The 72,089-nt window shown below is 43.4% G+C and overlaps 1 protein-coding gene across 7 annotated transcripts; it reads left to right on the top strand.

Annotated features, from left to right (window-relative positions):
* Positions 1 to 21,720: 21,720 nt before the first annotated feature.
* On the top strand, positions 21,721 to 53,353 carry LOC147626563 (uncharacterized). Of its 7 annotated transcripts, none has more exons than XR_015268614.1 (7): positions 21,721 to 21,947; positions 23,950 to 24,062; positions 48,736 to 49,713; positions 49,813 to 49,937; positions 50,040 to 50,133; positions 51,309 to 51,394; positions 52,503 to 53,353. XR_015268614.1 is itself a non-coding variant. In XM_086816621.1 (5 exons), the coding sequence occupies exons 2-4, from the start codon at positions 24,050 to 24,052 to the stop codon at positions 49,934 to 49,936; spliced, it is 996 nt and encodes a 331-aa protein (XP_086672747.1). In that variant the 5' UTR covers positions 21,721 to 21,947; positions 23,950 to 24,049; the 3' UTR covers position 49,937; positions 50,040 to 50,420. The 7 variants fall into 7 exon arrangements, 4 of the variants coding, with proteins under 4 accessions (XP_086672747.1, XP_086672744.1, XP_086672746.1 ...); XR_015268613.1 differs by having other exon boundaries at positions 52,514 to 53,350; XR_015268615.1 differs by lacking the exon at positions 51,309 to 51,394 and having other exon boundaries at positions 52,514 to 53,337.
* The last annotated feature ends 18,736 nt before the right edge of the window (positions 53,354 to 72,089 follow it).

Genomic DNA, 72,089 nt, shown 5'->3' with positions numbered 1-72,089 from the left:
CCTCATCCGTTTCTTCTTAGCACCCCTATGTGGCTAGGCATGTAACACTTTTAAGCTGTCTAAATTTCACTCTTAACCCAATCATGAGACCAAAACCTTAGTATATATTACGATATAAAAGTTCACAGAAAATATTTGAATTTTTTACAACTCTTTTTGATGTGTCGATCACAAATACTCACAGCTACTCTTTTTGATATGGTATACCAATGATAGTGGTTGTTTAGACTTTTAACTAAAGCGTTATTACAAATTTTAAAGTTATCATTTATGTTATGATAACTTACAGGCAAAATGAAAAATTGATGTGGAGTTTTATTTTCGAGGAGTGGAGGATGGACTGTTCCTAATGTGCTTATTATGCGTTTAGATGCCCTGCAAAATAACAAATCACATAGATTATTCAATCTAATACACATTGAATCCTAAACACAATCTCTATTAAACTTAAAAACTTAAAATTTGGCTTCTCTATGCATACCAAGCATGGAATTCAAGAAAAATGTCTTTTTTTCATGATATCAATTATAATTACACTCAAATGGCTCCTACAAAATAGAGAAAAGAAAGAACAACTTTTAGAGAACTATAAAAAGACATAAAGCATATTTAAAATAAAATACTTACTTTTATTTATATGGTACAATTACATATTGCACCTTTTCAATGTCGCATCTCCTCAACCAATCTTCCAACCTTGAAAAATTAGTGCTTGCTTCTATAACATAAAGTGAGACCATGGGGTCTAGGAAAAAAAAAAGGAAAAAAGGCCTCTGGGGGTAGGGTGGACAAAATAAGCCCACAAAAAACAAACAAGAGGATAAATTAGGTAGTTATCTTGAAAAAACAAATCAATAGATAAAATTTAAAAAAAAAAGATAGCTTACATACTTGAGAGACATCAAGATCACAACATCATTTATTTCTCGATTTCTCTTTGACAGCTTATACGTGTCTGAAGGTGCTATATCAGGATACTCTGCACCATCAGCAAAATCCTTCAAATGAACAACAAGTTGTCCAGGAACATTCCTTAAATCTTGTAGATTCTTCTCTTCAAGGTATGTCAAATCATCTCCCATTATTCTTTTTTCATCAACCCTCCTTTCTTCCTCAACTGCCATCATCTGTTATTTGCCCTTCTCATTCTTTATTTCATTTATAGTCCTAGTATCCCTATCATGGGTAACATCATCAATCTTAATACCTACATCCTTAGGTTTTCTAGTTTGTGGGACATTCGAAATATTGAATGCCCTGGGATCACTCAATGGTATAGGATGCAATAACTTCTCAAATCTATATCTTATTAGCCTGCAGGTGTGCATGTATTTGTCCTTAAGAGTGACCCTATGAGCATGGGCATAACAAATATAACTATCAATAAAAAAGGCTATAATAAAATCCTCTGCAGCTTCTTGAAGGACACATATTGCATTGCCAGCCCATCTCATCCCAAGCTTCCATTCATCACAAATCTGTCTCATAATAACTCGTATGAAGGTAAGCTTGGGTATGAGTAACTCAATGTTTGTGAGCTTTCCTTATCTCTCTCAGGGCATTCAAATGCTGATTGATTCTCTTTTTCAACTTCTACTTTGACAATCTGCTTTCAATTGTTGCTTTCTCTACCAACCCTGGTCCAACCCTCCTTGTTGTTTTCGTTTTTCTAGCCATCTAAGCTAAACTTGTCAACAATCAACAACAATCAAATATGACTTCATATAAGAACTTGCTCTATTTTGGATATAGATATGGTGGAAAAGGACATATACTATATATCATATATATATATGCAATTCATTATACAAATACGGTGGAACGTGATACAGTACAACAATTCATATATACATGCAATTTATGGAGACCACTATGGGAGAATAGAGAATTTTACACGAAATTTGACAGCCTAGAAACAGGTGCAGGTTGGTGTGGGAGGCTAAAGAAACAATGGAAAGACAACGTGATATAAGATAACGTATGTCACCGGATCGTCCTAATCGCGCCATCTTTCCTCAATTTTTCCTAAGTAAGTGGATTCCATTTCACTCATACATATGCTACTATTGCTTGAAATCCTACCCTCCATGATGAAAGCCTCCATTGGGAAACAAGTCTCTTGAGATGGCCCCTGGAGCAGGTTGCTGGGGCAGCTTTGCACCTTTTTGACAGAAAGATAGAACAATTATGGCTATACATTGGAACACCATATTAAATAATTTGGGAAAAATGCCATTCCCATTTGAAAAATGGGATCATGGTGAACTTGTCCAAAATTTTATCAAAACCCCCTCATGTGACATATCATTGGAAAGACCTTAAAGAGTGGAATCTAAATCTACAATCTGTGAAAAATTTGGAGTTGGCATATTTAAGATATATCCAAAATTAAATAGAGTGATTGATTCCCAAAATATGAGATTTTTTGCAAATTATCTAATATTGACTTTTGGGGTTACTACAAGGGAAGAAGGGGGGGCATCACCATTAGCTCAAAGGAGGACTAGAATGAGCATAATATAATATAGAAAGACAATACGAGGCTAGCAATCAAGAGTCAAAATATCCACAATATCGTCTTGTCTTTCCTAGTCTGGCAAATGGGGAGTCTCACAAACATGGAGAAGCTCAAGGGGCTGAGGAGTAGGCAAGTTATTGGAGCAGTTAGGGGGGCAGACAAAGGCAAGGGCAGCTCACTACCCAATCCTTGTCTTTTCACACTGGTGTATTTAAAAATTTGGAAAGTAGTGTATCACAACTTATTTCAAGAAAGGGAAAACAAGTACTGATGCAAATAAAAAAAAACAAGTACCTACAGATGGTATAGCCAAAACATGAAGAACATCCCAACATTTGTTTATGCAGGCAGAAAAACCAAAAGTAGATAAACATCTTATCCTAATTTTTTTTGGCAAAAGGGAAGATAATTATGTAATTTATCTAAATTAAGCACATGAGAGTTGAGAATTTGATCAGAATTATCACACCTCTATGCTTGTGGAAGAATGCCGCGTAGATCAAATTTTGATGACTCTGTTGTTTGATTATCGCGTCATTATTCCAATGCACCTTTATGATCAGCTAAACACCACTGACTCTGGGGTAAAGGTAAGATCAAGAGGGGGAGCTTGGTACAAAGACGAGGAGCTAGGGATCAACAAGAGGAGCTTGCAACAGTTTTTCACCCACATACAAAAGCAAAAAAAAAAAATATCCCACCAAATATATTTATAGATGACCTTGAACTTGCTATGTGGCATACATAAACGTGCGATTATTAATGCACATGTGTGACCACATGAATGTGGCATCACACGTGTGACCGCACGTTGACACATGTGGCCTCTCACATGTGGACGGGTGGTGTGGCCACATGGCGTGCATACTACTCCCACACTTATAAATAGCATGTTAATTTTATTTCATTTTGCCTTCAAACTGCCCGAGCACCCTACGCCCATTTCCCTATCTCTCTTCTGCCCTTACTCTTTTCCCCCTTTGTGCTTGTCCAGTGAGCTGCCATTCGCCTTTCCTTGGCCTCTTGAGCTACCCCAGCACCCTGCTTGCCCCTCATCCCCTTGAGCTGCTCCATGTTTGTGAGATTCCCCATCTACCAAACTAGGAAAGACAACTCGATATCGTGGATCTTTTGACTCCAGATCGCTCCCCCGTGTTGTCTTTCCATGTTATGCTATGGTCATGCTTGTCCTCCTCTGAGCTCATGGGGTGATGCTTCCCCTTCTTCCCTTTTCTTTCCAACAACAAGGTACGAATCCTAGCTCTCCTCAGCTCCTTGCAGGAAATCAGGGCACACATAGTTGAGTCTTCTCTTTACCATAGTCCCTGAGCTACCCTAGCACCCTATGTTGCCCCTCATATCCATGATATATCTCTGTCATATCGCTAATATAGCCTAGTGGAAAAACAATGCGAGGATATCAATTTGTCTAAATTGGATTGCCCATATCGTGTTGTTTTTCCAAACCCCATAATTTGCTGTTGTAGACCCTTTTTCCTTACAATATTTTTTTCTTGCATAACATAGCTTCCTATAGATGTCCCCAAGCCTCACAATTTTTTCTTTGTTTTGTAAAACCCTTAGCTAGTGATAGCTTTTAACTGTAAAGAGATGGCTTCACATGATGAAGAAGATCCTATGACAGAAGAAACACTAGTAGAGAGACTATTTGACTTCTTACAGCTTACAGGTCCAGAGAGTTTATTTGATTGCTATAGAGAATCTTTCAATGTCAGATTTGAAGTGAGTTCAGTGATTGATAACTTCAAGGAATATTATGAAGAGGAGAAGCAAGCTTTCTATGCATTGATAGATGATAGTAGAATTCTTATTGAGGGTGTAAGGTTTGATCATCTCAGCATGTTGTCACATACAACTTCAGAAAAGGGAAGATTACGAAAAAAGTATGACATACTTCCTGACCATGTGAAGCTCACTATGGAGCATTGCTCATTACATAGTAAGAAATTTAAGCTTCTTCTCATCATGTGGCTTTTCTTTTCTATGTTCATGTATAATCAAGAATTGAAGATGCTGAAAGGAATATCCTGTAGAGTTCTGGTGTCCAGCCTCCTGTAGCATTTCTAGGAGAAATTAAAATTCAAGAAGAAATTCAAGATGTGGAAACAGTCGTGGATAAAGAGAAAGAAGCAATAATAAGTAGGGATTTTGATGTTGCAAGTTCTAAGGCAAGTTTGATTCTTCTAGAGGAAAAGGATGTTTCTATAGAGGATTCAGAGAAGGAGATACTTCTCCCATGCCTACCATCCTTCCCATTAAAGGACAATAAGAATTTTGTATTACTAATAGATATTCAAAAGCTGTTGAATACAAGGGAGGACTATTCTATTAGTTTAATTGCAGATGGATGTCAAGTTGCTTAAATTTTTTTAGATCCAGATGCCACTGATGAATTTTCAGCACTTGATACAAATGTAGCAGGCAAAAATTTTATCAGTGCACCTAAGGCTATAGAAATGTGCATTAAAAAGTTTGAAGAAGAAAAAGATAATCTTCCCACAGAGGAAGAATTTGAAGCTTTTCAAGACATCATGGGAATCTCTAATATGAGAAGGGAGCAACCAAGGATTCCATGCTCAGAAAAAGAGATGCCTCCACAAGGTTCAATTGACTTGTGGGAGGATAGGCACCTTGTTGACGATGAAAACAACAAGGTATCTATATGAATAAAAATAACATTTTTTTAAAAGATATTTATTATTGTAAAGTAAATTTCTTCTTTGTTTACAGCTTGAGGTAGCAGACGAAGATGGATTCCTTGGTCAAGGATGAGGTAAACAAATTTTTGTTGGCAAAGAATAAGCCCTCAGGCACTATATTTCAAGGATATCTATAGGTGTGCTGATCATTTACCATGAAAAGTATTGAGATGATCCACACATTCCATTGATGGCCTTAAAGGTTTTGTCATCATACTTAGGATATGGAAGGATATAGCACAATGCAGAAAAGATAATGATGATAGAGAAGGGCAAAGCGATACATATTTTTGGATATGCACCAGGGTTGTGGGCATCGAGGGCATGGTATTTTTGGTGTTATGCGGCGTATGCAAAGGCAAATCCTAATTTGAATACCCATGCTCTTGGAGGCCATCAATCCAAAAGCTATTAAGGCATAGAGGCAAACTACCTAAAGAAGACGAGACTAAGCAGTTATCCGAAGATGAGGGCCAACAACTACCCAAAGAAAGCCCTGCAAAGGAGGGGAGTGTATTTGATGAAGACAAACACTTGAAGCAAAAAAGAAGAAGACTTTGTTAAGAGTCTTTTTCCACTTGTATTGAGAATAATTTTTATTACAATCTGTGTCACTTTGACTTTTTCTCCTTCTCAATCACTATCCTACATAAAGATACACTTTATTATTGATGTTAATAACAGTGACTGTTTTTGTGTTGTATAAACTAACCTAATTTTTAAAACTTTCATTGTATCATTGCATTTACCTTCTCTAGAATGTGTTGAAAAGTTCTCGTAGTGTATTTGTTTTTGTTTTTCCACCACCATGTCGAGTTGTACTATCGAGTTGTACGAAAATAGTCGATACGTGCGAGTAGTGTGATTTTTCCATGCCTTGAGTATTCCATGTAGCAAGAGGCCGTTGGTTTCTCACAAAGTATGGGCCATGTGCAAACAAAATATGCTTCACATATAAAAAAACATATTAATAATCATTTTATATCATATTAATTAGTAAATGTACAAATTTTATGAAGCAAAAACGTATACTAGGTAGAAGGTTATGTCCTTATTTCCCTAGGCAGCTACAATTGTTTCCACAAGCGTCTTGATTGATGTTTCAAACTGACTTGTGTAATTGTCTTCAATCATTTTCTTATGTAAGAGTTTTATAAAATTATCAAGCTCTATCCAGACCCTCATAAGAAGCTTTGTCATCCTTGGATCACTAGCTTGGTTAGTTGTGTGCTCGCATAGAGATTTCCAACATTCCCATACTATTATAACTTGTTTGTTTTCATAGTTTGACAAGAACCTCCTAGCTTTGGCTCCTCCCATTGACACATCTACCAAAATATCACAAGTGGTACCTGATTTCTTGTCATCTTTTTTATGTTGCACATGTCCACCATGAAAGCCCATGTTAGAGAGTAAAATCTAACATTGCTCTAAACATGCATCCGATAGCTCTGATGGCAAAATGGAATGAGCATAGTCAAGATGAAGCTTTAATAGCTAATTGAGTATTATAATTTCTATATGTAAACTACAATGTGAACTCTCTCTAGCTGTATAGGAAGTATGGGATCCCAATTGGGATCCTCAGGCATAATACAAGGTTAATACTTGAGTTTGGCTATTCTTGTTGACTTTCCCTTGCTCCTGCTCCTGGTCTTTGATTTCCCTTTAGCCTTGGTGTGGTCTTTATTACCAGTTACTTGCTTTGTCTTGTCTTTGGATAGAGGCTTTGTACAATCCATTGTTGTGAGACTCCTGCCCCCTGCGTGCGGCCTCCTCCGGGGCACTGGCAGTGGAAGCAGAAGCCTCTTGCATGGGGCAGGGATTTCCACTCGGGGCCTTGCCCACGAATGTCAGGACAAGACACTAATTTGGTGGCTCCTCTGAAATAGAGACCAGAAAATTTTTCCTCGCTCGAAAAGCACGGGCGATTCCACTAGGAAAATCATCTAAGGGAAGATTTATCTAACAGGTCAAGGCCTTAACTATCCTTTCTAATCCGACCAAACCCGTAGGTCACATGGCCAAATCAAGGAAGAGACTTGCACTTGGTTCATAGAAATCATCGCTTTTCCCCCCCTTAAAGCGAGGCACAGCCATTAATTCTTTCCCACAGAACAAGAATCTTCCTGGGACTTATTCTAACCAACACAACTTGAACATATCTAAATTGTATCATAGGAATCCACCAATCCAGCCTAACCCCAATTGGCACATGGGTTAGCCAACCGCCCAACCACTGTATTGGTGGGATCCCTTTATATAAAAATTTGGTTGAGTTTTGTTGTGGGTACCAGGGAAAAGAGTTCCTAGGTCCCCTAGCCAGCGCTCATGCAAAATACAATTTAGACACACCATTTACGCACCCGATATGAAATTGCCTCTTACATATTCAGCTGTCTTTAAAGCAGACTTAATATGAAACCATAGTATTTCGAATCAGAATCCTCCAAAATATCCAGTCATTTGTTTACAATCAAAATATCATCCGGACTCTCCGTTGAAGACCAGCTAGTCAACCAATGAGATCCAATTTCAAGTTCCACTTCACATAGATAATTCCTTAACAATCTATCCATATCTTCCTCGACATATGCATGGGTGTCCTAGCAACCACGATCTTGTGCATCGCATGGTCAAAACCCTCTAGGATCCTCCTTAGGTGTCCTAGCACTTCACTCAGGGAGCGCTTCATCGGTCCTCGCCCATCATATCGAAAGTGCACCATTTTAACCATACCAAGGTTGGTCAAGACCTTGGCAGGCTTTGTTGGAGAGCGACATCCTTTAATGACTCCCTGCCAGCAGCTATTGCAATGAAACTCTCCTTATTTTAAACCATAGGCCAAATGCTTCCTCCAGCATTTTGGCATAAGACAATCCTTTAAAAAAACACAGTTTTTATGCAAGTGAGAATTTCCCGTTGAATTTGATTCCACAAGACCCTTTTTCTCAAGTCCAGAATTTCTTAGTAAAAATCACAAATCTCTTAACATGGTAATCCACCGATCAATTTCAATGAATTTCTAACAATGATTTTGGATCTAAGGATAACTTTTCTAAATCGGTCGCGGTAGTCCATTCTTCTTACTAAAGAAATGGGAATGGTCTCACAAGGTTTTACTTAATTTCTGGTTCGAGAGATGGGCAAGCAACTTATTGGCCGCCCATTCTCACATGGTCATGGTCGACGAATCTTTAATTTCTCGGATTCATTCCTAGATTTGATTCCTAAGGATTTTTCTTCTATTTATCTAACAAATTAACGGTGATTTCCAATCAAAAAGGTTAAAATCCAAAATTATGAAATTTTATTCTTTCCCGATCATAAAAGAATTATAAATATCTCTATTTGAGAATAATGGATTTTTATAAAAATAACTCTCCTTACAATAATCCAGTTGTGAATAAGCATACATCATTTTATTGATTTATTCGCAAAAACAAATCTTAAAATATTCTTTTCTTCATTTTGATAATCAATATTAATATACCATAATTTTCTACATGAAATTATGGTGAAGAAATCTTTTTTAATACCAAATTTAATTTATGCATTTTTCTACTTAAAGTATAATGAAATATCCTCTTTTAAATAAATAAAAATATCCATATTTTGAAATATGCCAAAAGTTCTCCTTTTAATCTTTAAAATATTTGTATCTAGAATATTGTGGGAATTCATCTTTTTGCATCTAAATTTATGCATAAAAAAATAAATATAACAAAAATTCCTCTTTTCCCTATTTGAATATTTATGCATAAATATCATAAAAATATTTTTCATAAATATGACACAAATTAATCTTTTTGCATAAAAATATCTATGCCTAGAATATGATGGGAATACCTATTTTTGTAATATTAATTTTATGCATGAAAATAAGATTTTTCTATTTTCTAGAAAAGTTTGCCACCATAGCTTCACTGCAATTATTGAGAATGTTCAATTTTCTAACTTAAATGAATACACATAATTGAATTGTGATAGGAACTCCTCTTTTAAGCTAAAACTTTATTTATGCATTCATAACATAATTATGATTAATTCTCTTGATTTAAAACATCCATTCATAATTTCTATAGGAGAATTCTTATAAAATGTTAGCATAACACTCTTTCAACTTTAAAATGAGTTTATAGGATTTTTCTAAATCATAAACAAGCTTAAAGAATTAATCATCCTTTTTATTGGATTAAAATAGCTAATCTTTTTCTTTAATTAAGATAATAAGTTTATCATTAAGAACCATCTTTCTAACAAGGATCTAACCATAAAGATGATTAATCTTTCTAAGAAAGAGAGATTTACTAATAAAATACTATAATTAAGCATAAAGATTAGTATTAAACCATTTAAGCATTATGACTCATTAAGAAAACTTGATTTCAAGAAAAACCATTTAGTTCAAAGCTTCGAAAGCATTAGAGGGGTTGAGAAGAAGAAAGTCATTGAGAAAGATTGAAAAACTATTGAGTTAAGGCTTACCTTTGATTTTGGCTTGATTCTTTTGGAGAGAAGTGAAGCCCACAAAGCAAGGTTTGGCCACCAAGTTGGGGAGGGTAATCTCCAAGAGAGGATGGAGAATTTGAGAAGCTCCAAAGCTCCCAAAAGTAGAGGCAAAATAGAGGGATAATAGATTTACACTAAAATGAAGATAATATTGGCATGTAATTACTCAAAGATGAAAATACAGAGGAATGAGGGTCTATTTATAGGTGAGGGAGGCTACTAACCAAGTCCACAACTGAGTTCTAGAGGCTTCCAGCTTCAGTTTGATTCAATTTGGACAAGATTTGGATCGGTTTGGCTCCCTTTTTGATCCAGTTTACATGAGGAGAGATAAAAATATCTCATTTTTTTGAATTAAAAATGCCAAGTAATGCTGAGAAAAAGGCACCTACTTCAAACCCAGTACTCCAGTCAACTCTTCATCTTATGTGAGCATTTACTCATTTTTGGGGTATTTTCTTTTATTCTTTGAATTTTTGTCATCCCAACACTTGGATTAATCCTATTGGTCCTTTAGAACCTTATTTGGACCTTAATCAAAAACTTCTTAAAATGTGGATCCTTAGGCTAAGGTCTTTAATACACATATTCAATTAATTTCTAATGCACATTGGAAAAATCTTTTTGAACTTCTGTTTCAAGGGAATTCATCTTAGATATTAGGAAAAACTTTGTATCCAGAAATATCTCACTTTTGAACTACCTCTCTCTATAACATTTCCTCTCTCTAGATCAGAACAAGGGAAAATAATATTTTCTTGCATCCTGAAATAGGGGATGATTACAGGGGATTGAGGTGAGAGCTTATACATCTTTTAGGGCTGAGGAGGAATCTTACATCCTCTCCCACTTGAAAAATGTGAGATATCCTCATCTCGCAAAGTGGGGGTAGTCCTTTACCAACCCTTCTTCTTTCTCCCAAGTGGCGTCCTCTAAAGGGTATAACTTCCACTTGACCAAAAATTCTCTGAGGACTATGTTCTTGAGAACCTTCTCCCGAACATCAAGGATTTCTTCAGGTTGGAGTACCATCTGGCCTTGAGTCAAAGAAGTCAACTATTCATCATCCAACACATGACTCGGGTTGGGTACATTCTTTTTAAGTAAACTGACATGGAATACATTATGTACTTTGAGATGGGGAGGCAAAAGAAGTTCATAAGCTAGATCTCCTATTTTCTTAGTAATGGTGTATGGCCCATAGTATCTTGGAGACGACTTTTTGTACTTCCCTAAAGATAAACAACTTCTCTTGGGTCGTACACGAATGAAAAACATATTTGCTTCTTCAAACACTCTCTCCGATCTCTTCTTGTCAGCATATTGCTTTTGTCTATCCTGGGCAGCCTTTAACCCTTTCTGCCTTGACTCTTTGACATGTTAAGCACTGACTTACATGATTGAGTACATCCCTTTTGAGCCCTGGCTAGAAGAAGCTCTTCTTTTACAGACATGTAGGTCTTTATGAACCTTGGATGTCCAGCTATTGGGCTATCATGGGCTTCCCTCATAAATTTTCCCTTTGTTTCCTCATCATTAGGAATGCCAAAGTGGGAAGGGCCATTCCTGGTACACAAGGCTTAGCAAACTTGGATAGCACATTACACAAGAGGAAGACCAATGGATACAGGTTGAGGCCATATATCTCTAGGATTAAACCACAGCCAACAGATGTTATAGAACCAGTGACACTAGTTCGGAGGAGTAGCGGGGCAGGGCGATCACGAAGGGGACCTACTGTTGGATGCTCTGACTTTGTTATTCAGAGTCAATGGTGGCACTTAGGGTGCCACCCCATGATGGGGAGTTGTAATGCAATGATTAATGTTTGGAGACTCCCTTAATTTTGGCATAATTCAACATGTGATGATTTCTTTCTTTTACACAGTGTTCACAGGATACACAATAATGGATATGTGTACATCATAATCCGCCTTTTGCTCTTAGATGGTACATAAATCTTGCAGTTGTTGGGGGGGGTACTGATGGCAAGATTTTGTGCCCTTTCTACAAAGTACTATGGAGGACAGGGATTTGGCTTCTCAAGGAAACTTGGTGCACGATGTAGAGGACATAGGAAAACTTCTCAAGGAAACTTGGTGCACGATATGTAGAGGACATAGGAAAACGATATTTTTGCTTGGCTACAAAGGTGCACCCATGGAGAGCTAACAAAAGCCATGCATATGTAAAGAAAAGTGAACCTTCCTTTTTGGTTGCTTTTAGAGAAATCGGAGGAGGAGAATTAAAGCACGTACTTTTGGTGAAAAAGCTATGGAGCCTATAGAAAGAAAACCAAAGGGGGAGCATCAAAAGAAAGAGGGAGATGGACATGAGGTGCAGATCGTGTACTACACAAAGGGAGGGAGAAAAGTAGAAGAGCGGTGTATGCGTGTGTCTAAGTTGATATATTCCACTATTTTACTCAAATATTTTGATAAAAATTCAAGTGCTTTCCATATCTAGCTCTTGTCAAGTGTGTGCATTGGGTGGAGGTTAAAGGTGTGCACACGGGTGTGTGTGTGTGAGCGTTTTCCCCAATAATACATCAAGAGCTATCCACTGTGACACAATGGTAACATGCAACATGTTTCATGCATAGGGAAGGAAAAGGTAGATCAATCTTTTGTGCATGATCTGTCAACAGGTCACTCATGTGTGGATGGTGACTCTAGCAGCTCTGAGCAGAGCCTTGATGAGGAGCTTGGCGTTCCATTTGTGGTTAGTTCTGGTGTAAGGAGAACGAGGGCTATTTTGAGGTCACGTGGCAGTGATCCATGTGTATACAAGTCTACGAGGGTTAGGTACTCTATGGTTGAGATATGATGGATATACAACCCATCATTATGCTTACATGGTTAAAGCAATACAGAAATTGGAGCCCACGTATTTTAGGTAGGCACTTGGAAATAAGAAATGGGAAGATGCCATGAAAAATGAGGAGATGGTAGCATTGGATTTAAATGCAACATGGGGGTTAGTGCCTTTACCTAAGGAAAAGAAGGCAATTGGATGTAAGTGGGTGTATAAAGTCAACCATAACGCTGACGGTTTAGTGAGCAGGTATAAGGCAAGATTGGTGGCCAAAGGCATTGCGCAAACTTATGGCATTGACTATGATGAGACATTCAACTTGGTTGCAAGAATGGAAACCATGAGAGCTATCGTTGCTACTATGGCTGTAGCAAAGGGTTTGTCTTTACATCAAATGGATGTAAAGAATGCCTTCTTGCATAGTGATTTGCAAGAAGAATTTTACATGATGTAGCCACCAAGTTATGAGAGTGATGCACACCCAGATTCTATGTGCAGGTTACGCAAAGCCTTGTATGGCTTGAACCAAGCACCCAAAGCAAGGTCAAACAAGATCGGGGAGTATCTTGTTACCATTGGATTTCCGATATATCCAATGCAGATTTTTCACTTTATGTGAAAAAGACAGGTAGAGGGATCATGCTATATCAAGTCATATATGTGGATGACTTGATTATCATTGGTGATAGTGATGTTGACATATAAGATGTCAGGAGGCTTTTGAAGCAAAAGTTGGAGATGAAGGATTTGGGTGAACTGCGATATTTTTTGGACATAGAGGTGGTGAGATCACCTCATGGCATTTTGTTATTTACAAAGGCAATATGGCTTGAACGTGTTGTCCAAGTATGGTATGACAGGCTGTAAGCCTATTTTAGTGTCATTGAAGCAGCACATGAAGCTTTCCACAGATACAAGTGAGCTTTTGGAGGACCCCACTACATACAGTCGCATAGTGGGGGTAGCTTGATCTACATAATCATTACTAGGCCACTTGAGCTATGTTGTTAGACTTGTGAGTTAGTTTATGCATACCCCTAGGAAGCCACACTTGGATGTGGCTAGAGGAATTCTCAAATACATAAAGTCCACAGTTGATTATGGACTTTTCTATGAGGCTGGTATAGAGATACAGCTACATGGGTACATAGATGCTGATTAGGCTGGTAGTGTTGCAGAAAAGAGATCGACCCGTGGTTTTATGTTCTCATTTAGGAGTGCTGTTGTGAGTTGGAGCTGTTAGAAGCAACCAATAGTTGCCTTGTCAAGTACAGAGGCAGAGTACATGGGTGCTACTATGGCAACTTGTGAAGTAGCTTGGTTTCAGAAGTAGCTTGTCAAGTACAGAGGCAGAGTACAGGGGTGCTGCTATGGCAACTTGTGAAGTAGCTTGGTTTCAGAAGCTACTTGGTGATATGGGTGAGTCCGTTGGATAGGGCAGCTGTCATTTATTGTGGCATCCATATCCATATCCATACATCCACATCCATATTCATACATCCACATCCACATCCATACATCCATTTTCACATCCACATCCATATCCATACATCCATTTTCACATCCACATTCATACATCCATATCCACATCCACATCCATACATCCATTTCCACATCCACATTCACATCCATACATCCATTTTCACATCCACATTCATACATCCATATCCACATCCACATCCCCATTCACATTCATACATCCACATCCACATCTACATTCATACATCCACACATCCCCATTCACATTCATACATCCACATCCACATCCACATCCACATCGATGGTATTCCTTCTCTGTCTCTTCCTTAAGCTCATCAGAAAAAGTTAAGAATGTCTCACACCCTTGCCTGTGGAGTTTTGCTTTCCTGCATAAGTAGGGTAGCAATAGGACCAAAGAATCTATCTTGCATGATCTTCTCCCTTGAACTCGGTCAACTCCTATGGAGTTTTGCTTTCCTGCATAAGTAGGGTAGCAATAGGACCAACGAATCTATCTTGCATGATCTTCTCTCTTGCTTTAATAATCAAAGGATTTTACACTACAGTAATTGCAAGCAAGGAGGCTTTTCTGGTGAGGGCATCTACTACCACATTTTCTTTGCCTGGGCTGTACTTGATTTCAAAATCAAATTCCTGCAGGGTCTGCATCCACCTTCTCTGGTGCATGTTGAGATCCTTCTGAGTGAAGATCCACTTTAAGCTCTGGTGATTTGTCATCAAAGTGAATCTTTGACCCAGTAAGTAATGTCTCCACAACTTTAGGGCATATACTACTGAAAATGTAGATCTGGTATATGTTAGTAGAGAGGATTAGGTGGTTGACATCTTCATGAAGACATTGGGGAAAGAGAAGCTCCACAGGTTTAGGAGCTTACTTTTTGGAGTGCAGTGTGCGGAGTTGAGCTCAAGGGAGAGTGTTGAGATATCAAGCTCAACTAGTGCTACGACAGACATTGATGACCCGCTTGGGTGACAGCTTCTGCAGCACTTATGCCATTGGTATGGTTGGTGAGATTTTGGTTGATATGTTGCCAATGGATGACATGTTGAGTTGAGCTTGAGGGAGAGTGTTGAGAGATCGAGCTCAACTAGTGCTACGACGGACATTGATGACTCACTTGGGTGATAGCACTTATGCCATTGGCATGGTTGGTGAGATTTTGGTCGATATGTTGCCAGTGGATGACAAGTTGTGGTGACAGCCACTTTGGAGTACTAGAGTTATGGCATAGTTATAGCGCCAGCTCATATAGTCAAGTTCACACTATAGACCAACCGCTTTGTATGTTGTTGTAGGAGAGTACTTTCCCTTTATGTATGCTCTTATCTTTTAGTTATATGGTTGTAGAGAAGAGAAGAAGATAGAATATAATTCACCCATCCATGTCTCTCTTGTGTCTTGCACTCTCTTGTGTGTGTGTGTGTGTGTGTGTGTGTGTGTGTGTGTGTGTGTGTTTGCTTGCAGTGAACTCATGCTCTCTCTCTCCCCCACATTCTCTTTAGAAATGTGCATGGAAGCACTATTGCTCAAGTAAACTCAAGGCTCCATATCCCCTCATCACTCTTGCATGTGCTAGGGGGGGAGCATGTTAAAGCGTGGACCACTGAAGGTGAGACCAAGGTAGACATAGGTTGAGATAATTTCCATAGAGCCCTTTGTATATGAAGCTCAATTTGTATGTGAAGGGGTGGGAGGTATTGAAGACCATTACATTGGTTTTACTAAGGTTAACATTGAGGTCTTGCTGAGTGTGCAAAAGTCCTATAAGGCATCCAAATGTCTATGTAGTCCCTCGGTTGACTCTGAAAAAGGAGGATGATTACATTTGCATAAAGTAGTACAGGGATCAATATGCATGCCAGTGTGGGACCAGCCCCACCTAATCTATTAATAATGAAGCTTGAGATCTCATTAGTGTAGAGGCCAAAAACCCCAATAGTGTTGTAAATCTCTTGCGATGTACCTCTTGGGGCTCTCACTCGTCCGGTGGACTCATAGAGGGTGATGATACTCCAAACCATGTCAGATGTGGGACTCCTATCTCATGATGCTGTAGGAGGCATGCTCGCAGTACAATATCAAAAGCTTTGCAAAAATCCATAAGGCAATAGTAAATCCTTTGGTGTCATGCTCTACTCTCCTCAATGATGGCACGGAGGGTGAAGATGTGGTTAAGGGTAGAGTAGCTCCTCTAAAAGCCTACCTGTTTGGAGGCTCTACATCCCTGTCTTTGTATAAATGAGCAGAGCTCCATCTCTAGCACCGATCCATAGAGTTTGGCCAATGTGTGGCCAATCATGATTGTCTTATAATTATTTGGATCAAGTGGATCTCCGGCTTAAAAGATGGGGGTGATGGTGTAAGTGGATCAAGAGGGTGGAAATCCTTCACAAAGGACTCTATTGCACATGTAGGCTACTAGGGGTGCCATGGTATCATCGACATATGAGATGTACTCGACAGTGAGTCCCTCATAATGATAGACTCACCCATTATGTAGTCTATGGATGCCCTTGAGGACCATGCCCTTTGTGAAGAAGGTGGAGGTGGTGGGGTAGGGATTTAGTGATGGTGGGGGCAGAGGTAGCTAATGGGGGATATGATAAAAGGGAGTGCATATAGGAGGGCCATGTGTTTGGGTAGGTGATAGGTGTGAGGAGATGATGTTCTCAGATTTTCCTCTAGGCCTCTTTACAGTTTGGCCCTACGAAGAGTTGGTATAACTCATCCTCTTTCTCAGCATGGAACTCCCATTTCTTGCATTGGTTGAGCCTGTTGTGCTTGGCTCTTAATGATTTGCCCAATCCGTACCTCATGCTTAAGACGGTCGACACTCATCACATCATACCAACCGTTTTGGGGCAAGGTGGCTTGGTGGTAGACCGCTACATCATCCAGATGAAAGAAGTGGTGGTAGATGTGTGGAGTATGGTGGTGAGCTATGATGTGAGGATGGGTAGGGGGATAGTAGGATCCACATATTTGAGTTGGCAGCAGACGTGGCCAGATTAAGCAAGCTCAAGATCATAATCAAAATGGACTTGGCTGTAATGTGAGATGGGGATGGTGGTAGGGGGTGGGTGGTGTGCAAGTAAGAGTGAAAGAGAGGTAGGCATGGCGAGCTTCAAAGGGGGGTGGCGGGATGGAGAAGTCAGGGAGAAAGTGTGCTAAAGCTAGAGATCCCATCAAGTAGTCCACGGGTGCTAGTACCTCCTAAGTAAGGCAGGGAGGTGAGGGAATCGAAGGAGGGCCATTAGGACATCCCATTATGGGTAAGAAGACCATGCGTAGCTCCCTGCTCTAAGAAATGTCTCCCAGATATCGTGACCTCCTCATGATCTTGTGATGATCTCTGAAACCCCATGTTGGTGCTGTCCAGCTCTTGTAGTTTGATAGCGTCATCTGAATCGAGTAGTGGGACCTGCTAACTCCCCATCTTGGCATTGAAGTCCCAAAGCAGAAGGATGTCCCCCCAGCTATGAGCACTCGATAATATCCCCATATAATGATAAGTGTTATATGCATATTATGTGTGCATATACTAGGGGGCTAACCCACATTAGGCTTGTGAGCATGGGAGAATGGGAACAAGCTCTAGTGGAGCATGGGTTAGGACTAACCTTAAGGGTTAAGGTTAGGGTCAGGCATCCAATGGGTCACACATGGGAAATGGAGAGTCAAGAGTCACTTGAGGGCCCTCCTATTTAATAGGGACATGGGGAACACTCAAGGGAGGCCAAGGCTATGTTATCTTGAGGCTTAGGCTATGATCTCTTAATGTTATCTTGAGGTTAGGTTATGATATGATGTTCTCTTGTATAGAGGATTATATCTACTCACCTACCATTTCACACTATAGCTACATGCTACTAGATTGGAGTTATACCTCTTGATGGTATGGGACATCAAGGTAAAGGTATGATGTACTTCATTATAATTCATGTGTGCATTCCTTGGGCTTGTCGGGGGTTGGTCAAGTGGATGAGTTTATGCTTGATTTATGCATGTTTATGCATAATAATTATCTAGAGAGATCTTAGGGTTTTAACAATGGTATCAGAGCAATCTCTAGTTAATTGTTGTTATTTTTTCTTTCTTATTGTAAATTTTTGGTATTTTTTAAAGTAAATTTTAATATTTACTAAATAAAAATATTATTTTATTGATTTATGTTGATGATTTGCACGTGGATTGTTGATATGATGGTTGGAACACGTGTTACTACTATTCAATGGACGAATCGATGTTGCAGGGGAATTTCGTGAGTTTAATGCTATTTTTTCCTATTTTTTGTGGTTTAAAATAAACATTAATGGAAATTTTTACGAAAATACCACATATTTTATTGTGGATATTTTTGGGTAGAATAAATCCTAGAAATTGGTATTTTTTAAATATCAATGGTATTTTGGCAAATCTATTTGCTAATTTTTTAAAAGAAAAATATAGGTTTGGAATGCCATAAGATAGGTTTTGGTGGAATTCAAAATTATCGTATTTTGAGGCCCTATTAAATTAGAGAAAATTAGGAAAAAAATCATGATAATTCTGTTTCTTGAGAATTTAATATTTTTGAGGGTTATTTAATGTTGAAGTACGTTTTCTCGTGCTGACATTAGATAGATGCGGGTTATTCGTATATTATTAATACGATTGTACCTTGTATTAGTAGATATTTTTGTTTGGATTAATTCTAAACGATGTTTTCATGATTTTTACCATTGTTTAGCCATTCTTTTTGGACATGTTCCTTAAGTTTTTTAATGATGGCTATAATCTGCGTTCAAAGTGTGTTTCACCTTTAACACTTTTCTATGATAATTTATTTTGCACTTATTTGAGTGTGGTCTATGCTTAATTTTCTAAGCCTAAGACAGATTCTATCATGGGCTAGTTGATCGGTTTGTTTTGGTGGATTTTATTGGATGTTTTTCAAGTTTTATATGGACTCATCAGGTTCTGCCTAGATCACTTGTGTCTAGGGGTTTTTTAATGAGTGCTACACACGTGTTTTCACTTGCTTACTTTGGAGTTTTTCTTGAACATCACGTTCATATACTCCGGATTGATGAGTTGGCCACTAATTTTAATGCTTCTTTTGGCATGATTAATGTCCATTAGATGGCATGCATTGATTTTTATGATCAACTATGGTTTTCATGGATTTGAGGAGCTTCTATGCTTTTATCCATGGTTCATAAGGATCTTTTGATCTTTAGGATAATTTCATGTGCTTTGAAGGTAGCATTTGCCTTCGTTTTTTGCACATAATTTTGGAGTATATTCCTTGTACTCTTGTACATATTCCAACTTGGATACCTAGTTGCTTATGTATTTAGGTAAGTTATTTTTCTACCCTAACTTTATTGTTTATTGGGTAGTTATCATTAGAAAGGCTCTAATAATTCGAAATTCTTTTCTAATGATGTACTCAAAAAGAGTTATTCCTGATGTAGTCTCAGGAATATAGAGACAGGTTTTAGTATGTGAAAGTCTGGAATAAGGCCATCTTATTGAGAGATTGTTCAGCATAGTTCTCCTTCTTTTCATTGCAAGCGTGCAATGTTTTGAGAGAGGGAAAGTATGTTATATGCACATTATGTGTGCATATACTAGGAGGCTAACCCACATTAGGCTTGTGAGCATGGGAGTTTGGGAACAAGCTTTAGTGGAGCATGGGTTAGGACTAACCTTAAGGGTTAAGGTTAGGGTCAGGCATCCAATGGGTCACACATGGGAAATGGAGAGTCAAGAGTCACTTGAGGGCCCTCCTATATAATAGGGGCATGGGGCACACTCAAGGGAGGCCAAGGCTATGTTATCTTAAGGCTTAGGCTATGATCTCTTGATGTTATCTTGAGGCTTAGGCTATGATCTCTTGATGTTCTCTTGTGTAGAGGATTATATCTACTCACCTACCATTTCACACTATAGCTACATGCTACTGGATTGGAGTTACACCTCTTGATGGTATAGGCCATTAAGGTAAAGGTATGATGTACTTCATTACAATTCATGTTGTGTGCATCCCTTGGGCTCGGGGATAGTCGGGTGGATGAGTTTATGCCTGATTTACGCATGTTTATGCATAACAATTATCTAGAGAGATCTTAGGGTTTTAACAATAAGGACGATAACTGGCCATGTTGTGAAGTGTAATGGGAGTGGCTTGGTGCAAAATAACACACAAAAATGTGGATGACTCTATCATCGATGTGAGAACTCGACAATATCTCTATATAATGGCAAGTATGATGACTGGCCATGCTATGCGGTATAAGGGGAGTGGTTTGGTGCAAAATAACACATAATAATGTGGATGACTCTATTATTGCACTAAGCACGGTAGCCGCACCCAAAGATACCATACATCCTTGGGGGTTTGTTCTTTTAAGAGATGGAGAAGAAGATGGAAAGAGAGAAGCAAGCTACTTAATGCATACATCATAATCCAAAAGCATGCTAGAACAAAGTAGAAGCAAGTAAGCATGTAAGAACTAGGCTCAATTATGATAATGGGATAATGTCCTTTCTTATTATCAAAAATGTCTTATATACATGGCTTTATATTCTTAATGCATAGTCCTTGATGCAAGCTCCCTATAGGCATTACAAAGAACTTCCATTTTTGGTGATATAAGGCTAGATGCATTTTCCTTTTTTGGCTTATGGGTTGTGGACTGCTACATTACTCAAATTTTGCCATGTCAGCTGCTTGAGTTCTCCTTGGACAAATGCTACCCAACATTGGATATAAAAAACTACATTCAATGGATTATAACTGTCAACAAACAGGTGTCGGCTTCTAATGAATTAGAATCCTAAATGCAATAAGGTCCAACCTTTGAATTAGAAGATACCATTCTCTTAAGGTGGTAATTGACCTAAGCACTAAGGTCTACCCTTTGAATTAGAACTTAAGGTGGTAATTGACCTAGCAATAAGGTTGAATTAGAAGACACCATTCCGTTAAGTTGGTAATTGACCTAGCAATATTCACACAAACTTTTTATCTCGCATATTCACACAAACTTTTATCTCACATTTATTAATGTCACTGATGCAACACTAGGTCTAACCGCCCTCATGACTAGAGCACACCCGTCTCTCTCTCTCTCTCTCAGGCTGTGTAGACTGCCCCTACCAACAGAGAAGTAGTCACCATGCCCTCGTACCTCTGCCTGAAAGAAAGGGAGGGAGATGAATAGTATGCCTCTCTGCCTTTGCCTTAGAGAAAGGGAGGGAGATGAATAGTATATCTCTCTGTATGAAGAGAGGGAGGGACTAAGGGAGGGAGGCGATAGATGATCGCGAGCGAGAGAGAGAAGCTCCATCCCACTGCACAGTCGATTGATCATTCCATTCCATTGAATAGAGAAAGCGCAATGCATGAAACTCCACGTGTTGTTGGAGGAGAGAGATTCCAAAAAAAGACGGGATATGGGAAGATTTTTTGGAGAAAGCATTTCTAAAACCTTTAAAAAAAAGCAAAAATAAGGTTAAAGCTTATAAATCCATACAATATTTTCAGGAAAACTAATTAGTTAATTCAAAGAAACGTTTTGGCGCCTTATTTGACCTAGCAATAGTGTGGCGATTGATTTGTTGACCTTTAGGGAATGGTCTTTTCTAATACAAGGGTTAGTAATCTTTCCCCAAGCAAAATTCACCCAAGTTGAACCGAGCCTAAGGTGGGGAGCCCCGAGGCTATCTTCAACTCACAAGAAGACACCACCCAATGGTCCCATTACATGTGGGAGACGGACCTCCGGCCTCGTATCACCGTCAACATCAAGCAAAGTAAACGCAAAAAGCAACCATTCCCTAGGTTGTACATTACAAGGAGCTCTCAAGCAGCTATGGCACCTTTTAGCCTCTCCAGGTATCCCTCCATGCCTTTCTTCTCGTTGCCCTTGCATTTCTTCATTCCACACTGTTTCCCTTGATTCATTTGCAATTGCACAATGCCAATCGTATCTGCAGCAAAAGCTTTAATCATTAATCTAACATTTATGCCAATCCATTCATCAAGCATAATTAGGTTAAGTTTGCAAGCAACCTTGAGAGTCTGAGACCATTGACAACGGTACTTAATCATCCATTTATTCCTCTTCAGATTTCTGATATGTGTATGTGTGTGTGTGTGTGTGTGTGTGTGTGTGTTCCCCTTATCCTTGTTTTGGATTTAATCGGTGTGATTAAGTAGCGTAGGTTCTGCATTAAGGCATCCACCCGTACAACATAACCCATTATTCTTTTTTGTACTAAATAACCCATTATTTATTTGGTACAAATATCCCTCTATTTAATACAACTAGCTCATTATTCTTTTGTACTAAAATCACATTGTGAGTACAAAATGACCCATTATTCATTGCAACATAACCCATTATTTTTTGTACAGAATAATCCTTTATTTAGTACAACATAACCTCTCACTTAGCACAACATATTATAAAACCAAATATTTAATACAACATTAGCAATTTCTAATAATCCTAAAATATATAGGACTCACAAATCTTCACATAATCTATTTCTAGTACAAAGAAAACACCCTGGATGTAGGGTGATTATGCTCATCTCAACAATATACAGCTTATGTTGTTGTCTTTAACATCTTGGCAGCTCTAGCATTGTAAGGAAGTCTTTTGCAGCAATCTTGCCAGTACAGTCAATGCCAGTACCCACATCTTATTAACCACCTTGTGTTGTTTTAGTGCTAGCCCTTCATGGTTAGGCCTGCAGGCCAGATGTAATAGAATAGGCACCGATATGGGCATATCTCCATTACAGAAATGAGCTTGTACTCTTGGGAGTCGATGACGTGAGTAATAATTCCTAGTGCAGTCTATGCTGCTGTGCATGATGGTGCAGGTTGTCCGAGGCGATCACTGGGTTCACACTGCATGTTTGTTCTAATCAAGTTGAGGGAATAGCCTTCTAGTGTGTTTGTTTGATACCCTTTTTTTTTTGGAAAGCCCCTTTTTGAGGGGAGGTAGCTGAGTTAGAAGCTATACCACTTACCCACACTACCCTATGGTGTTAGGGCTCGATCCCATGACCTCTTGGTTAGGGTGGGCCTCGAGGGGAGGTACCCGAGTTAGAAGCTACACCACTTACCCACACTACCCTATGGTGTTAGGGCTTGAACCCACGAACTCTTGGTTAGGGTGGGCCGTGATGAGCCGAGCCACTCGGGCAAGTGCCCGCGGATTGTTTGATACTTTTTGGCATGGTTGTTGAAACTTGGCGTTTGCAAGTGTTACAAACTTGGCATGAACCAACTAAGGGAGAGGTTTATTACTCTATGGGACATGCAACTTGTGGGATCATGAAAACTTTGAAGGCTAGTGCTGTCAATGAGTATGGCCGTGGCTTCTTCCATTTCATGTGTGGATGGTGTCTATGAAGGGCCCTTGCAACCTCCTGGCTGAAAAGGGGGCAGTAACAAGAGATCAATGCTCAGATAGAAGCAGCTCAAGTTACAGATGCCACTGCTAGCGCAACAGTTGTGCACCTTCAACCAAACTTGTCTTCATGCTGCAACGAACTTGTTTATTCATTAACTTGATCCTGCCCATGGCTATGTGAATTGCTAAATTATAATTAACCCTTTGATCTACCAGGAGACACAGACACCAACTAAAGGACACCTTGAGGGACCCCCACCCCAAGGAGTTCTTACGTGACCTGCACACATTTAGTGCTCCCCCCTCTGCCCACACACGCACACACACAAAAATAAAGAAATAAACAAACAAACAAAGCGACAAAGGTTGGCCCTTGTAGAGAAATTCTTCTTTTGTTCTGAAAGGAAAATTGCTTTGATTTTATTCTCCATTTTTGAAGATGGTTGTAGTAACTGGCGCTTTTGTATGCAGATGACTCAGAGAATTTTATAACAGGTTAAAAACTTGGTGTCAGGAACATGAATGCAATCAGAGGGTGTTGTGGCCAGATGACTTGCTGCATTGCTTTTGCATGTTTTTTGAAGGTTAGTTTCAGAGATTGCTTTTTGTCTTTAGGGTAGCCTCTCTGGTATTTGATCTACATATTCATTTTTCAGCTGGATAGAAGAACATGTGCATGGATTTAGTAATGTGATGATTCTCACAATCAGAAGCTCATACACGAGATTCTATGTCATCACAATTGGAAGCTTATACAGACGCTGAAGTGCCACATGGCCTCTCCCCAGAGTTAAAGCACTGAACCTGATCCATCCTATTCCTCTACTTCCTCTCTCCTAGTTGTCTCCTCACTTGATCGTGTATCCCCAGCATAGCAAGATTCAAACTCCCAACCTATTCAATCAACCTTTGGATCTCTTGATGTAATCCTTCTTGTCCCTTGCTTGATTCTTTCGGAATTCCTGGCTCACACTTAATGGTCACTGGGGCGTTCAAAACATTCCGATTGATCTAGAACGTGTGCTTGTCCCACTTGACATCAGGAAGAAACTTGTGAAACCACTGAATGCCCAAAATTATGTCTGCTCCTACAAGAGGGGCAACCATAAAATCACGCACAAATTCTATGCCCTGAATAACTAATTTAGCACCTAGAGCTTCATACTTGACGCTGTTGTCATGCCTGTGCTAAAACCCTCAACCTGTTGTCCACCGAAGTTAGGACGAAACGGGCACGCCTAGCGGCCTATTCCGTGACCACATCCTCCGTGCTGCCGCTATAAAACAAGACAATGACTCTCTGGCCACCTATGTAGCCAAAGGACTTGAGCAATTCGTTGCGCTCATACTCCTGGTCATGGGCGCCCTTCTGCTTATCTTCGAGCTTCCGGCTAATAATTGCTCCAACTGAAGCACCGAGATTTGAAGAACTAGGGGCAGCTGTCACCACCGGACATTTTCCAGTATGAAAGGGGTCTGGTGGACTCAAGGATGTCTAAATATTTGGAAAGTACAAGCTTGGTAATGGGGGATTATCCTAGAATACAAAGGACCACATTCCTAAAATTTAGGAGAGTTGCTATTTTTGGCCTGACTCCGATGGAAATTCTGTTCGCGTCATTACATTTGGAATTGAGCAGATACCAAGAGTTGGCAAAGTGCCTATGACAGAATGTCTACCAGTTGGGATATTTTTAGAGATAAAGTTTATGGAAGGACCCATCTCTTAGATTGGGACATGTGGCAAGAAAGTGGACCAAAGTGAGACAAGTGGCTTGACACTTGTTAGAAAGTGGATCAAAGTGAGACAAGTGGCCTCACACTTGTCACTTCAGCTATTGTGTGGCTCTCCACTTGTCATTGTAGCCTTCTCTTGCCATTTTAGCTCATGGGAGGCCCAAATCTATAAATTGGAGTCCTCTCTCTTCATTAATAGAGGCTCTCTTGCTACACACTAGTCTCTACCACTGTTACAGGCTGCCCTAATGATGGCTACTCTCTTTCTCTCTCTCTTGAAGGCTGCCCATGAAGAATACCGGCTGTTGGGGACTGTTTTGGAGGCTTCCATCGTGAAGAAATATTGAAGGCAAGGGTATTTAATCATTTATTATGATTTCTAGCCATTGTACTTGTTGTACCAGCCATCGTACCGACTGTACCAGTCACTGTACCGGCTATACCAGCCATTGTACCTGTTGTACCGACTGAATGGAGAGTTGTACTTGTTGTACCAGCTCTATTGCATGAAGACCCGTGGTTTTTGGGGAAGAATCAGTACCCACACGAAGGTATATGGATTATGTTGTTGGCTCGGCATTTCTACAGCCTATGTTCCGGCTTGGTTGCCTCATGTTGGGCTATGTTATGGCATTTGTATATGGATAATCCGGCATCTCATGTGGGGAGAGTAAGGCCCTCAAAGCTGAGGTACAAATCCACAAAAAACCCCACACACCCTCTCTCTCTCTGGCTCTCTTTTTGTCTTCCTGTACATAGCCCTTCTTTTACATCTTGGCGGCCAGTCATACCTTTCTTTTGGCTACCAACCCCTGCCAGCACACTGCTAGTTCTCAAAGCAAAAACTTAAAGCAACTTCTTTGTCCTCACCAGCCACCAGCCATGTCCAATACAAAGCAAGGCACTCTCTGTCGCCTGCACAACAGCCAGCCCAAAACACATACACCAAGGCGGCTCCCCTACCAGCCGGAACCATCAGTCACAGTAGCCATTTCCGGTTGCCAGAAACAAACCAAGGCCTCACTCCCAAACTCTCCCTCTTTTACCTTCATGCCCCCCACGCCAGGCACCATAGGCAGCCTCCTTAGTTGACGTATCCAGTCACCAGCCGCTAGCGTGTCGACGTCCTAGGTAGCTCTCTCTGCAAGCAGTCCCTCAGTTGCCACCAACCTTCGAAGCAGCAAAAAATACGCAACATCTCTCCTCCGTTAGCCGCTCAGCCAGCAGATCTTTCTCTCCTCGTCGCCCAGCTCCAAAGGCGGCCCACCAGCTCTTGCGGTACCAGCCGCCCCCGCTTCTCTTGTGGCTGTGGTTGTGCCTAGTCACACACAAAAACGGCCCTTCGTTTTCCGCTCCAGGCTTTGTCCTCGCTACCCCTCACAAGCCCACACGTCGGCGCCAGCCAGTCTTCACATCGGCCCTCCAGCAGCCACGCCTGCGCCCCAACTCTTCCCTTTGGCTTCGTCTTGCAGCTGCGCCAGTCGTTTTGCCTTCGCTCGCTACACCAGTAGCACCTGCCCCTTGAGGTCCTCTCTCCTTGCGCTGGCAGCCACTCTGGCTCTTCACCAAGGACCCTCTTCGTCTGCAGCTGCGCTCCACTCTTGCTTAGCGTTGCTCACACCAGCCCGGTGCCAAGGCTTCCACGTCGACCTTTAACGCCAGCACCTCTCTGTTGCGGACCTGCAGCTGCGCCCCCAGAACCTTCCACTTCAACACGGCGGCCTCACCTCTTGTCTCCAGCTGCGCCGACTCTCCACGATTAGCCAGCTTCTGGATGGTATGCGCTGGCAGCCATTTAAAGCTCCACGCCAACCTTACCAGCTGGCAACGTTGATCCTTATTTTTATTTTTTATTTTGAAAAATGGCCACCATATTACTCCTTTTCATACCAAGTCCAAGGCACATGGCTCCTTTATCTTTTATTGCCCTCATGCTTCCACATACCTTCAAACACAGCTTCTAGTGCCCACTGTATCCTTGGGGACGCGTACACACTACAAGCTATCAAGCAGCTGATTTCATCTCCAGCGGACCTCCAGTAGACCACATCCGGACAGGCCTATACATGCTCACATCAAAACCATCTACTCTGCACACCTGGCAACGCTCTCAAAAGCAAAACCTTCACACACGCCATGCACCCGTATGTACACATTACCAACTCCTATTTTGTCCACACATATTTAGCAACCCCCTACTTCTGCTGAGACATTCATGTCCAGCAGCTGTACAAACAGGGATGAAATATTCAGATTTTCCTCTGTACTCTCCACAACCTCCTGACATGCATCACAAGCTTCCCGATCTTCTTCTTTCACGGCTAACATCAATCGAGCAAAATATTTCTTCAGTCGTAAACCATTCACTCTCCTTTTATGCTTCTTTCCATTCAAATCAGCAAGTTGATACAATAGAATACGTATGCCTGGATTCGGCTCGCTGAAGCTCCCGCCTCCCCCCTCCCTGCTCGCGTTGCTGCACAGCGCCCGTCGCCCCCCCTGCCTGCTTGCCCCCCCGTCTTCCCCTCGCTCCTCCCCCCCCCCCCCCCCCCCCCCCGCCTTCCCTGCATTGCCCGCCGCCTGCCTTTTAGCCCCCCCCCCCCCCCTTTTTCCGCCTGCTGCCGCCGCCTTGCTCTGCTCGCCTTCCTCTCCTCGCGCCTCCCCCCCTTGTCTCCGCGCCCCCCTCCCCTCTGCAGCGCCTCATCCCCCCCCTACGCCAGCTCGCTTCCTCCCATCCCTCTTGCGCGCTGCCCCCGCCTTCCCCCCCTTTTTTGGGGTTTTTTCTTTTTTCTTCTTCGCCTACTCCCACCCCTCCCTCCTTCCTTTTTCTTGCTTCCGCTCCCCCTTGGGGTTTTGTTTTCCTTTGTCGCTCCGTATCCCGCCTCTCTGTGTGCAACTCGGTTCCAGCAGGATCCCGCCTTCGCCCCGCCTTCGCCGCAGCTTCAGACTCTGATGGAGGCTCCTCCCGCCCCGCCTCAGAGGGACTCATCCGCAGCCCCCTCGCCCGCCCCTGAGGTCACCCCCATCAGGCTTTCTCTTTCGCCGGAAGAGGAAGCGAGCCTCACCGCAGAGGTGGAACGCCTCCAGGCTCATTCCACCATCTGCCGTATAGTCGGCACTCGCCCCAGCAGAGGGGAGATCAGGGATCTTCTTCAGGCCCGCCTTCTTGCAGATGTGGGCAAGATCCTGGATGTACAGCTCCTGGGCCGGGGACATTATCAGATCGAGTTCGAGGCCGCCCAGAGCGTTGCCAAGGTCCTTGCCATGAGTCCCCTTGACATCAGGGGTGCTCGGGCTTTTTTCAGACCTTGGCAGCATGGATTTGACCCAGCAACGGCGGCGGAGCAGGGAGAGCGCCTCTTCCATGTTACAGTTTGTTTCCCTGGTCTCCGTCGGGAGTATCTTCCGCTCCTCTCCAAGCTCGGAGCATTGGTGGGCTCGGTACTAGAGACGGGCCCCTCAGCAGCTTCAGTGGTGGCCAGAGCAGCTGGGCTACCTTCGGTCAGAGTGTTGGTGTCTGACATCTCCTCCCTTCCTAAGGTCATTCAGCTACCTAGGATAAGGGGGGGGTGGATAGATCAGAGAGTGGAGTTCTCGGGGCTCCCGAACCAGTGCTTCATTTGCAGGCAGGTCGGTCATCTGGCCAGGGCCTGTCCTCGCAGGAGACCCCGACCCTCACCACAGCAGTAGGCTACTGATGGCCCGCCCACAGATTCGGCTCGGCAGGCTGCCTCCGGGACACCTGCTCAGGCCACAGAGACCTCGGAGTGGCAGCCTGGACAGGGGCGCCGCCGAGGGAGACAGCCACAGCAGCACGCCTAGAGACCGCTGCAGCAGCAGCCACAGTCTCAGCCTCACTGGGTCCCCGTGAGGAACAGCTTTTCTCCCCTCCAGGGGGAGACCCCCGCGGCGACGACTGAGGACCAGGAGATGCCAGCACCCCCACCTTCACCCCCCCCACCCCCGTCCCCTCCCACCGCCTCGCTTCCACCATCGCCTCCTCCCGTCTCCGCTCCGGTTTCGGCAGCGGCTCCCTCTCCACCTCCCTCGCCTCCCCCTCCTCCCCCTCCGCCCGCCTCACCTTCCCGGGAGGCCCTGGCAATTCCCTGGCGTTCACCTGCAGTCCGGAGAGCGCTGAGCACTGACCTCGCTCGAGCATCACAGAGGAGACCTATGCCGATTAGGGCTTCACGGATTTCATCTATCCGCAGTCGGCTGAGTCGCCTTGGCATTAGACAGCGCTCGGAGGCTTTTGATTATACCTTCACACGGCTTTTTGGAGCAGAGGGCCCCCATGAGCGAGCACCCATCCGAGTTCATGTAGTGATACCTCCGGCCCGCGGGGAGGAGGCACTAGACTCAGCGGTGGCCTTCTCGTTCCCTCTATGTGGCCCTTGCGACCGGGAGTGGACTCTAGAGCTCGCTCTCAGCACTTTGAAGACTCAGGCAGTTGAGTTTTCTCATCACATGAGCGATCTAGAGGTGACAGATGTGATAGGCCGACTTTGGGAGTTGGCTCATTTTTTCTTGGATCCCGGGAGTGTGGATACCTCAGGGATTCGGCATTTGGTCGTGCGCATAGTGGCAGACTTAGCACGCGACCCTGGATATGTGTGTATACACGAGGTTGCTCTGTCAGAGCGGGAGGCAGTCGCCATGGGCCACAGCCACTGGCGCCTGATCCGGGATTCTTGCAGTACACCGGGTGGGCAGATTCGCAGCCGTTCGGATGGGGACTACTCTCCATCCAAGCCGCTTGCGAAGGCCCGCCGTACGGCTGAGACAGCATCCACCTCAGCAGGGCATCCATGAGGATCATCTCATGGAATGTACAGGGCCTTGGCGGAGCACACTTTATACGCTATCGTGGTTGCTTGAGGCAGGAGCTTCAGAGATGCCTGGTTGGTGGCAGCATTGATATTTTGATGATGCAGGAGCACCACTTGGGTGAGAGCAGGATCCGGAGATATGGTTCGGTGATGCCTGGTAGATGGGACACTTTTTGGTCTGCAGGGTTTGGTCCTTTGGGTGGACAGGGAGGAGTATGCATGGTCATTGCAGATGTATGGCGGCAGGCCATTGTGGATCGAGGGATCATTGTGCCTGGTAGAGCACAGTATGTCATTCTGAGGATGCATGATGAGCTATTGGGTGTGCTCAACATCTATGCGCCCAGTCATGCTAGTGCCAGAGCAGAGTTCTGGACTCAGGTTACAGATGCATTGCCAGAGGCTGCACATTGGTGTGTCGGGGGAGACTTCAACATGCTTGAGGACCCGGCAGATAGGGTGGGAGGCAGTCATGTTACAGTGCACGGCACGGAGCTTGCAGCTTGGGACCGGTTTTGCATGTCACTGAGGATCACCGATGCATGGCAGCATGGGGCTTTCTCCCGGTCTCAGGACAGTCTTAGTTTCTCTCGGTCGGATCGCCGGCAAGGAGGGACTAATCTATCACGGATTGATCGCTTTTATGTGGGCGACTGGTTAGGGGAGCGAGGGGGCTCCGTCGGCATTCTCGCTGGCACCTCATTTTCAGATCATGCGCCAGTTATATTGACATTGGAGGAGGGGACACGGGAGCCCAGCTTGCAGTTGAGGATCCCAGAGAGGGTACTTACAGATCCCAGTCTCGCTGAGGACATTGAGAGGATCTGGCATGATAGTCAGTGCTCTGACCAGGATGCAGCGGGCCAGTGTGCCCAGGGACTCATCGATCTTAGCTCTTTTCTACACGCTGCAGCCTTGACACGACTGGGAGAGATTCGCGAGCGGGAGCAACGGGTGAGACGCAGCCTTGCTTCGCTACAGCGCCTTCAGGAGCAGCAGCCTGCATGTGAGTGGGTGGCGTCCCAGCTGAGCCAGGCACGCCAGGAGGTTAGAGAGGTAGAGGAGCAGAGACATGAGTTTTACTATCGTCGTCAGGCCTCTCAGTGGACGCAGCTTGGTGATAGAGTGACTGGAGAGTTTTTTGAGATCACTGGACCCCGTCATGCGCGAGCAGGAGTCCGCCAGCTTGGTAGACCGGATGGATCGGTAGCTACTGAGCTCGGGGAGATCAGAGCCATTGCCACTGCATTTTATAGTGACCTGCTTTCAGCGGAGCCAGCCACTGAGGATCGAGATGTTTGCAGACAGACTGTGTGGGCCCATGTGCAGAGGAGGGTCACAGACCATATGCGTACAGTTCTAGATGCGCCTCTGTCAGAGATTGAGCTTGCCGAGGCCTTGAGGGTCCTGCCGCGACATAGTTGCCCAGGGGAGGGCGGACTGACGCCGGCCTTTTTTATGCGCTATTGGGACCTTTTGGGGCCAGGCCTCCGCAGGGGCTTTCAGCATGTTTTGGACACTGGGGTGATGCCGCAGAGCTTTTCAGAGGGCTTGATCTATCTTATCCCCAAGGGGGAGGGAGTATCAGATGATATTCGGCATTGGAGGCCTATTACGATCCTCAATACTGTCTACAAGGTCTTAGCAAAGGCCTTGAGTTTGAGGATCCAGCCCTTCCTGGGGGAGTTGATTCATGCTACTTAGACAGGATTTGTCAAGGAGCGCAGTATCCTTGACAACATCTTTACTTTCTGGGAGGCGACGGCCCGAGCTAGATTTCTTGGCGAGGACTTGGTCGTGATGCTTCTCGATTTTGAGAAGGCATACGATAGAATTGATTGGGGTTTCTTAGAGGGCACTATGCTTCGCCTGGGCTTTGAGCCAGGATGGATCAGAGGGGTAGCAGCTCTGTATTCCACAGCTCGCAGCCAGGTGCTGATTGCAGGAGGACGGGGGCCGAGTTTTGAGCTGACCAGATCAGTCCGTCAGGGGTGTCCTCTCGTCCCTTTCCTTTTTCTCTTCTTTGCGGAGGCTATGAGTATGTATTTGACGGCAGAGGAGGTTGGTTTGAGAGGACTTCAGCTCCCAGTCCGGGGGGAGGACCTGCTTGATGCTGAGTTTGCAGATGACACGGGCTTATTTTTGCATGGCCAAGAGGCCAATCTTATTCGGGCTGAGCAGTCGCTCCAGGTTTTTAGTGCAGCTTCGGGAGCATTGATCAATTGGCGCAAGACAGTGGCCTTTTGGATCAGTAGTGCTCCCACTCCGGCATGGAGCCCGGACCCCGGTTTTAGATGGATTCCTCCAGGCACAGCAGTGCGGTATTTGGGATGCCAGATTGGCCTAGATTTGTCACCTGAGCAGCAGATTGCCCCGCTTCTTCTGAGCATTCGGAAGAAGCTATTGTATTGGAGTACAGCTCGACTATCCTTGGCTGGGAGGGTGGTGGTGGCAAATCAGGTGCTGTTAGCGACCATGTGGTACATTACGTCTTGCTGGATTTTCTCGAGCTCTTGCATCAGCCAGGTACAGAGGCTGATCAGGAACTTTTTGTGGTCTGGGCGAGACGGTCAGCCAGCTCGGGCAAAGGTTGCATGGGCAGTTATTACACTTCCGCTGGCTCAGGGAGGTTTGGGCATTATAGATCCAGTCGATCAGAGTAGAGCCTTATTGGGGAAGCTTATTGTTCGGGGGTTGCTTCTAGGCGCTGAGCCTTGGAAAGAGCTCCTCTTGCAGCGGCTGCTGGCTCGGGCGCCCCCAGCAGGGGGTACTTGGGCACCAGAGATTCCCTGGATCTTCATTGAGATGAGGAGGACAGGCCTCAGTAGAGGATGGGAGGACAGATTTGCTTTGAGTATCCTGAGAGCTTGGGAGCTGCTGAGACCGGGGCTCTCTCAGCGACCTCCTTGTGTTGAGGAGCGGGCGAGACAGCCGCTCATCTGGAGCCCAGCGGTTCGCACGGAGCAGGGTCATATGCTGGGTTCTCGGCCTCGTCTAGCCTGGGGACCTTTAGCGGCAGGCCCAGCTCGTAGTTTTGGAGACTGGCAGGCTTTCTGCAGTCTACCAGAGGAGATCCAGGTGGAGAGGTTGAGTCACTTCAAAGGGGGGTTGATTATGGGGGATGATATTCAAGAGGCACTCACAGAGGAGTGGTTCACGCCTCTCGAGCCAGTGGCCCCACGGTGGATGGGAGCCTTTACACAGCTGGAGATCCTGATTGCTGTCAGAGCTTGCACTGAGGATGGCAGATGCCTCTACTATGAGATTTAGGATGAGGGCAGACTCCAGAGAGTGGAGGTGGAGTCGCCTTTGGTTGCAGAGTGCACCTTTCAGAGGATTCGGGTAGTGGCCGCCGCTTCTCGGAAGTGGCATATTGACCCCGACCCTGCTGATGTGCTCCCGGATTGGCGCATATGGGCATATGCAGCGCGCCCCTTGGCCCGGCTACAGTGGGACCCCGGGGAGTACGAGTGGCATGATCCTTATGCATCCCTTGAGGCCACAGAGATCACCTTTTTCCAGTATATTGTTTGGCTGGGGCGGCATATTTTGACGGCGAGGAGGACGGTTTCTCCAGCGGCAGCGGGGCATTGGCGACTACAGGGACTCTCACAGGAGTTCCTGGAGGATTTTTGGGCTCGGCTTTGGGCTAGTCGACAGGCCCGCAGGATCTCGACTTTTCAGTGGCTGGTCGCCCACAGGGGCTTAGCAGTTGGCACTTGGCTTGTTTACAGCGGTCTTCCGGCGGGCGTCCGATGCGGCCACCCTATGGAGACACAGAGACATTGCCTTTGGGATTGCCCTCAGGCACAGCAGATTTGGCTGCGGATGCTGCGTATTCTGGCCCCCCTCTCTCCAGAGGGTATGTTTACGTGGGGTGCCGCTGCTTGGTCGACTTCGTCAGGGCTTGCTATGGGCTATGAGATGGAGCAGGGCAGTCAGGCCATCAGATTTATTAGGGGCCAGCCTCGCCTGGTTCCGGCACCGGATTTCTCGTCCGCCAGCTGGACACAGGAGAGGGATTTACGATGGGAGCTCCTCAGCAGCCTCACCATCTGGTTCACCTGGAGGGCCCGGTGCTTTACGGCCTTTGAGGGGAGATTGGAGCCACCAGCAGAGACTGTACGGGGGATTTGGCAGGAGTTGATCCACACCCTGCGAGGACAGTACGACCGCATCCGGGGAGACTCGGATGAGGCGATCTTACGGCGCCAGGCCTTTCACACCACTTGGCGCTGTGGCCCTATCTACACCTTACACACGGGATCCCCCCGTTGGCACTACAGGCCACCTGTTTGGCTCTTCCCCCCCCCCCTATTGTATGATTTAGCCTCTCAGTTCTTTGTACTGATGCTTGTATTTTGCAGCACCTAGGGAGAGTCTCCCGGGCTGCCATGCTGTATTCATTGCTCTGTCTCTCTTATGAGCAGGAGAGATCTTTTGTAGCCCTACGGGCGTTTATATATAACTAATGAAAGGATCTTTTCTCGGAAAAAAAAAAAAAAAATCAGCAAGTTGATAACTCCCATTATCAAATTTTCTCTCAACTTTATACGGACTTTCCCACTTTGTCTGGAATGCAGTATGAAAAGTACTATCCAGCTTGCTATTATACCTGAGAACCAGATCACCTTCTTCAATTTCTTTCTGCTCCACCTTCTCATTCTCTCTCTCTTGTCTTTTCAATTGCATAGCCGCATAGTGATCAAATGCTAGCTCTCTGTCCAATTGGACTGTTTGCAAGGCCAGTAATCTTTCTCTGTAACAATTAATAGCAAGTACTCTATCAGTGTTTCTCTGATACCACGAGGGTGCATTTTTCAAACCAAATGGTACTACTCGGTAATAGAAGCAACCCCGCGGTGTAATGATAGTGGTTTTAGCCTGGTCTTCCTCAGCAATTGAGATCTGAAAATACCCAGAGAAGCCATCGCATACACTATACCTCTCATATCCAGCTACCCTGTCCAAAATATCATCAATGAACGGCAGAGGATAGTGATTGCTTTTTGTTGCAGCATTCAGAGGCTTGTAATCAATACAGACTCTCCACCCACCTGTATGCTTTGGAGTAAAGACCACTGGATTTGCCCAATCTGAGTGATCTACTGGATAAATTAACCCTGCTTTCAACAACTTACTCAGCTCCTCTCTTAATACAGGCAATAGCTCCCTATTTATCCTCCTCAGTTTCTGAAACACTGGCCTCACACCCTCTTTCAATACTATAGGCATTGGTTCACATTTGAATCCTTGGATCTCTTCATATGAAGTAATGAACAAATGAGGGAATTTATGTATTACCTTCATATACTCTTCTTTTTCCACTGGCTGCAATTTAGGATTTAGCATGCCCTGTAACAGCTTCTCTTTCTCTATACTGGGTGATGGAGGCTGCATCAGACTGTCCATATCTTCAAGTCTGCTCTCTTCTTCCTTCTTTATCTCCTCTTCAGCTTGCATCACATGCTCATTTTCTTCCTTCATTATAAATGATACCTGGCTCTCATCATCAGAAGTAGAACTCTCTTCTTCAGTTTCACTATCTGTATACTCATCAGCACTTGTTTCTTCAGGCTCACTCTTCATTTCCCGCTTACTACTCATATTGAACTTCCTGGCTCTTCCTCTCTTATTATGTACTGTTATAGTTCCCCTTTTCCAATTTTGGATGGCACCCACCTGTCTGAGCCAAGGTCTGCCCAAAATCAGTGGATAAGCTCCCAAACCAGCCGGCATAATATGGCAATTTATGTTGCAAACCACACCAAAAGCAGTCACTGGCACTTCTGTACATATACCCAGACACTTCACTTTTGCATGATTTGCCAAACGGAGTCTAAAATCTGAACTAGCATTCAGCTTTAACCCCAATCTCTCCATACAGGACTGAGTCATTACACTGATTTGTGCACCGCCATCAACATATGCTTCTCCAACACTCACACTTCCACACCAAGCATCAACCGATGGACAAATATCAGGAAGGTCTTCTACAGACATCAGCTCCATTTCGCCTTGTGTGGGCTCCTGCTCATTTACTTTCCTCGGATTTGCCAACTTCTTCCACTCTCTCTTAAGCTTCGGACACAATCCAAGCAATTGGGCAAAAGTTATATTGGCTACCCTTCCCTTTAAATCTCCCATCAATGTATACTCCTCCTGACCTTGACCAATATGCAAATCTGAAGTTTTATAATGTCTTCTTGGCTTCCTCTTCTTCTTCTCTGGTTGAGGGCTTATATCAAATTGGACATGTTTACCTTTCTTAGAGGATGGTTCAGATTCTGCCATTGTACTCCTCGTCCTCTTGGCCACAGGCATGATCTCTGGAATGGTCTCCACTCCTATCAAGCTGAGAGCCGGTCCCTTTCCTTTATCCTCCCATTTAACTCCACTGGTAGAGGGTTGATTTGGATCTTTTACTTCAACACTATGATCCCCCGATCTATCATTAGTCCTCTGCATCACAGGATACATTCCACCACCTGCTCTGGGCGGTTTGTCACATTGAGGGCTGATATGTCCCCGCTCCCTACAGTTCCAGCATTGGACATTGCTTAATTAGTAGCCCCGTCCTCTCCCTGTTCCTCCCATATTCCCTTCACCTGTTGACATATTGTCTCTTCTATTATTTGGTGCACCTCGGCTTCTTCCCTTTCCACTTGCTTCCATCCAATTCAAACTTAGAGACTTCATGAGCTCCACTGCATCATGTATGTCCCTCTTCAAAGTGTCCTCCTGTTCAGGAACAACAGCAGCTTCCCTTTCAGGATGTATACTCTCAATCTCTGGCATCTTCACAAACTTCTTTGGCTCTTCCTGTATTCCCATCTGCCTCAGACGCTTCACCTTCCACTCCTTCTCTCGAGCTACTCTGACAGCCTCCTCAAAGCTATCCAGGTTCTTCAGCTCCACCTTCAGACGGAGGGTTGGCTCCAGACCAGCCACAAACCGGTCTCTCTTTATCATCTGCGGGGGTACTTCAGGAATCAAAGCTTCACACCATAGACTCCACAGTCTACCAAACTCTATCAGATACTGATCCACATCCTGACCGTCCTTCTGCTGAATGTTACACAACTCCTTCCACACTTCATTCGGACTCCTCACACGGGCAAACTGTGCCAAAAATGCAGCTCTGACTACACGGTACTCAGGATCCTGTTGATGAATGTTCCTGTGTGTAGTCACAAACATCTGTAGCCATGTTTTTGCATCACCCTGCAAGCAATAAGTCAAAATCTGAGAAAGGATCTCCGGGGTTGCCCTGTCTTTCATCAAGGCTGTAAACTCCATCTTCTCCAGAAACCTGACTGCACTCTCCTGTGGCAATCCCCAATACTCCGAAAAATCTTGAGCCATCTTTCCAAATCTTGCTTCACACAGTTCCTGTCTTCTTTCACAAACCAGAGGAAATCTGCTCCTCTGTGGAGGCACCAAAAAGTGATGGCACAGAAGCGGTAAAGCTGTTTACGCCCTTATAGGGTGCCACACTTCCACACACGCATATAAACACACCAGATAACCAGGCCCAAGAGCATGAACAAGATTTATATTTCAGATCTGGCTGTCACAACTTGTACCCAAACAAACAAAGAAACAAAAGAACTCTCTGGCATCACCAAACACCAGCCCCACAGCTAATCAAGAGAATCTACAACTCTGGCCTGAGTCTCCAGAAGAGGTAGAAATCCACAAAAAACCACACACACACCCTCTCTCTCTCTGGCTCTCTGTGCCTGCAGACCACCACAAAAGATAAAAAAGATGTCTCTCCTCTGTGGCTCTCTTTCTGTCTTCCTGTACATAGCCCTTCTTTTACATCTTGGCGGCCAGCTTCATACCTTTCTTTTGGCTACCAACCCCTGCCAGCACACTGCCAGTTCTCAAAGCAAAAACTTAAAGCAACTTCTTTGTCCTCACCAGCCACCAGCCATGTCCAATACAAAGCAAGGCACTCTCTGTCGCCTGCACAACAGCCAGCCCAAAACACATACACCAAGGCGGCTCCCCTACCAGCCGGAACCATCAGTCACAGTAGCCATTTCCGGCTGCCAGAAACAAACCAAGGCCTCACTCCCAAACTCTCCCTCTTTTACCTTCATGCCCCCTACGCCAGGCACCATAGGCAGCCTCCTTAGTTGACGTATCCAGTCACCAGCCGCTAGCGTGTCGACGTCCTAGGCAGCTCTCTTTGCAAGCGGTCCCTCAGTTGCCACCAACCTTCGAAGCAGCAAAAAATACGCAACACCTCTCCTTCGTTAGCCGCTCAGCCAGCAGATCTTTCTCTCCTCGTCGCCCAGCTCCAAAGGCGGCCCACCAGCTCTTGCGGTACCAGCCGCCCCCGCTTCTCTTGCGGCTGTAGTTGTGCCTAGTCACACACAAAAACGGCCCTTCGTCTTCCGCTCCAGGCTCTGTCCTCGCTACCCCTCACAAGCCCACACGTCGGCGCCAGCCAGTCTTCACATCGGCCCTCCAACAGCCACGCCTGTGCCCCAACTCTTCCCTTTGGCATCGTCTTGCAGCTGCACCAGTCGTTTTGCCTTCGCTCGCTACACCAGTAGCACCTGCCCCTTGAGGCCCTCTCTCCTTGCGCTGGCAGCCACTCTGGCTCTTCACCAAGGACCCTCTTCGTCTGCAGCTGCGCTCCACTCTTGCTTAGCGTCGCTCACACCAGCCCGGTGCCAAGGCTTCCACGTCGACCTTTAACGCCAGCACCTCTCTGTTGCGGACCTGCAGCAGCTGCGCCCCCAGAACCTTCCACTTCAACACGGCGGCCTCACCTCTTGTCTCCAGCTGCGCCGACTCTCCATGATTCGCCAGCTTCTGGATGGTATGCGCTGGCAGCCATTTAAAGCTCCACGCCAACCTTACCAGCTGGCAACGTTGATCCTTATTTTTATTTTTTATTTTGAAAAATGGCCACCATATTACTCCTTTTCACACCAAGTCCAAGGCACATGGCTCCTTTATCTTTTATTGCCCTCATGCTTCCACATACCTTCAAACACAGCTTCCAGTGCCCACTGTATCCTTGGGGACGCGTACACACTACAAGCTATCAAGCAGCTGATTTCATCTCCAGCGGACCTCCAGTAGACCACATCCGGACAGGCCTATACATGCTCACATCAAAACCATCTACTTTGCACACCTGGCAATGCTCTCAAAAGCAAAACCTTCACACACGCCATGCACCCGTATGTACACATTACCAACTCCTATTTTGTCCACACAACGGCCAAGGTTTAAAGGTTGAATTTGAAGATGGGAAGTGTTTGGTGAAAGACCCATCAAAGGGTTATGCAATAGTCACTTCCGGAAACACGATACAAAGGCTTGTATAAGCTGGACAGCTATGACAAGCGTACTTATGATGCAAATACATTGGCTGCCCACACTCTTGCCATGCATGATGCAGAGCTTTGGCATGCTCGTTTTGGGCATGTAAATTTTCAGAGTTTGATGGTTTTGCAAAAGCATCATATGGTTGATAATATACTGCCTCTTGAGTCTCCAATGAGACATGTATGTGAGGGGTGTATTTTGGGAAAGATGCATCGAAAACCATTCCCTAGGGATGGAGTTGTTAGAGCTGAAAATAAATTACAGCTCATACACAGTGATGTATGTGGTCCAATGCGGACACCATCCATAGAGGGGCATCTTTATTTTGTCACATTCATTGATGACTACTCCGGTTTGCTTGGGTTTACCCCTTGAAAGCAAAAGCAGAGGTGTTTACATGCTTTCGACACTTTGTAGCAATGGCTGAAAATATGTGTGGATGTAAAGTCCAAACACTCCGCTCAGATAGAGGTGGAGAATACATGTCAAATGCATTCAAGGATTATATGCTTCAAAAGGGCATCAAACACCAATGTACTGTGCCTTAATACACCACAGCAGAATGGTGTATCTGAGAGGAAAAACAGATCTCTCATGGAGATGGCAAGATGCATGGTGAAAGCACAAAAGTTGCCTCACAACTTTTGGATGGAAGCTATAATGTGTGCAACTCATGTGTTGAACAGATGTCCAACGAAAGCTTTGAAGACCATAACAGCATGTGAGGCTTGGTATAGCCGAAAGCCAAAAGTGGATTATATGCGTACATTTGGGTGTTTGACATATGTACATGTGCCAGAACAACTCAAAACAAAGCTAGATGATAAAGCAATAAAATGCATTTTTGTGGGCTATAGCAATGAGAGCAAAGGGTACCGTCTTTATAATCCAACAACACGCCTGAGTGAGTGAGTCCCAACATCAAAGGCCCCAGTGATCATTAATTGTGAACTTGGATACCTAACTTTCTAGTCATTAGCCATTTATAGGCTAAATTAGAGATTCAAAAAGGCGCACATCGTGCAGTGATCTACGTTCAGACCACCCAAACAGTGACCAGTGCTTCGGAGAAGTACAAGGCCCTACATGACCAGTTCTAGGAAGACTGCGTAGATTATGGCGCGCTCATTAAGCTGACAATAAAGAGAAACATTCCTATGCATCGGATTGATTATATCTTAGAGAGGCTGAATGGAGCGAAGATGTTTTAAAATATTGTCCTCAAAAGTGGCTACCATCAGGTAAGAATTGTGGATGGGGACATCTCCAAAACCGCATTCCGAACTGAGCGGGCCCACTATGAGTTTGAGGTCATGCCTTTTGGATTAACAAACGGCCCAACTACGTTTAACCGCATGATGATGCGCGTGTTGAGGGACTTGATAGGAAGGTGTCTTCATTTTTTTTTGGACGACATACTGATTTTTCCAGCTACTGAAGAGCAGCATGACATTGACGTCAAAAAAGTGATGAAGTTGCTGGAAAGCAATGAGCTTTATGTTAATGAGAAGAAAATGTCGTATAAATAAAATTCCGATTTCGAAGATTTTCCGGCATTATTGATGGACTATTTGGAGGCTTTTGCGTCTTCCGTCAAGTTAAGCAGAAGGGGGTGTCACATGCATCCTGCACTTGGATGCCATATGGACATATCTGTACAAGCAGGTGCAAGACTTGGAGTGAAAATTGGTCCCTTGTGAGCCCCAATCTGGGACAAGTCAACGAGGGTTCCAAGTGTCCAAGGTCAAGTGTACAAGTACCATACATGGTCTTGGTTAGGTGTGCAAATCCCGCACATGAAGCAGTGCCAGTCTGTACTGTGAGTCACCCTCTGGAATGATGACAGGTGTTCCAGGTGTTTGGCTTGTAGCCAGATACCAGGCATATGAGGAATAGCATGTAGTTGCATGTAGATAGTGTAGGCATATGCTCACTTATGGTAGTGCTATGTGTGATCAGGGCTTAACCAAGGGCACTTTGAAAAATTGGACATGCTGCTTTGCTTGCAATTTGGGGGTTTTCCAAATCGAGGTCAAAATTAGTCAATTGAGCCTCTTTCAGCTGTAGAAATTTGGAGCTTTTGTGAAAATTGGCCAATTAACTACACATTGAAGCGATTGGAGTGCATAAAAATTGGGGCTTTTCAGATTGGAGCATGTAATTGGGCATTATAGCTGTGATTTGTCGCATATGTATACACATTGTGTGTAATTGGACAATTTGGTGCAGGTTTACACTTGCTTCAGTTTGCAGGCAAACATTTGCACAGGACATTTGGTTGCCTGGCAGTGCACATTGGTGCTTGGTTTGCTTGCAGGTATATTTTGTTGACATGGCTCAAAATGCTACAGATGTATTTGGTGTGCTCACCTAGGAGGACAATTTGGATGGATCTAACTACTCTCACTGGAGTTTCATGATCAATTTGCTGGTAGCCAAAGGGCTTTGGGGCATCGTGTGTGGTGATGACACACGCCCACTTACCATACAGCCAGCCACGCCTCAAAGGGGAGGTGCTCAAAGAGCTCCTGAAGTAGAACCTGCTCCCACACAAGAGCAGAAGAGATGGGACTCTAGGGATGCACATGCCATGTCATTGATAGCCCTTTCAGTGAAAAGGACTATTATTCCGCACATTCGTTCTCGCAAGACATCGAAGCTTGCATGGGACACATTGGAAGCAATGTATCCTATACACAGCAACGAGGCAAGAGTTGCCTACTTGAAGAGGCAATTGGATCTTCTTTCTATGGATGAGGGTGACTCCATGGCATATCATCTCACCAAAGTGAAAGATTTGCAGGAACAATTACTCAACATTGATGAGGTTATCCCAGATAGACAGGTGGTCACCAACGCTCTTCATTCTTTACCACCTTCCTACTTGGGCTTTCACACCTCTCTCAACCTCTCTATGAGAGGAGGTGGTGATCCCGTCACTTTTGAAGAGCTGGTGGGTTTACTCTTGTAGGAAGAGCAAACTAGAGCAAACTAGAGCAAACTTATCGAGCAACCGTGGTGGAGACAAGGCATTTACAGCCAATGATAAGGGTAAAGCAAAGAGCTTTAAGTATGGGGGACAACAGTCTAGCAAGGCTGGTCATGGACAGCCCTCTTCTGGTGGTGAAAAGTCTGACAAAGGGGATGCAAACAAGCCGAAAAAGAAGGGCAAATGTCACTACTGCCATAAGCCTGGACACTACATCAATGAATGTAGAAAGCGGATTGCAAAAGAGAAAAGGAAAGAAGCAAGCAATGCGGTAGCAGACTCTTCTGATGACAAAGCACAACAATCAGCTAATGTAATTTAGGAAGAGTACACTTTTTTGGTCACATGCACTAAGTGCTTCAGACAATGCTTTGTCTTGCATTGCATCTGACAGACAGGATGTACCATGGTATTTTGATAGTGGTGCTTCGAGCCACATCACTTCATGCAAAGATGTATTTTAGCACTTGGTTTATGCTTCGCACTGTATCATGTGCAGATCATACCACATATCCAGTAAAGGGAATTGGCAATGTCATACTTATTGCAGCCAATGGTGCCAATATATGTATGAAAAATGTATTGTATGTTCCAAGGATAAAGAAAAATCTGCTCTCTGTCTCAGCCATAAACGACCAAGGTTTGAAGGTTGAATTTGAAGATGGGAAGTGTTTGGTAAAAGACCCATCAAAGGGTTATGAAATAGTCACTTCTGGAACACGATACAAAGGCTTGTATAAGCTGGACAGCTATGACAAGCGTACTTATGATGCAAATACAGTGGCTGCCCACACTCCTGCAATGCATGATGCAGAGCTATGGCATGCTCGTTTTGGGCATGTAAATTTTCGGAGTTTGATGCTTTTGCAGAAGCATCATATGGTTGATAATATGCCACCTCTTGAGTCTCCAACAAGACATGTATGTGAGGGGTGTATTTTGGGAAAGATGCAACGAAAACCATTCCCCAAAGATGGAGCTGTTAGAGCTGAAAGTAAATTACTAGCAATGGCTGAAAATATGTGTGGATGTAAAGTCCAAACACTCCGCTCAGATAGAGGTGGAGAATACATGTCAGTGTAGTTGAGAGGAAAAAGAGATCTCTCATGGAGATGGCAAGATGCATGGTGAAAGCACAAAAGTTGCCTCACAATTTTTGGATGGAAGCTATAATGTGTGCAACTCATGTGTTGAATTGGTGTCCAACAAAAGCTTTGAAAACCATAACACCATTTGAGGCTTGGTATAGTCGAAAGCCAACAGTGGATTATATGCGTACATTTGGGTGTTTGGCATATGCACATGTGCGAGAACAACTCCGAACAAAGCTAGATGACAAAGCAATGAAATGCATTTTTGTGGGCTACAACAATGAGAGCAAAGGATACCTTCTTTATAATCCAAGAACACGAAGGATTTTTGTCAGTAGCGATGTGGTATTTGCTAAAAATTCAAAACAGCCCATGTACAGCTTGTATACAAGTAATGATACAGGCATTAGCCATGGGTGGTCTCTTTGATTCAGAAGAGCCTTCTTCTTATGAAGAAGCACATGAGAATGAGCATTGGGTGCAAGCTATGCAAGCTGAAATCTCTTCTATCATGAAGAACAATACTTGGGATCTTGTGGAATTGCCTAAAGGCAAGCATGTCATTGGAACAAAGTGGGTGTACAAAGTCAAAAGGAAGTCTGATGGTACTATTGACAGGTACAAAGCAAGACTTGTGGCTAAAGGCTACTAGAAAAAGGGAATAGATTATGAGGAGACTTTTGCTCCTACTTTGAGAATGACCACAATAAGATCAGTGATTGCATTGGCTGCACATAAAGGATGGAAAGTGCATCAATTGGATATCAAAACTGCATTCTTAAATGGGAATTTACAGGAGGAAGTATATGTAAATCAGTCCATTGGTTTTGTAGTTCCTGGTGAGGAACATAAAGTATGTAGGTTACACAAAGCATTGTATGGGTTAAAGCAAGCTCCAAGAGCTTGGTATGATAAAATACATGCTCATCTAACTAGCCAAGGTTATGTGAATAGTCCAGCTGAAAGCACATTGTATGTGAAGAAAACCGGTGCCGATATTCTCATAGTCATCTTGTATGTAGATGACATGCTCATTACAAGTACTAGCAAAGCACAAATTTCAGATTTGAAAGCTGAATTTGATATGTCAGATTTGGGGCCTTTACACTACTATCTCGGCATATAGTTTATGCATAAAGATGATGGCATTGTTATGCAGCAAACTAAGTACATAAAAAGTTTGCTAAAAAGGTTTTACATGGATGAATGCAAGCCCATTTCTACTCCAGTAGAACCAGGTGTACGGCTTACTATGCATGATATTGGAGAGCCTTTTGAGGCCGGCATTTACAGCCAGGCAGTGGGATGTCTCATTTACTTGTGTAACACGAGGCCAGACATATCTTTTGGGGTGTGGCACAAAGCATTGGCAAGCAGTCAAATGCATTTTTCGTTATTTTCAGGGTACCTTGGATCTTGGTTTGTTCTATCCCAGGGGGGGCAGCTTGCTGCTTTATGCATACAGTGTTTCAGATTGGGCTGGTGATTATGATACTAGGCAATCCACCAGTGGAAATTGTTTTTTTCTTGGCAGTTCATGCATATCGTGGTTGAGTAAAAAGCAACCCACTGTTGCCACATCTACTTGTGAGGCTGAGTACGGGGCAGTCTTCACAACTACAGTAGATTGTGTATGGTTGAGATTATTGGCTGATCTTCGTGAGTGTCAGCAGACACCCACCACCATTCTCTGTGATAGCCAGAGTGCTATGGCCGTGGCACGAAATCCAGTATTTCATGCACGTACCAAGCACATTGAGATTCATTATCACTATTTCAGAGAGAGGTTACATGCAGGGGAGATCAGTTTATCTTACTGCCCTCTACACAGGATAATGTTGCAGATCTATTCACAAAGCTTTACCTCGAGAAAAGTTTGAAGCTTTCCGCAAAGCTTTGGGCTTACTCTCATAAAGAGAGTGATCTGCTACCTTGTATAGGTTCACACTTTCACTATACAGGGGGGATTTGTAGGCATATGCTCACTTATGGTAGTGCTATGTGTGAACAGGGCTTAACCAAGGGCACTTTTTCTCATGTGGTTTTTCCCTTGGATATCAAGTGTCAAAGGACACTCTACATATAATATTTTGTACTTCTATATTATATGGATGTGACACACATGCAAGGGTTGACTTGCATTTTGTGGCTACCACACTTTTGGCTCTCTCTCTCTCTCTCTCTCTCTCTCTCATTTCTGTGTGAGCTTCTCCATCGTGCACCTAACCCTAATGTGCAGGTTTGTGTGTGTGAGTGTGTGAGTCCAACAACAACAGATAGAAGGGGCAGTCGTGTGGGCCACCCTAGAAAGGGTTTAAGATCCTTGCCTACAAAGGGGGTAGCCCTTTTGGGCCACCCTAGGGGCCAAGGAGGCCCATGGCCAAGCCCAATAGCCAACACATGGCTGGGCATGCAGTCGGCCAGGCCTAGAGGGCCTGGACAGCAAGGTGGCCAGGCCTAGAAGGGCTAGGGGCCAGGTCCGCCAGCCGTTATGGCCTTGGCCAGCCATGGAGGGCAGTTGAGCAGGCAGCCAACCTAGTTGGGCAGCTTGGGCAGTCTGGACAACAGCCTAGACAGAAGAGCAAAGGCGGCCAGCCGATAGGAATACAAGGTGTCTATTATATGCAAGCAAAACAGGGGATTAATAAAACAGGCCGACCCCTGCAAGTATCCACCGACCACAAAAGAGAGTACTATATAAGCATAGGCTAGAAAACTTTTTATGCATCTCTTAATAGCCGTCATACTTATGGTGATTTGGGCTCACTCACACCACGTGATGCAAAAGATCACAATGGCCATACTTGGCGTGATACAATAGATCACAGCCAAGCCCAAATGGAGCTTGACCACACATAAGATTCTTCAGCCTCCAGAACTAACCCCCTTGACTCAAAACAAGGTTAACGAGGAAATTACATAGCCTTTTATAACACAAGGCGGTATAAACATTTAGGCGGGAAAACATTACACAAGATTATTTTTCAGATTTTGGGGACTTTTAGGGTAGAGAACCTTGACTCACACACACAACACGGAAATTACAAATTCTCAGGGTGAAATCCCCCCTCGATGCTAGTGGTGTCGCCTTTTCTAGCGTCTCTTCCAAGCAATAGAAGCTTGGGCCGTTGTTTTAGGCTTAGTAGGAGCTAGGGCAGAAGACCTGGAATGGCACAATGTGTGCAAGTGGGAGGCTCCGTTGGCTTCTTGGTAGGCACCACCACCTGCAGCCATGCCCATGTGCTCATAGTTGCATGATAACTCCATTTTTTTTTTGACTGGCCTTAGGCCAAAGATCCTCCTGTAGTTACTGATTTTCCACCACCCATAGGCGCCTGCCTAGGCGCTTAGTTATCCGCCCATAGGCGATGCCACCGGGGTAGCATCAAGGGGGGTTTTGAACCTAGGACCGCTTGGTCCTAGGCAAACACCTTCACCACTTGAGCTATCACCTCATTGGTACATGATAACTCCATTTACATTGATAAAAACACGTTTTTGTGTTCTTACGTTTTCATGATGTTTTTCCCGTACTAAATTCCAACAGCTTCTCAACTTGACTAAATGTTTACAAATGCCCGTTGGCAAGCCGTTTTCATACTTTCATCATAAGATTGAGCTCATTTCAGGTATGCATTTGTTGTTGACGGCGGGATGTAGCATTTTTTGCCGTTCACATTAAAAAAATGCCAATTTTCATGTTGAATCCCCACCACCCCCCCCCTCCCCCTCCCCCTCCCCCTCCCCCTCTCTTCTCTCTTCCAACTAGCCTTGGGCCCAAGATCCTCCTGTAGTTAATGCTTTTTCACCTCCTGTAGGCACTTTTTTATCGTCCGTAGGTGATGCCGCCAAGGAAGCACCTTGTGGGGTTTTGAACCCAGTACCTCTTGGTCCTAGACAAGCACCTTTACCACTGTCACTTCATTGGCCATGTTGGCGTGTTATTATCTGTTTGCATTCAACAAAAAAACTGGGTTCATTTGTTTGCATTGACGGCTATTGTGTTTTTGTTTGTTACGTTTTGATAACTAAGCCTGTACCACTTCACCTTGGAGATCGTCATCCTTGGTAGCAGGACTGTGAGCAGATGGTCTCCCGGACTGCCTCATTTAGAACCTGCAGGCTAGACAACAAGTAGAGGAGATTTGGGGACCACCTCTTTTCTCCCATTGCTCTACTGCCTCAGTGCAAGTTAGGGCCTTGGACAAGATCAGCTTCTTTCTCGTGTTAGTGGCTCAGTACCGAGTACAGTTTTCAAACCTTTAGAGAGCAGGATCGGGTCCTTCAACGTAGCTTAGCTTTGCCTCAACGCGTCTGGGAGAAGATCTCAGATAGTCCAATAGTCTTTGGACCGGGGGGCCCTAGAAATCCAGTGGGTAGAGTATCATTGACGCATGAGAGCTCCAGGCTGGGGATAAGGTGACCGAGGATTTTTTTGCAGCTGCTGGCACCCACCATTGACGTGATAGTGTTTGTTGCCTCTGTGCCTCATATAGAGTGGAGTTGGACCTGCCAGGCATTTGAGCCATCACTTCGGACTTCTATCAATTGCTCCTCATAGCTGATCTTGATTCCTTTTGAGGGATAGAGCTCGATTGTGAGTCTAGCAGCACACTAGGGCCCTTGTTCCCTCCTCATTGAGCTCTTTCCTTGAGTCCCCTTTTTGAGATGATGAGCTAGAGAGCTTTTCCGGCCCTTCTGGCAAGAAGTGCCTGGGCGAGGATTACTCCAGTCTCATTCTTCTAGCAACATCGAAATCTCTCGAAGGACGGCCTTCAATGAGGTCATGGCCATTGATATCCTGCCAGAGTGCCTTATCCATCTGATCCCCAAGGAGGGGCAAAGATCAGTTGGAGCTTAGACAATGGTCCCTGGTTGCCTTGATCGGCACTGCTTACCTTGCCAAATCCATCAATCGACGACTCCAACCTTTTCTCCTTTGACCTTGACATGAGGTTTATGACTGAACCTTGCTGGTGGATCTAACATGGTTATTGTCAGGGAGACACATGTTCCTCTGTCAGACCAGTACAAGATTACACAGTACCACTTGAGTGCGCAATCAAGACGGAAGGTATAGATGCTACCTTCTCTCAGATGCTGATGATTGGAGCAGGGATGCAGTAGCCTGGACTATATGGCATATGCTATGCACAATGTAGTAGATGGTTTGAAGCTATGTATGAAGTCAACAACCTATGTAATATCAGAGTGTTGATGAACAGCTTGATAATAAGTGAGACTCCTTTCTTTTTTGCAGATTTATGGTAATTGATAGGTGAATCTTCTGAGAAAACGAGTAGAAAGCTAGGGTCTTTGAGAAGGGAATGATGGTTGTGACAGATGCGCCGATAAATAATGGCTTATGCTCTGCTGCAGAAGCTGTCTACAGTGGAAGTCAAGCTATAAAATCAATTACATCTGAGGAGTATGAGAATTTTGGTAGACCAAACATGTGCAATGCAACAGATCACTCTACTTCTAGTGATTGTGAGGAGTCAAGAGTTCCGGAGTTCAACACACAGATAAAACAATCAGCTTGTTTCGATGCACCTGCTATTTTGTTAGAAACCTTCCAAGGTCTCAAGACCCTGGATCAAGAGGGCAGGCGTGATCGTGATGAGGTAGAGAGGGTCTCCCAAAACTCAGAAGCAGATAGTGACCGGATAATTGATGTGTGCATGTCTGAAAAAGATGATGAAAGTTTGGGATCATTCAACCCAGACACTCAGATCTATTCTTCAAGTGATATGGATGAGGGTCGCAGGAGACCTGCTATGCACTTGAATGATCATCATGGTGACATACTTGAAAATCTCAGAGAAGAGGTCCTTTCCGCAGAAGCTGCAGAACTCCACTTGATACAAGATTGCCATCCAAAAGCTGGGGAGGATGGACAAGAAGAAGTATGTTCAAAGAGCCCGAATGTGGAACCAATTGCAGATACCTTTTCAATAGAAAATGAAGTTGGAGATAAAGTAGCCCCTTCAGGTGACAGAACAGGTGATAGCGGAAATCTTGTCTCACAAATTGAGGAGTTTCACAATCTTTCCGAGAAACCGTCTGAGCATTTAGAAGATGACGAGTTCACATCTACAACTTTCTCTGGCCCAATAGCTTTCTCTGGGGCGATTTCACAGTCGGGAATGATATCATACTCAGGGCAGATTCCATACTCTGGCAATCTTTCCTATCTTTCCGACAGCAGTAACAGCACACGATCATTTGCATTCCCAATGTATGTAGAAGGTCATGTGCCAATTGTTCTTGTATTTTTGTGAATACAAGGCATGACAAGTGCTTGCTAAATCTCACAATTTGAAGGGCTTGCATGCAGACTTGCTTCTGATTGGAACACTAGTCCTGCCAAAATAGGGCAGCCTGATACCAGGTACTTCAGGCGGCGACGAAGATGGCGCAGCTGCTTCTGTTGCAAGAGGCCTTCAACCTTGTTTGACTGAGGTCAGTCATGGGAGGTGTTTTTATTTCGAATTGTTATGATTTTCTTCCCATCTACTATGGTGCCAAACAACCTTACAAGAACATTTTATTTGTTGAACACAGGATTCGGAGGGGCTGGATCATGTGTTGGGAATGGTGACTTTGTTCTAATGGCATGCAGTGGAGCGTGATTGTTTTGAGACATGGGAGTGTATAGGTGTGTAATGAGTATGATTAATCTCTTGATATCATTTCACTTTAGTGGGAATGGTGGCTTTTATTCTGATGTATAGTAGGCTTTGTTTTCTAGAAGTGAAAGATGCCCTATAACGAATTGTGAAGGCTGAGAAATGGTAGTACAAGTGGTACACCACCCCCTCCCTCCCCCCCTTTTCTTCCCCCACGTGCACATGCGTGCATGTGTGTGGGGTAGCAGTACTTTTGAGGCATTATCATGATCTCATAAATCCTTGTCTTTTAAAAGATGTTTATAAAGCTCTCTCTCTCTCGCTCTCTCTCTCTCTCTCTCTCCCCCCCCCCCCCTACTTGACGGAGCAGGCAGCGCACACTGACAGCCTTTGTGCCACAGGTGCCACCCTGCCTCCCAGGCATCTCCCTAGACAGAGTGATCCAGGCGCAACGAGCTAGACGTCCGAGACCCACCAACCCAAGGAGATGCTCCACCCAACAGCTTCGAATCCGAGAGATTCTCGAGAGATACAGGAGTGCCCCTCCACAAGTAGTGGTTGTGGAGAGCTTCTGTACAGTCATAGATGTGGAAGACCCACTTTGATCCCTTCACATTGTATCATCGCAGCGTTGTTCTCTAGGCACTTACAGGCCTGTTTTTTTTCCATGATTCTTTCAGCTCTAGTTGGGCCTGTTTTTTTCCCACGATTCTGTCACTTCATTGACAGATTGGCACGACTCACACTTTTGGTCTCAAAGTTGGGTCTTGTGTAGACGTCAATAGAACTTCTTTCGTATTTTCTCTCTCAGAATAGAGAATTTACATGCCTGTGTTAGTGCATGTGTTTGTACACAGTGGGGCTCAGACCAAGCTGTCCATCTTGCATGCAAGTTGGGTGATGATTGTTAGTAATCTTTCTTTCTCTGAGTCCCCATGTTACAATCAAGGTTTCCACAGCCTTATTTGTTGGCCAATCCATCTACTACTCGGTGTGCTCCTTTTTCTAACTTGCGAATTTCTTTGTAGGGGGTAACAGGCCATTGATATGTTCCTTTAAGGGATGCTTCAGACACTAACACTACAGTATTTCTACTCATGATGTTTTATCATTAGTCTGAGACATCTCCAATTTGCTCATGGTGCATTTTCATTAGCCATGATTACTATCTGGGTTTTCATATGCCGACTCCGCATTGTGGCAGGAGATAACACAATGTTTGTTTCTGTTGCCTTCACGACAAGTTGCATGTCTATGGACGGGTCTCTGATTGAAGATCATGCTTTCAAGGTTTGTGAATTTTATGTCATTTCATGCTTATATACGTTCCTACCTTGCCCTGGTTGGCTAATCAAACTTTGGCAAGCTAGCCACAAATTTGGCTATGAGAAACTGCTAATTTTCAAGAAATTGGAGTTTAAGGATTAAATGCACACTTCTGTAGATTAGGGAATTTGTGAGGAGAGGTTCTTCATTGCTAAAAAAGAAAAGTTTATTCATGTTAAGGATAATATCACCATAGGATTCATGTGGGGGGAGGGGGGAAGAGAGAGAGGATTACATCTTACCAAAGGCTCTGCAAAGGTCAATCAACCATGGTGATGTGATTGTAACTGATCATGCACTTTGGCAGCTAACAAAACCAAACAAGGTTCTGCCTATGCTGTAGGGAAGATCCAAGAAGGCTAAGACATCAGAGAGTTTAGTGAATGTACTCCATCACCAATCAACCTTGCACCCAAATCCCCTCTGGTCTTGCTCTTGCCTTACAAAGCCATTGAGTGTTTTCATAAACCTTTCCAAAACAAACATCCTTCGGCTATGAATGGTGCTTGCACTAGCCGCTTTGTCTACTAGGTGCAGAAAAAGGTGTATAAACTAATGATGAAAATGGATGTGGAAGAGTGCTTCTCAATCAAGCACATTGCCTTGATTGATTCAACTCATGCCTTCTGAATATATATGAAAGCAATATTGGCTTGGAAGAGATCCATTTAAATGATTAAAAAAGATAAGGGGTTACTCACCATCAACCATATTTGGTGATAGGGTTTAGGTTAGGCACTTACCTTACATTATTCCTTTAGTAATTTGAAATGGCACTTCTAGCTTCTTCTATCAAGCATTCCTTAATCAATATCAAGAGAAAAATCTACTCACTTGATCTAAGTAACATCTTGTATGTTAATGTGATGTTTCACATGAAATGTAACTATATGGACTTTCCCCATACATAGGGCTTCAAGCCACTAAGCTGGCTGTTCTCATTCTTGTATGGTACACCTAATAGAATCGCTTTGACCTTGCAGCCCCTTTATAGACTAGGAGCTCTAATTGACTTGGATGCCTTGTTAGAGTCCTATGAGCTCATGTACTAATGGTTCCATGTACATTCAAGTGTGTGTGCAGATCATTGAAGGCGTGCTTAATTCATAGAAGGCGTGGCTTAATTCTTTACAAAGGCTTGAGGGGCCTCTCTTCCCCCTTCTATGACTTCACAAACTCTTCTTGCAAAACTCTTCCTTCACTTTTTTTGAGAACTTTCTTCGTTTCTCTTTCACTTAAATGTTATGGTCCTCTCTCTTGCTCTCTCCAAACCTCTCTACTATATCTCATTAAAAACAGGAACAATACTCAACATGTTATGGGGAACTTACCAATGTTCACGATGGATGCAACCCTCTCTCCTCTCTCATGCCCATGGTAGCTATACAACATCCCCCCCTTTTTTGGTGTCAATCACATCCTTGTGAAGACTTTATTGTGGGGGGGAGAATTGAGAAACTTAGTTGTTCTTTTGACATTGAGTGAAGGTGCAATGGTTATTGTTTCTCGAGAAGGGATGAGAAAGGCTTGTATATAAATGAAGAAGTTAGTGATTGGTAGGAGTACCTAGATGGGTGTGGGTCTCTATGAATTACATTTTTTTATTTTTGTTCAGGTCTTGTTTTTTGTGTTTGTATATTTTTTCTCATTTTCTTTTTTGGCAATCGCAAGGAGGGTTACAATGTTTTTTTAAAAGACTAGCGGGGTTCTAAGGCTTGAGATGGGGGGTTGGAAAGAACATAGACAATCATCAGAATGAGACTATGAATCTCAATTCCTCATTTGATACATTGAAGCATTGTAAGACACAATCATCAGAATGAGACTATAAATCTTAATTTCTCATTTGATACATTGAAGCATTGTAAGATAGCAGTATCTTGGACCATACTTCTTTTCTTATTGCAAGATTGTTGTCAAATGAACGTGAGGAGGACATGTCCTTGCATTCTTTGCCCCATGTACTTTTTAAAAAAAAAGTGCATTTAAGTGCTCTTACAAGAAGATATACAATGAAGTGCATGAAATTGAGTTATTCACTCTTGATGTAGCTATTGATGAGGGCAAAATCATTGGAGAGGTTATTGAAATAATTTAGTTGACTCATGGGACTAATGGATAACTTCTTCTCTTTTCTTGAGAGTGAAATGTGGGGTTTTATGGTGAAGAGATTGTTGATGAGGTTTTGTGTTGATGGTGGTGAGGTTTGGGTTGTTGAACAAGTATGGCTTAATTTTGTTAGAGGACAACATATTGGGCTTGCACCTTTCAAGGAAAATCCAAGGGGGACAACTTATTGGGTTGCACCTTTCAAGGGAAATTCAGGTGATGGTTCCTAACATGGACCAGGGCTTCCACCCACCATTTTTAGTATAAGTGACATTTTCATGGGTTCTAGATTTTCACGAGCGTAATAATCAAGAGATTTCTACAGTGATTTCCTCGGTGATATCATGTGGTTAGATATTTAGCTCCTTGGACATGACTTATGGAGGCTTCTTGATTATGTTGGTACTCCCCTTGGTTACCATAGTGATTTTTTGGATGACCCTTTGTGGGGTGTGAAAAACTAGTTTAATTTTTCATGACGTGAAAAAACCCAAGTTTTTTTCATGGTCGAAATTAAGATTATTTGGGCTTTTTAGCACCCATGATGAAGTTGAATAGTTATATAGATATACTTCTGATGCTTAAAGTGCATCACCTTATATGTAAAAAACTAGAGTTTACCACAATTTTTCATAGTGAACGAACTCCCTTCTTTTGGTGATATTTATATAGTAGTACTTGTTAGTGATGAAAGATGAGTGTGTGGATGCCAAGCATCAAGCTCAAGTATGGTGTGAAAACCTAGAGTAGTTTTTAATGACTTGAAAAAATAAGAGTTTTCACAGTGATAAAACTTCTTTTTCCTTTTGATTGTTGACTAATCTCTTGACATTAAGTAAGTCATATAGAAGTGGTAGATTAGTTTGGTGTTTCTTCCATGTTTGATATTGACGTGGAAAACCAAGGTAGTTTTTCACGGTGTGAAAACTAGAGTTTTTCAATGTGCTTAGTCCTCGGGGATATAGTTAATTGCGATGTTGAATCATCCCCGAAGCACACCAATTTTTGTGAATCACCATTTTTATGTTTTTGTTGATGGCATGATAAACTAGCTCAATTTTTCGTGGCTGTGAAAACATGGGTAATTTTCATGCCGCGTGAAAATCTCATAAAGGCTGTTTTGATGGGTGGATTTGAGCTGATGATGAGGCTTGGGACATGTAAGTATGATTTGTAAATGTCCATCAACTCTATCTCCCTCCTTATTTACATTTTCATGACCCTGAAAAGATTTTCATGGTGATGAAAATGTTCATCTTTTCAAGAGCTAGATCTATCCTTGCTAAATATTCCCAATGATAGCCTAATTGTCCTTCATGAAGTAATGAGAAGATATTGGTGTAGATTATGCAATTAACCTTTGTACATTTCAAGTTCTTCTTCATCCAATGTATCAAGTTACTGCCATAGACACTTTGATAAGTTCTTCTCACACCTGAGTTGTGTTTTTGTGGGGCTAGCCTCCTTTTTGAGAGAGTGGGTTTTTGTTTCTGTTGTTATGCTTCTGCTGTTGACTCATAAAGTGGATTGACGTACATTATGCGCTCGGTCAACTGCTGGTTGCCCTTGTGGAGAGTGCAAATAGGTTCTTCGGCCTCTTCTTTGGGAGATGCTTCTTCTAGTCTACTTTGTTTCTTCATTGGCCTCCACACCATGTGAGACTTTGGTGCTCTTATCACTAAGGGTAGTGGTGAGGCTTTGTTTCTGTTGATTTCTTTAGGCACACATATGAAGGATTTTCCTTCATGATACCTTTGAACATGGAGTAAGTGTGTAGGAACCCATCTTTTTTGAACCTTTTCGAGTTTGTGTTCGAGGTTTCTTCTTTTGTGCACTCTTAGAGTGTCTTCAAAATTTCTTATTTTGTACACTCTTAGGGAATCTTGTGGATTTCTTTGGAATCTATACTTCAGCATTATCTTGATAGTATTGAGGTTACAAAACTTCTTCTTTGAAACCTAACACGACTTTTGGGTCGGTGGAGGTTGTGGTCGCGGGCTCTTGTGGGTTTTCGTGGTGGAAGAGTTGGTGTCCTTCTTTGTAAACTTGTAAAATTTATATTGAGTACGCAGCTTGGGTTGGCGAGATAGCCAAATTGGATTGTTGGCTCATAGGTAGCCTTATGCTATAGGCAATTGTTTTTCCACCCATCTTTTGATACCTTGTAGATATATGGACAATGGTTTTCATAGTGGAATTACCTTCTTTGGTGGATTTGAAGGTTTGGTATCCTCCTTGGCATGAGCTTGCGACACTAGTGTTTGTATGGATTTGGCAGTGTTGATGATGAGGCTTAGGTTTATAACATAGAGTCTATCAATGTTGAGGTCATGCCAGTGGATTTGCTTTGTCAGCTATAGTGATGACCTTTGGTGTTGTTGTCAATGCCTTAGGGATGTTTACAAGAGGAGCTATCCATGACGTGATAGAAACCATTTCCTTTTTTCCTCTGCACCATCTCCATTGAGACGTGATAAAAGTTTACCGGAACTAGAAGCAGATGTCTTTTGTGATGACTGTCAAAGAGGGGCTCTTAGAGAGCAAAGGCTTCATCATGGGGGACTGCCAATGTAGAGTCTTGATTATCAATGATGGCTATTATAGAGGATATACTCTTGGGAAGAGGATCTATTGATGTTGAGGGTTGCACAGGGTTACCCTTGCCAGAGTAAGATTCAATATTTATTATTGTTGTCAATAGGATTGATGGGCCATGTTTAGGAATGGTTGTCGATTTGAAGGGTTATTGAGTTGGAGATAGGAGCATGCTTCTTTGATGGTGAGGCCAGAGTTGAAGGAGTACTGGATCTTCCAGAGATGGCTATTAATGGAGAAGGCATGTGCTTGAGTTGTGGTCCAGAGAGGGCTATTTATGGAGAAGGCATGTCCTTAAGTAAAGGAGCTTTTTGGTAGGATGCTAGTGGCCTTTTGCATTGGGCATTATAGAGATCATTCAATGTTGTTAGATCTTCATTTTCACAATAATGGTACCACTAACTCTACGTTGACCTTTAAGGTGAATGCATTACTACTGAACCATGGTACCACTTACTCTACACGTTGACCTTAAGGTGAATGCATTGCTAGTGAACCATGGTACCACTAACTCTACGTTGACCTTTAAGGGGAATGCATTGCTAGTGAACCATGGTTTTGCTTGGACGGTGATGGATCCCTAGAATTAAATATGCTTCCAACACAATACTCAAGCACAAAGAACTTGAAATTGAAGGGGTTAGTTTGCATGTAGATTGTTCTAAACATGGCATGTTTGTGTCTTTGTGAAGGGAATCCACTCACAGGATGATCTTGTAGTTAGTCTTCCACATAATAAAGGTCATGAGATTATGTTCATGCCATGGGTATATTTGAGCTTGTATCCTTTTGTTTTCCATGACTTTAATGCCAACCTCTATTCTAGGGAGTTTTAGATCAAGGTCAAGTCAGGCAATGGGGTTTTTTATTTTTTTCAAGGGCTCCTCCTCCTACAAAAGTATTGCAAAAATTCCTTTAAGAGTGTCTATGGATAACGAGTTGCATGGATTGATTAATTACATAGCAAAAGTGTTGCCCATTGACCCCAAGGATGGGTCCTTCCTTGAGTGTTTTTAGAGCTGTCACATACAACTTATGTGTCATGTTTCCACTCACTGTGAGTATTGTTTATGATATGGGCTACCACACCTCCAAGAGAGGTACCTCAATGCATTCACCTAAAGGAAGAGCAATAGAACACAACTGTCGCAGGGTACTTACCAATGCTTCAAACTTGAGTCCCTTGAGGCCTCCAAGCTCACTTGTTAAGCTCCAAACCTCCAAGATGACACCGAAGAGTCGCTCACACTGTCATAAGGAAATCACTCGCTCTCACTCTCCCACACAAGTATGAAACATACAACCATAGAAGCGGCACGAATACTAGAATTCTCTCTCTCAATCCCTCTCAAGACACAAAGAAGAGCTCTCAATAGCACAAAGGGAGATTGTGTCCTTTCATTATGAGAAAATGTCTTATATACATATGGCCCTTATTCACACTTGGGCGCCCAAAACTTACTTAACTAAGGCCTTGGGTGGCCAATATCTCATAATGTACAACTTTTATAGTGCCTTTTTATGACACTTATTAATGTCCTCAATTGGAGGAGCATACTTGTTAATCTAAAATGGGATTAACATCCCCCCCTACTTGGCCCTGTGTCCACCATGTCCTCTCGAATGTGACAAGCATGTAAGTAGGAAGACATCATAGGTGATGATAGTATAGCATCATGCCCCTGTTAGATGGACTTTGATTCATGTCAAACTGCAGTTGTTCAGCTTCATATCCATCATATGGCTCTTTGGGTTGATCAATCGAGCAATTTTAAGAATCTAACATTGGCCACGATTGTTGGGTCTGGGATACGGCTCCATGCCTGTATTCAAGTTCGCATCTATTTTCTTTGCTCCCTTATGTCTGTAAAGGTTGCTGGCATGAAGATTGGGAAGTTATAAAAACAGACATGTGAGTTGCACTGTTTGGCCTCTTGAAACTCCAGCGGAGTCCATCTTCTCTTTAGTGGCATGTACAATGGGTCAACTCTTTGAGTTGGTGGCGCACACATATAGACATGGCTGTATTCTGGAATTGTTAAGAATTCCTTGCTCCTGGCTGTATTCCAAAATCCTCTATCTTGGGATGTGCATCATCTGTGTGATGATTATTGCATAGCGAAAGCAATAACTGATCATGAATGTAACTATTCAGATTTCTAGTAGGTCGGCCAATTATGGATTGGCTAATTTTGTTTGCCTTGCCACATTAGACCACAATGTACTCTCTCTAGCCAAAGAGAGTAGTTCTTCTAAATCTGGGCGAGGTGCTCATAGAGGGTATGGTACATAATGTTGTTTTGTTGGCATGACCTCGGAGTAGGCCTCGGGTAGAATCCCTCGAATGAAGCCTTCATATTCTGCACCAGACAATGACTCAAAGCTTCAATATTGTCTTGGGGGAGAGTATGGCATACCTCCTGAGGTTGTCGTGGGGGAGGCGGGTGAGGTGCCAATATCTCCTCGGGGGAAATAGGATTAGTGGGAAAATCTATATGTTGAGGAATGAGAGTAGAAAAGATGCAGTCGGCTTGAGACTTGTTAGTAGGTGGGGCAGTAGGATATGGATTAAGTAGTTTACTAGCGACATTACAATATACTGGGTAAGTGGAGACGGAAGATGAATATGGTGTCTCTCCCTGATCATGACCTGAGATGGGGGGTGGGTGGCTAGGTTTGTGAGATTTCATGAAATCTTGAAGTTCAGAGATATCCTCAGGATTTATGTTAGGATATTCAATATGGGTGGCATCAAAAGTGTAAAGTACACTGGTTAACATTAATTCAAAATGTTTGTAGATATTATACTATAGTTTTAGAATTTTGAAATGGTGATATAAAGAAGACACATAAGTTTAAGTGCTAGTGAGTATTGTAGACTTCTAGCCACCCATGGCTTATAATCCATTGATAACTTTGTGCTACCACCTCGTAGTTGGCCGGTGTTTCGAGAATATCATCTGGAACAAACAGGTCTAATTTTTTGACACTGTTGTCCAGGATTTCAGAGTTTTGTAGTACCTAACACCAACTACGAAGGTTTAACACAAAAGGGTGTAATGGATAAAAGTATATATCCTGTGGATTAGTTAAGACTATATCTTCCTGCAAAATTCCCATAATGATAGTGGGATCAGCATCATGCTCAGTATTTTGCTTAATGAGGCCTAGGTCCTCAGACATATTTATATCGTATTGAAGCAAGGAGAGGGTTAGTGTAGACAAAAATAGAGTAAGAGTTTGAGGAGGGACCCGAGGGGTTACTGTTAACTAACCTATCTCCGAGGCTCGCTCAAGGAGTAGGTGCATTTCATTCGTAGGCTCTTGTCTTTGATTGCGGTCCTATGCAGTCCTGTATGGCCAATTGGCATTCCAATTCTTGTAGATGGGAGTCATTGGTGGTGCTGAGGAGGTTTGATATGGTTGTTTCACGGACCATCCTTGCAGCATCCAACTCCTCGAAGTGCCACGTTGCTTCCTCTTGGTCACGTATGGCGGTAGCCTCTCTTTCTTGAGCTTCTGTGATTCTTTGAAGTCTTTCGGCAACCAGTCTTTGACTATGTTATAATTGCTGGGTGACTTGTGCCATTGCCTCTTGGTGCGCTATCACCATTCTTTGCATCTCAACTTGATTGGCACTAATGGTATCATTAAGGGCTCTCATCTTTTTTGCATGTGCCTTGTTTGTCTATTCCCTTTCTTGTTGCAAGAAGTGAGTAGCTGTGCTTTCTGCTTCCTTTAGACTTAAGGATAATTGCTGGATCTAGCTTTGTATCTCCTCTTCTTTGGCCATGGACATATGGTGGAGCTCTTGTACTTGCTGGGCATGAATGGTTGCTAGCTCGTGGCTGTGGGGGGTAACCTCCTTCTGGGGTTGGTCCTTAATCTATTTTCTAGCTTTGCCTTAAGCTCCGTATTCTCTTTAATTCTTTGAACAATAGTTTGGCTTAGAACTAAAATTAATTATTATTTTCCAGCGATTTGTACCTGGCCTCTTGCCCCTCAGTGGCCTTTAAACTCTTCATGATCACATCTCGATGCATGGCCTCTATTGCTGTCAAGTGTTCTTTTAAGGTTTTTACTTGTGTGTTGGACTCTTGAACTTGCTTCCAAAGTGTAGCATTTTGATCATGAAGCATATGTGTAGTGAGGAGATGGCAGCGCCAGCTGCCCCTTCCAGTCCAACATGTGATAGGTTTAGTAGCCCATCCAAGCCTTCCATAGTTTCTTGCATGAACTGGTCATAATCTATATTCTGTAGGAATGACATTTGTGGTATTCTTTGTTCGTCCTCTAGACGTCTTCTTTTGCTTGGATTGGATGTATCTTCTCGTCTTGGTCTTTTACCTGTATAATCAAGTGGCACTGCTGGATCTTGCACTGGGATTGATGTTGCTGTCTCAAGCTCTTGTGATTCTTCAGTTGGCATTACTTCTGTTGTTGTCTCTGGCTCCATCTCCTCCGCAGGTGTGTATCATAGTAGAATCCTTGAGCAGGGATAGGTTTTTGAATATAAGCTGAGCTGGGCTTGGAGGAGTCATCTGTTGCGTTTATGCTTGTGTGGCCTGACTAACAGTGGCTTCTTATAGTGTCAGTACTTCCTAGTATGATTTAATCTCTTGTGCGAGCTCAGCCTTAATTCTTTGTGATTCCTTAGCCACATTGGGGATGATACCCCTTTCTTTCTCTCTATTTTCTTTTTCCTCCCTTTCTTTATCTCCTTCATTAGCTTGTGTTTCCATGAGGACAGCTTGGGCTTCTTGCCTCTCTGCAGAGCAGCTGTCAGCACTGGTTGCTCTGGAAGGAGTGCCAATTGCATTTGCTTTGCTGGTTCGGGTTCTCGAAGGGTCCTCTTGTTGAAATATACAAGTGAATAGGGTGTGTGCGGGAACAAGCCCTTGGCTAGAGGTTGTAAAAGAGAATCTGTAAATGTGAGAGAACCTGTGAAAAGGTGAGAAGCATCTACTGGGAGAGAATAAAGGGTAGCATGAGGAGATTTAGGAGGTGTGGAGATATTCTGGGAGAGGTGGAGAGAATTAAGCAAAAGAGGTGGAGTGAATCAAGGAGAAATCAGTGGGATTAGATGCTTGGATGTGAACTCTATAAATTGAGGCATTGGCCTAATGAGAATTTGTTGGTTTTTGATTATCCATGCCTACATTAAGTTATTAGTTAATTGCTCACTAATCACGTCTTACTTATCATCTAATCTCTTTGTTAATGATGTTGATTCTAGCATTTGATCCACCATAGCTCATCACATTGGTGTAATTTTAACATGGTATCAGAGCCTAGCCTAGAATCCATCAAGTTTATGAGCCCATTATCTAACTAATTAGGATTAATAGATGATTAAGAAATAATCACTTTTTTTAAATTGTTTTCAAGTAGCACACTGTACCCCCAGCCAGTGGAGGGGCTTGATCTCCCTCCAAGATCAACATTAGCTCAAGCCCTTGTAGCCATACATAGCTATCTCGCCTGTGCTCTAGCCAAGTGAATCAGCGCAGCAAAGCGCCTACAAAAGCTCATGATTTTTGCTAATTTGCAACAGGCGCCATTTTAGCTCAAGAAAAATGATCTCTTCTTCTCTACTTGCAATGGGTCTATTTCTTCTTGGCCCTAGGGATTTTCAAGGGTGCTCTACAAGCTGGTGAAGTCAGAATTTGATTTGATCAAGTCTACAGTTTGAGATCCAAGCTCTTCATCAAATCTGCAGGTGAATTTGGTAAAACAGAGATTAATCATTCAATGTTTGGTTAAATCTTGTGTTTCTTGGCTTAATCCTCTACTAGAGTGATTGCTATTGATGGCCTTGAAAGGATTTGAGCTCATTTGAACTCTAAGGCCCCAGATCTGGGCTCCCCGCATACTCTGTTTTTTGTACACAAAATAGAGGATTAATTTACTAATCAATGATTAATCAATGCTAATCACTATATTTTGGTAGAATTGAGGGTTCAAATCAACCATTAGGTATGTGATAGAGATCCCTATAACTTTTGATTGCAATTTGGAGATGGTTTGATACTCCAACCATTCCGTACAAATTGGTTACCCTTGATTTAATGTAATTTTTGATAAAATTATGTTGATAAATTTATGGTAATCATCATTTTGCATTTAACCCATGGTTAATGCTTGCAAATCACACTCAAATTCAAGATTATTCACAGACAGAGTTGCATTTGGGAATGTGCATAAGAATGAATGCTATATGCATTATGTATTGGGCACATTACATCAGTGTAAAAATGGTTCAGACACTACCCTTGTCCTGAATAAGGCAAGAGGCAAGACCTCCTGCATAGATTTGGATTTGCATTGCATAATGACACAAGATAAACATCAAAATCCCAAAAGAACTGCCAACAATACATTAAAACATGTTGCTCACATGGAGCAAGAACTGACGGTCAAGCTCATGGCCCCAGCCATGAAAGAAGAAGAACATCTCTTTCCAAGAGGAAGATCCACACCAAGAAGAAAAGCTAGAGGAAGCATGAAGGAAGACATGGATGCGTGAAGAGAAGCTGCCACAACAAGAAGAATGAAAGAAGAGGAAGACATGGACGCGTGAAGAGAAGCTGCCACGACAAGAGAAGATGTGGGGCTCCAAGAAGTGAGGAGCCCTGTGAAAATCTCAGAGAGAGAGAGAGAGAGAGAGAGAGAGAGAGAGAGAGAGAGAGAGAGAGAGAGAACCCCACAACCCAATGTAACCTGGCCCAACAGAGTAAAACCACCTCTGAGCCACCGATGATGTAGGCCATGTGGTAGATGTATGTGTGAGCACTTTAGTCAAGGTCACAGGCACTTGTAGTAGCCTTGGACACATAGAGAGAGAGAGTGTCAAGGACTATGAGTTTAGGGACTTGAGGCACTGTCGCGGACTATCAAGTAAGAGGGAAACTTGGTATAGGGTCCAGGTGTGCTAGGAGTATTCACTTGAGGGGAGGTGTTGAAATATACAAGTGAATAGGGTGTGTGCGGGAACAAGCCCTTGGCTAGAGGCTGTAAAAGAGAATATGTAAATGTGAGAGAAATTGTGAAAAGGTGAGAAGCATCTATTGGGAGAGAATAAAGGGTAGCATGAGGAGATTTAGGAGGTGTGGAAATATTCTTGGAGAGGTGGAGAGAATCAAGCAAAAGAGGTGGAGTGAATCAAGGAGAAATCAGTGGGATTAGATGCTTGGATGTAAACTCTATAAATTGAGGCATTGGCCTAATGAGAATTTGTTGGTTTTTGATCAAGCAAAAGAGGTGGAGTGAATCAAGGAGAAATCAGTGGGATTAGATGGTTGGATGTAAACTCTATAAATTGAGGCATTGGCCTAATGAGAATTTGTTGGTTTTTGATTATCCATGCCTACATTAAGTTATCAGTTAATTGCTCACTAATCACATCTTAATTAAGTTATCAGTTAATTTCTCACTAATCACATCTTAATCTTAATTATCATCTAATCTCTTTGTTAATGATGTTGATTCTAGCATTTGATCCACCATAGCTCATCACATTGCTGTAATTTTAACACCTCTTTGCCACATGGTTTAGGACTTGTGTTAGGAGGTATGCGTTGCATATCTTGGTTTGATGGGCTTTGAGGTAGTTTTCCATTTCTCGGTGTATGTAGTATGCCCAATCCTCCTCCTTCTCTTCATGGACTTTCACAATTCTGTTTAGTCATACCCTGTTGTAGCGGTCCACTAGCTTCACTTGCATGATTAACGACATTGCCCACCAGCATGCCTTCTCCGTGCCCTCATCTCTGATGTTCTCATATTTAGCTCCATTGGAGTTATAGGAGCTCTTCTTCAGCATAGCATCTAAGGGCATCTTGTCGAAGGCATGGGTGTGTATCTTGACTAATGGTGGGAGCTACAGAGCATCATGGATTAGATCTTCCGTGATCAGGACCTCCTTTGTTGTGCCATCGGCCTTCGTTTTACTATACCCCGCTTGCAGCTTTGTCATATGTTTTAATGTACTCGACATAAAGCTCCGTGGTGTCAATGTTCTTGGGAAGAATCTGTGCCATTTTGTCGAGGCCCACTTTCTCTAGTTTTTCCTTTACTTCGGTCTCTTTTAGAATTTGGAGGCACTCGGGGCTGTGGTACTGTAGCGCCACCTTTCCATGGGCCGTATGGATCTCCTTTGCTGATGATGGTGCCATGGAATTCTTGGGCATATGGCCCGAGGTAATTCATCTTTGGTCCCCGTGTTGGCCTCTTCTTCTAACTCTTTAGGGAGCCGTCGCAGTGGCCTATGCTACCACGGGGGTCTCTGCGGATTCGAGGTCTGAGGTCGACACCTGTACATCTAAACAAAATCAGTCTCCAGACTGGTGGGGCAGGTACCTCTCCCTTTTTTTTTTGGTATGAATGGCAAGAAGGTTAATCGAGATGAGAAGGGTGTTAGTGGTGAGAGAAATAAACAAGGTGTGTTAATTGAAGAGGTCAATTATGTAGCGTGAAGGTGCAGGTGCTCAAACCGTAAAAGTGCAGGTCATGAGGAGTAAACCCATGAGAGGGATTTCCATGAGATGGAATCCTGTTAATCCCATTTTGGATTAACAAAGATGATCCTCAATCGAGGACATTAATAAGTGTCATGAAATGACACTATAACAGTTGTTCATTATAAGATATTGGCCACCCAAGGCCTCGTAATAAGTGAGTTTTGGGTGCCCAAGTGTGAATAAGGGCCAAATGTATATAAGGCATTTTCTCATTACGAAAGGACACAATCCCCTTTGTGCTATTGAGAGCTCTCCCTTTGTGTCTTGAGAGAGATTGAAGGAGTGAGAGCATTCTAGCATTGTGCCTCTTTCATGCTTGTGTGATTTATGCTTGTGAGAGAGAGAGAGAGAGAGAGAGTGATTGCCCTATATGCAAAGGTGTGAGCGACTCCACAGTGGTAGTGTGGAGGTGGAGCTTGGACTTTGGAGCTTAATGAGCGAGCTTGGAGGCCTCAAGGGACTTAAGATCGAAGCATTGGTAAGTACCCTACGACACTTGTGATCTATTGTGCTCAACCATTAGGTGAATGTGTAGAGTACCCTCTTGGAGGTGTGGTAGCCCATAACATTTTTGGTGCCACTACTCGAGAAACACCTTTGTTTCTTCCATCCTCTTGGAGTTTGAGCTCCCATTGCATAGGATTCATTATTGCCCTTGTATTTTGGAAGTGCATTGTGTGGAAAATGAATGGATAAAATGTGTATGGTAGGAAACAAATTGTGAGAAATTAGTTATGATGTGGTGTATGTTTGTGGGGTGGAGTGGTTTTAAGATAAGGCTTCGTTGTTTGTTCTTGTTAACTTTGATATTTGCATCACTGAAAACACTAAGGTGGAGGAGGAGGTTGGTGTATGGTTTTCTTTCCTTTTTAAAAAATTCATAAAAATAAAAAACATAAGGGACCATTGACTGTGCCAAGAACTTGCATTTCAATTCTTAGGAGTGGCACAATCTATTTGGTATCAACTGGATAAGTATTACGCACCCAAAATCACAAACTTTCGATGCGGGAAGTTCCACGTGAAAGTGCCAAAAAGTCATTCACGCCGTGAACCATTTCCTGTAGTTTCACGTCGCAAATCGCTCACAAAATCAGTGCCGCCCAAAATCACGGGATTGCCTTTCTAAAAATAGAAAACCTTATCTTGACACCTATGACACTACGCAATCTGCCAAAATTTGTGAGCACATGAAAGTTCAGTAAAGCGTTTGACGTGAACCATTCTGAAGCTGTTCACACGACGTGAAACCCTTATTGTTTCACGACGTGAAACATTCTCTGCAGATTCACAGGTTGGCCAAAACCAACGATTAGATAGACCAAGGCCACAAGGGTAGGTTAAGGAGAATGTCCTATACCAAAAAGAGGGAATACATTTTTTGAGCACGTGAAAGTGCACGATAACGTTCATGCCGCGAACCATTTCCTGCAGTTTCACGACATGAAACATTCTCTATAGTTTCAGGGTTTCTGAAACAGAGCGATATAATCAAAAGCAAAATTAAATTGGGTTGACAAATAGTTTATCAAATCGTACATACATGTACTTAAGATCCGAAAAACTTATCGGAGACGATCTTACACCCGACAATAGTGCATCGAATCACCTAGGATCTTCCTACCAAAGAAGTGTGGGATCGAGACATTCTGCAAAGTACACACCTGAGTGTTTTAAGAAACCTGACCACCGCTGGAACTAGTAGGAAGAGTCCATGGAAGAAGGACTGAGGTACGCTGGGTTTGGGAAAGAGGAGAAACCACCCTCCCCAACAAGGTCCAGTGGTATCATTGATATCGCATGGGGTTTTTTCGATCTCCAAACCAGTTATGATGAAGAAGTGCAATCTTTGGGCATGGGTCCATCAACAAGCACTGGACTTAGTCCACGATAAGAAGTGCCATTCCAAACGTTGAATTCTAGGCTGTCGAATACCGGAACCCCCCGAATAAGACGGGACATAAAAAGTGTGACTAGGATGGGTCAAATACTATCTCCCACCACCGAGGAAGTAGAGTTAGACCTCAAACGAAGTGAAGTGGAACGAAAACTATGAGAATTGAGCTTAAGGAAACAAGAGCTCGATACTCGTAGGACGAGAGCTGAGAAAAAGGAAACGGGAAGTTTTAACCCACTCTAGTCACGAGGGAAGGAACCAGAAATAGTTATGGGTAGAAGTGAGGGAGAAATTCCAAACTTGGAACCTGTAAATGAGGAATCTAGAACAGAGGAAGGGTTTACACCCATAGAAGAAGAGGGTAACCTGGCTAGCATGGCAGGTGAAGTAGAGGAACGACTCTACACCAAAAAGGATATTGAGCAGATGATCAATAATCATACATTCCTACAAGACATGGAACTCTTGATTTTGCAAAGATGTACGGAGGCGACTAATGGGGAGTCACTCCAAGGTACCACGGGCTGGACTATCCCATGGACCCGAAACACCTAGAAGAGTCAATACATGGGTAGGGGACGAGGTCTAGGAAGGGGGGGAGAAATTCCCCAAAGGCATAGGATAGATCCAACCATGGATCTTAATGTATCCACAAGGGGTGCCCAGTTTTGACCAAAGTGGTGACAGATGGAGCCTTGTAGCACAATTACATAATATCAAACAAAAGGAAGATTAGTTGTCAATGAGAGAGTATGTTTCTCGTCTGAAGCGCTTAAATTCGAGGTGCAAACTTCGGGAAAGTTTAACTGATGATGATCAGTTGTTGTTACCTTGTTTTCAGAGGGGGGTTAGAGACTATAAAATGCACGATTACCTGGTACTAGGCTGACCTGCTACTCTTGATGCATGCTGCAAATTGGCAATCGAATATGAAGACAATATGTTAGAATTGCCACAACCAGAAGATGTTACAACATCTTCAACAACTATGACTTCGCGTGTCTCGAGCCACCAAGAAATTGGAACCCGAAGCAAGCAAGTCGGAAATACGACGGTGGATGAGCTCAGTAATGCCATATTAGAAAAATTGAAAGCCAAGCATGGGCATAATCATCTTTACCCTGAAGGGAATTGATTTGGTGCTCTATGTGTAGATTAAATCACCACCACCGAGTGTCCACAGTTAAGAGCAAGGCCATTACTCTATTGTGCTCACTGTGTAAAATTAGGAAATCATGATACTTCAATGTATAGATATCCAAGGTTCCAAAATGTTGCATAGCTACTAGCACTTAGAGCCCCATTGGCTTTATCGGCGCCACCTGTACAGATCATCACTACTGTGGGACAACCGAACTCTTCCTACTTACCTAGGGGGATGTTCCGGGTACAAGACACTTCACCCTTGCCGCCACCAAATCTACCACCACAACCACCACAGGCTAAGATCAATTAAGTATTGATTGAGGAGCCGTCAAAAGATGTTGATATGGTGTGGGAAATAGAACTTAGCGGAGAGTACTATGAGGAAACGACTGAGGTTATGCTAGAATACTACGTCCTACAGAATAACATGCCAGTACTTGTGTTTCAAACCACGGGACAATGGAAGGGCAAGGACATGAACTCAAATTTGAGAAGAGGACCACTACAATGCTTTGGCTGCAAAGGGCCACATCGAGTAGCCGAGTGCCCATACAAGAATATGAGTCATACACATCAACCACAACAAGTGGCGGCTTCACCCAATGACATGCCAGTGCTCACCTGTACTAAATGTGGAATTGGTCATTTGATCAAGGATTGTCCATACCGAGCAAGTGGCTCTGCTTTTCTACTACCAATCAGGTCACCATCCAGACCATTAGTGTACAATCTGGGAAGATTACACCGCCTAATGTCCTAACAAGAGCTCAAGCTCAACTAGGAGACAAGGGAAGAAATCGAGCGTATGCGACTATTTCCAGAACTGGTGCAGGAGAAGAGTGAAAAAAGTAAGGGTGGGTGACACACGGGTCACAATCCAAGACAGATCCAAAGAAGATACAATTGATACCGGATCCACCCAATCAAAGGAAGAGGGGTGTCAAGGGATCAATCATAGAGGATCAGACCAGGGAAAGGAAGGAGAGCAACCAACAACTCCTAAGGGGGTCGGTGAATATCCCAGTGCTACCGACGAAGAAATAAGAAAGCTTGAAGATGCCAAGGCCTTAGTCGAAGAGTACCAACGGCTTCATGAAGCCAAGCTGAGGGCCAACCGGGTAAGGGATACAGTTTATCCACGAAACGAGCCAACCTAAGATAGGGTATTGGACGTGCCAACCCCAATTCCAGAAGGAACAGAAGAGGAGTCCCAAGCAAACACAATGTCCATAATGTTTGAAGAAAATGGGTTAGGGGAGTCCATCCATTCCTTCCCTATGGAAGAATACGAGACACCTACATGGGAAGAACCCTCTGTCGTCTCCAAAGAACCCAGAGACATAGGAAGTCTTGCGATTGTGCTATCCGCACACCTGTCCAAATGCCATTGGGGCAATTGTTACGCAATTCACCAACCCTATGGACAGACGTAAAAGAATGGGTAGAGGGTGGTCAAAAACCAGCCGATACTATAGATGAGACTCTGCCACCCCTGGCAGAAAGAACCTTGAAGAATACAAGGAAAACCCAAGTGGTTAAGATACCAATTAACCAACTGGGACGCTACTACGAAAGTGATGACACAAACGCTACCATTTCGATTCATCAAAATGGGTACCAGGCATTGGCTATCCTGGATGGCGGGGTGGGGGTTAGCATCATTACAAAACGTTGCTGGGAAAACTGGGGGAAACTTGATCTAAAAAAGGAAGATTTGATCGTTAAAATGGCTAATGGAACATCTTCAAGGCCCATTGGGCTTCTGGAAAATGTTAAATTCAGACTTTTTATGTTTCGCTCTATCATCATACATTCATGGTCATGGACTTCCTGCGCCAACCTGATGCCTATGACATAATATTGGGGACACCCTTCATGAGGGAATCCAAATTGGTGCATGATTGGGCCTTGGATCACGTGTATGTACGTAGGGATTCACAAATCTTAAATATTGATCTGAGAACATGGAAAGAACACCCCATGGAGGGGCAGTTGTGTTGAAATTTGAGCAAAATGATGAGCTATGGTGGATCAAACACTAGAATCAACATCATTAACAAAGTGATTAGCAAATGATTAAGACGTAATCAGTAAATAATTAGCACATAGATTAATGTAGGCATGGATACTCAAAAACCAGCAAATTCTCATTAGGGCTATGCCTCAATTTATAGAGTTTACATCAAGCATCATATCCCACTGATTTCTCCATGATTCCACCTTTTGCCTGATTCTCTCCACCTCTTCTCTTCTCCCTGAATATCTCCCAGAATATCTCCACACTCCTAAATTCTCTCATGCTACCCTTTATTCTCTCCCAGTAGATTCTTCTCACCTTTTCACAGGTTCTTTCACAATTACATCTCCTCTTTTACAGCCTCTATCCAAGAGCTTGTTCCCGCACACACCCTATTCACTTGTATTTTTCAACACCTCCCCTCAAGTGAATAATCCTAGTACACCTAGACCCTATACCAAGTTTGCCTCCCCTTACTTGATAGTCCGAGACCAGTGTCTACTCCTCCCCTCAAGTTATCTCAGCACACCTGGACCCTGTATCAAGTTTCTTTTTTACTTGACAGTCCGTGACCAGTGCCTCAAGTCCCTAAACTCCATAGTCCTTGACACACTCTCTCTCTATGTGTCCAAGGCTACTATAAGTGCCCGCGACCTTGACTAAAGTGCTCACATACATCTACCACGTGGCCTACATCATCGGTGGCTCAGAGGTGGTTTTACTTTGTTGGGACAGGTTACATTGGGTTGTGGGGTCTCTCTCTCTCTCTCTCTCTCTCTCAGAGATTTTCACATGGCTCCTCACTCTTTGGAGCCTCACTTCTTCTCTTGTCTTCAGTCTTCTTGTCGTGGCAGCATCTCTCCACGCGTCTGTCTCTTCTTTCAGTCTTCTCGGGGCAGCTTCTCTTCTCATGGCAGCTTCTCTTCTCGTGTCCATGTCTTCCTTCAGATCTTCTTCTCGGTGTGGATCCTCTTCTTGGAAAGAGATATTCTTCTTCTTTCATGGCTGGGGCCATGAGCTCGTCGTCCGTGGTCAGCAGGTCATTTTGCTCCATGTGAGCAACATGTTTCAATGTTTTGCTGACAGTTCCTTTGGGTTTTTGATGTTTATATTTTGTCATTATGCAATGCAAACCCAAAATTATGCGGGAGGTCTTACCTCTTGCCTTATTCTGGACAAGGGCAGTGTCTGTCCCCATTTTTACACTAATGCAATGTGCCCAATACATAATGCGTATAGCATTCATTCTCATGCACATTCCAAATGCAACTCTGGCTATGAATAATCTTGAATTTGAGTGAGATTTACAGGCATTAACCAAGGGTTAAATGCAAAATGATGATTTTCACAAATTTATCAGTACAATTTTACCAGAAATTACATTAAATCAAGGGTAACCAATTTGTACGGGATGGTTGGAGTATCAAACCAACTCCGATTTGCTATCTGAAGCTATAGGGATCTGTATCAGATACCTAATGGTTAATTTGAACCCTCAATTGTACCAAAATATAGTGATTAGTATTGATTAATCATTGATTAGCAAATTAATGCTCTGCTTTGTGTGCAAAAAACAGAGTATGCGGGGAGTCCAGATCTGGTGCCTTCCACTTCAAATGAGCTCAAATGCTTTCAAAGGCATCAATAGCAATGAGTCTAGTAGAGGATTAAGCCAAGAAACACAAGATTTGACCAAATATTGAAAGCTTAATCTCTGTTTTACCAAAGTCACCTGCAGATTTGATGAAGAGCTTGGATCTCAATGTAGGCTTGATGAAACTCAATTCTGTCTGACCAGCTTGTAGAGCATGCTTGAATAAACCTTGGGCTAGGAGGAATTAGAAACATTTGAACTGAGCTTGAAGAAATCTTCAATTCCCTTCAAAAAAACGGCGCCCAGTAATTGAGCTCCCGTCGGCGTTCTGCACTGAATTGGGCCACAAGATTTGAGTTGTATGTAGCCCTATGAGTCTACTATAAGTACCTAAAAGGGCTTAGCCTAATGTTATGTGTGCAAGGAGAATAGAGTCCTCCACTGGCTGGGGGTGAAGGGGGAAGTGAAAAGCTTACTAAAAAATTGATTTTTTTGTTAATTATCTACTAATCCTAATTAATTAACTAATGGGCTCATAAACCTAATTGATTCTAGGCATGGCTCTGATACCATGTTGAAATTTGAGCAAAATGATGAGCTATGGTGGATCAAACACTAGAAGCAACATCATTAACAAAGTGATTAGCAAATGATTAAGACGTAATTAGTGAATAATTAGCACATAGATTAATGTAGGCATGGATACTCAAAAACCAACAAATTCTCATTAGGGCTATGCCTCAATTTATAGAGTTTACATCAAGCATCATATCCCACTGATT

Source organism: Cibotium barometz, chromosome 22 (genome assembly GCF_041138505.1).
Source record: "Cibotium barometz isolate CiBa-2024 chromosome 22, ASM4113850v1, whole genome shotgun sequence".
Classification (NCBI taxonomy): Eukaryota; Viridiplantae; Streptophyta; class Polypodiopsida; order Cyatheales; family Cibotiaceae; genus Cibotium; species Cibotium barometz.
The sequence above is the reverse complement of the archived record's forward strand: the minus strand, read 5'-3'. Positions and strand labels throughout refer to the sequence as shown.

Bases quoted from the DNA above. Each gene is read 5' to 3' on its own strand.
- LOC147626563 (XM_086816620.1), top strand. From the start codon at position 48,803: ATGATGGTTGTGACAGATGCGCCGATAAATAATGGCTTATGCTCTGCT. The intron at 49,714-49,812 runs GTATGTAGAAGG...GCTTGCATGCAG, and splicing joins CGATCATTTGCATTCCCAAT to ACTTGCTTCTGATTGGAACA.